The 72,089-nt window shown below is 35.5% G+C and overlaps 2 protein-coding genes and 1 long non-coding RNA gene across 3 annotated transcripts; 2 read left to right on the top strand and 1 right to left on the bottom strand.

The window, feature by feature from the left end:
- The first annotated feature begins 15,373 nt into the window (after nt 1–15,373).
- Nucleotides 15,374–52,910, top strand: LOC148190992 (uncharacterized). The gene is made up of 4 exons (XM_088101240.1): nt 15,374–15,689; nt 25,442–25,902; nt 52,220–52,294; nt 52,509–52,910. Exons 1-4 carry the CDS (start codon nt 15,374–15,376, stop codon nt 52,908–52,910), a joined length of 1,254 nt encoding a protein of 417 aa, XP_087957366.1.
- Nucleotides 52,911–53,854: 944 nt separating this feature from the next.
- LOC148190991 (uncharacterized) lies at nt 53,855–54,868 on the top strand. Its single transcript, XM_088101239.1, has 2 exons — nt 53,855–54,275; nt 54,513–54,868. Exons 1-2 carry the CDS (start codon nt 53,855–53,857, stop codon nt 54,866–54,868), a joined length of 777 nt encoding a protein of 258 aa, XP_087957365.1.
- Nucleotides 54,869–65,443: 10,575 nt separating this feature from the next.
- On the bottom strand, nt 65,444–67,547 carry LOC148190990 (uncharacterized). The gene is made up of 2 exons (XR_015783063.1): nt 67,407–67,547; nt 65,444–65,656 (listed from the first exon to the last, which is right to left on the bottom strand). It is a non-coding gene; the product is annotated as an uncharacterized LOC148190990 (long non-coding RNA).
- Between the last annotated feature and the right edge of the window lie 4,542 nt (nt 67,548–72,089).

The following is a 72,089-nucleotide window of genomic DNA, read 5'->3' as shown; positions in this document are numbered from 1 at the left end:
AGTGCAGGTGATAAGCGTACCTGAGTTAGCTGCCTCTGCACCAGTAATAGCATACACACGTCCAGCTGCTTGGGCTCGTCCTCCTCTAGGCTGATTCCTGCCAGCGTTTGGTGGTCTCATCACTGCTCTTCCACCCATGTTACACTCATTATCTAAGTGTCCGTTTCGCCCACAAAGATTACAGTGCTTCACTCCCACCAGTTGAGGACAGGACGAACGGTAGTGTGGCCCTCCACACTGAAAACACGTAACGTTCCCAACCTGACCAGATTGTCCAGCAGGAACTAGAGCTCGAGAGCCGCTCGTATTAGATGATTGATTTGGACGAACGTAGGGGGTCCTCCTTGGAGTAACATTGCCTCTGGAAACGATAGGTCCTCTATTTACTTGCTGTTGTTTCTTGTGCCTTTCTACTTCTGCCATGTTCTTCTCTAAAACCTTGGCCCTCTCAACCATGGCAGGGAACGTTCTTATACATAAGCTGGAGATCAAAACCTTCAAGTCACTCCGCAGTCCGTTTTCAAACTTACGGCACTGCCATTCTTCATTTGTGGCCATTGTGTTGAAACGAACCAAGTGTTTGAACTTGTTCGTATACTCAGAAATAGACATCCCTCCTTGGACCAATTGAAGAAACTCCACCTCTTTTGCAAACCGGACGCTATCAGGAAAATATTCTTCATAGAATTTACTCCTAAACACTTCCCAAGTAATAGGAGTTTGAGCGTCTGTCAAGAGAGCTTTCACGCTCGTCCACCAGTAGTTCGCTTCACCAGTCAACAAATACTCAGCGTACGCCAACCTGTTCACATCTGGGCAGCGTTTGGCGTTAAAAATTCTCTCCATATCTCCCAGCCATTGATCAGCCTCATCAGGGAGGCACTTCCCACTGAACTTAGCTGGGTGATGCTGCAGGAAGCTCTCCAAACTCCACTCGGCAGCAGGTTGAGCAGCGTTTGAAGAAGATGCTCCAGGCGCACCTCTAGTTGCAGCCAAGATTTCCATCAACTGCCTTTGCGTGTTTTCAGAATTGACACGCGAGGCCTCCAAACCTTGCATAGCAGCTTGGTTTTGCTGCATCAGGGTGGCGTTTTGCTCCAGCAACGTGGTGTTCTGTTGATGCAGTCGTTCAACTACGGTTTCCAACAACCTAGCGTTGCTGGACGTATCGGACTCATTCGGTTGGGGAGGAGGAGGAAGTCTAGGCGCCATTAGTTCTCTGGATTAGAGAAAAACGAGCGTTAGTAAAGTTCGAGAGTTAAAACAATAACTCATTAACACATAATAAGCACACAGCAAAAACGTAGTGCACTCATAACCTACAGTGTTCCTTAAAAGAACAAAACTGCTCTGATACCACTAATGTAACATCCCAAAATATAGTAATTACCATAATTGAGAATTAATTACAATTAATAATATAAACAGTGCAGTCTTTGCATTAACTCAGATTTAAAAGCCGAACGACACCAGTACAAGGGAAGCGCGCATAAACGCTTACAAGGGAAACTAAAACGAATGCTTCAAATATATACTAACGTACGCTAAACAGAAGCAAAACAATAACTAGGACGAACGGCTATACAAAAACACTTGGCCGAACGTTCAATCGAAGCTAACAACTTCAGTCCTAATTTAACGAGCGTGTTCAGGCTCGGTCTTTACTTCCACTTCCACAAGATTTGCATCTTCCAAATTTCCTTCTTCCAGCATTTCTTCAACGGACGTACCACCATCTGCTCACATCCACAACGGATGATCATTGCATTTGACAAGACGGAGATACATGGACAGTAGACAACACAATGGAAAACGCAAGGGTAAGCTTATAATATTTAATTCATACGTTCAACATTCACATTCAACATTTCACATGCAAACGCACCACATACAATTTAACATAATATATCATAGAAATTTATAAGTATAAAAGACGACCGTCCGGACTGTATGAACCATGTAGCTACAGGCGTCCTTGCACCCGAGTGATGTAGTAGCTGGGATACCCTCAACAGCTGCCACTCGAGGTTAATCCTTCGCCCCTGCTAAGTGAGGGATACGAATGACCTCCTGCCATTCCCACACATGACTACCCCCTTCTACGTGAAGATGAGCATCACGGAATATCAGGATGGACCAAGCCAGCATTAGCTATCCACGGTCATACTTTACCAATTCAATGTTCAACATACATGAGACGTTCCTCCATGGAACGCTCGTCCAATATCCATAATCACAGATTCAATTCATATAGTCTTCACACCGTAATTCATGATAATGTAACATCAAATTCATCTTTAACTTTAAGAGAATAAAAGAACGAACGTTCAGTCCACTGAATAATCAGGACGAACGTCCAAATGACTTTACTGGATACGCAGGAAAAATACTTAGAACGAACGTAATTTCTGTTGATCCAGTTAAATGAACTGGCTCGACTTAAAGCGTACTGGTACTTAGAAAATAATCATGATAGAAACTTGAACCAGATTTAATGTACAAAGGAGGGTCAAGCACACTTAGAATTATCTTTCAAGATATTTACATATGAAAAACCAATTCCAGGAATGGAACGAACGTAAAGAAATGAATATTTGAATACTTTGAACGAACGCTATTTCATCAATTGAATACTCAATTAGTACGAACGCGAGGTATGAGACCTAGCGAGATTTAGAACGGACGCTCGTGATAAGAACGAGCGCTTATTAAGAACGGACGCTCGACATAAGGCCGAACGCTATGAAGGACGAACGCTCGACATAAGGCCGAACGCTATGAAGGACGAACGCTCGACATAAGGACGAACGCTATCAAAGACGAACGTTCACCATAAGGACGAACACTATCAAAGACGAACGTTCAACATAAGGACGAACGCTATCAAAGACGAACGTTCACCATAAGGACGAACGCTATCAAAGACGAACGTTCACCATAAGGACGAACGCTATCAAAGACGAACGTTCACCATAAGGACGAACGCTATTTAGGACGAACGCTTCGGTATAAGACCGAGCGTTACTTATTCATAAAGTTTTAAATATGTAAATACTGCTGAGCTGGACGAACGCTCAGACCATCAACTGGAGACGCTCGCTCTCGAGCAGAATTCTTTCCAAATGAAGGAATTCCATTCTAAGTTGTTTTAAAGAAAAAAAAACCGAACGGTCTAAGACCGTACAGTGACGAGCGTCAATTATCAAGGGGATAATTTGGGTTTTCAGACTTCTCAAACTTAACAAATTTCCAGATTTCAACATCTCAGAATATACTTTATACTTCAAACAATTTTCAAATCTTTAAACTTTATAAATTCTACTTCCAGATTAATTCCCATTCCACAATCAACCTATTAAGAACTCATACATTAACATATTCATCCATCACTCATACGAATCAAACCAACATGCAGTTTCAAACCACCCAAACATATATAATACAGTCAACAGTGCTCGTTCATGACAGATAAATCAAAATCAGAATCACAATCCATAACAGTGGTCCTCCATACAGCTCAAATATCATGCTTCTATCACATGCAATTCAGTTTACACAACATACAAGTATCAATTAAAAATTATAAGCTTCCCTTACCTGGTCTAGCAGTGAACTCCCTATGCAAACACTTGTTAACTTGCCCAAATAAAATTTCCTACCCGCAACGTGCTTTCTCAAGCGTTTCACTAACTCTATCCAGGAAGAACGTAAGAAACTTAGAGTATATTCTAACATGCAGCTGTATTAAGGTCTGCATGCAACTTAGAAAAGGGTTTCTAGGGTTCGAGAGCTTACCAGTCCAGATCTTGGTTCTGTTCGGTTCAGAACGCTGCTCACGGTGCAGGGAACGTTTCTGCAGTATCTGAAATGGATTAGGAGTAAGCTTTGGTAAGTTACAGAAGAGAGAAGCTTGGGAGTTCCTAGAGAGAAGTTGGAGGAGATGAAAGGGTGAATTCGGAGGAAGAAGATGAGTGAGTGCAGGTGAAAGGGTTTTTTTCTAAAATTTAGAGTTTTGTTAATTTCTTGTTCGTTTGAACGAACGTGTCTCAAGCCGACACCTGCACACCAACCTCTGATCAGGAAGCTTCTTCCGCAACACGTGGCGTGCTTGCATGCAAGGATTGGTGCGTTTTTAATGCACTGAGTGCGTGTGACGTGGAGCGGTTTCAGAGAATTATGGGGGCTTGGTTTCAGTGCACTGCAGAGGGATTTATCAGCTTTTGAAAGTGGGTTTTTAATGAGAATAAGCGTTGATTGTGGTGTGGATTAATTATGATGACAGGGAATTACTACTACTAATTATTTAGGGTTTCACAAGCAACATTGGTCCATACGTCATCATCTAAAATGATGCGTACTCCCTTGACCTTAGTAGATATTATCCCATCTCGATAGCGCAAGTTGAAGTAGAAGACTCTTATAAGATCAGGATAAATGCATCCTTTTTGTTCTAACAAATGCGTTAACCCCTGCTCAGCAAAAGTGTTTGGAAATTGAAAACCATAGAAGCGGAAAAAGCCAAGACGAATAAACTTTACCGCCATGATCTTCCTTTCTTGCCAAGAATTAACAAAGTCTGCATGTTTCCCTTGATCTGAAATCCATCCATCTATGTTTGCAAGACGTGGTTGAGAAGAAGAGGAGGCTCCAGCTGTTCTACGACGGTGCCTTCTTGAGTCAGCCATGGAGGAAGAATGGGAAAATGAGATTTTGAGAAGGTGAAGAGAAATGAAGAAGATTTGAGCTCTAGATTTGATTTCAGCAGTATTTGGGTGCAAATGAGTGTCTAATAATCGATTATGGGGGGCTATTTATAGCAAAAATGGAAAAACTAGCCATTTATGGCCGTTTATAGCCGTTATGGGATGCTCCAACGGCTCTATTTTTGAAACTGTCAGCGCGATAATCGATTATGGCTCGTGATAATCGATTATCAGTTCAATAATTACTGCCCAGAATTGCATAATAATCGATTATGCATAATGAAAATCGATTATCTGCTCAAAATTTTCCAGAATTGAATTTTATGCATGAATAATCGATTATAATTTAGTGATAATCGATTATGAAGCGTTAAGTTTACGAAACATGAAAAAATTTGCATAAATTTTGATTCTAAGAAATGTCTAACACTCCTAACTCTCTTCTAAGCTCAAAAAATATATCTTTAGGTAGAGCCTTGGTAAAGATATCAGCTAATTGATGTAAGGTATCAACATATTCAATTTGACAATCCCCCTTTTGAATATGATCTCTTAAGAAATGGTGCCTAATTTCTATATGCTTAGTTCTTGAATGCATTATGGGGTTCTTGGTCAAATTTATCGCACTAGTATTGTCACATTTTAGAGGAATTTTGTCAAGGAAGATATCAAAGTCTTCCAATTGTTGTTTCATCCATAAAATTTGAGCACAACAGTTTCCAGCTGCAATATATTCAGCGTCGGTGGTAGACAAAGCTACACATGCTTGTTTCTTTGAGTGCCATGACACTAAAGAACATCCCAAGAAATGACAGGTTCCATTAGTACTTTTTCTATCAATTTTACAGCCACCATAATCTGCATCAGAGTATCCTATTAAACTAGGTGAGGCATCAGAGGGATACCAAATTCCAAATGAAGTAGTTCCCTTAAGATATTTTAGAATTCTCTTAACTACAGTCAAATGAGATTCTTTAGGATTGGCTTGGTATCTAGCACAAACACAAACACTCTGCATAATATCTGGTCTACTAGTAGTTAAGTATAGCAAGGATCCTATCATGCCTCTAAACATGGTTTCATTCACTCCTTTTCCAATTTCATCCTTATCTAAATAACATGAAGTACCCATGGGTGTACTAGCTTCCTTGCAGCTATCCATACCAAATTTTCTAAGAATTTCTCTACAGTATTTAGTTTGGGAGATGAATGTTCCACCATTCATTTGTTTTATCTGTAGTCCTAAGAAAAAGTTTAACTCACCCATCATAGACATCTCAAATTCACCTTGCATTATTTTTGCAAACTCTTCACACAAAGAATCATCAGTTGACCCAAAAATGATATCATCTACATAAACTTTCACGATTAAAATGTGTTTTCCTACTTTCTTAATGAATAAGGTTGAATCAACCTTTCCTCTAGAAAATTCATTTTCAATTAAAAAGGTACTAAGTCTTTCATACCAAGACCTAGGTGCTTGTTTAAGACCATAAAGGGCCTTCTTCAACTTGTAAACATGATCAGGGAATTTAAAATCTTCAAAGCCAGGAGGTTGACTAACATACACTTCTTCTTTTATAGGTTTAATCCTTTACTACATCCCTATTTATGTACGAATTTCTCAATTGGGTCCTCGTTTTTTAAAGTGTATCAAAATGGTCCCTAATTTTGAAAATTGATATCAATTGAGTCCTTTCCGTTAAGTTGGCTGGACGGCGTTAAAAAAATTGATGAGTGGGATGCTGAGATGACGAACGAGCGCTCGTCCACCAGCGAACGAACGCTCGTCCATCAGCGAACGAACGCTCGTCGACCACCGAACGAACGGTCGTCCAGTGTGGAACGAACGGTTGTCCAGCAGTAAGAGGTCGACGAGCGTTCGTTCTCTGGTGGACGAGCGTTCGTTCGCTGCTGGACGAGCGTTCGTTCGCTGGTGGACGAGCGCTCGTTTGTCATCTCAACATCCACTCATCAATTTTTTTAACGCCGTCCAGCCAACTTAACGGAAAGGACTCAATTGATATCAATTTTCAAAATTAGGGACCATTTTGATACACTTTAAAAAACGAGGACCCAATTGAGAAATTCGTACATAAATAGGGATGTAGTAAAGGATTAAACCTCTTTTATAAAACCATTTAAGAAAGCACTTTTTACATCCATTTGATATAGTTTAAATTTCATCAAGGATGCATATGCAAGTAATAATCTAATTGCTTCTAACCTGGCTACCGGTGCATACGTTTCATCATAATCTATACCTTCCTCTTGACAGTATCCCTTAACAACTAGCCTTGCTTTATTCTTTGTGATGTTTCCATCCTCATCAAGCTTGTTCCTGAATACCCATTTTGTTCCTATGACTTGGAATTCTTCTTCTTTTGGAATAAGTTCCCAAACTTCATTCCTTTCAAATTGATTTAGCTCTTCTTGCATAGCAATGCACCACTTGTCATCTTGAAGAGCTTCCTTTATATTTTTAGGTTCTACCTGAGACACAAAAGCAACAGTTAGACAAAAGTTATTTAAATTATGTCTAGTAGTTACCCCTTTTGATATATCTCCTATGATGTTGTCCAAAGATAGTCCTCTTGGTTGTTGATAGCTTTTGGAATCAACGACTTGGGGTGTTTCTTGAAGCTCCGGAGGATAATTTTCATTTAGATACATCTCCTCAAGGGCTTCTTTTAAGTAATCCTCATCACCTGCAATGGGTCTATTTGACTCAAGAGGATTTACCTCAAGGTCTACAATCTCATCAAAGACAACATGCATTGATTCTTCAATTATCAGTGTTCTTCTATTGAACACTCTATAAGCTTTACTAGTCAAAGAATATCCTAGAAAACTTGCTTCATCAGATTTTGCATCAAATTTTCCAAGATTATCTTTTCCATTATTTAAGACAAAGCATTTGCATCCAAAAATTTTCAAATGAGATATATTTGGTTTTCTACCATTCAACAGTTCATATGGAGTTAATTTTAGAATTGGCCTAATAAGCATCCTATTTAACACATAACAAGCAGTACTTACTGCATCAGCCCAAAAGTATTTTGGCACATTAGATTCATTCATAAGTGTTCTAGCTAATTCTTCTAATGATCTATTTTTCCTTTCAACAACACCATTCTGTTGGGGAGTTCTAGGTGCAGAAAAATTATGTTCAATGCCAAATTCTTCACAAAATTTTCCAAACGATTCATTTTCAAATTCACCACCATGATCACTTCTCAAAGTTATGATTTTCAAATCTTTTTCATTTTGAATACGTTTAGCAAAAGTTTTAAATGCTTTGAAAGCTTCACTTTTCAGAGTTAAAAAGAAGGTCCAAGTAAATCTAGAGTAATCATCAACAATTACAAGAGCATAGTAGTTTCCACCAAAACTTTTAATTCTAGATGGACCAAACAAGTCCATATGCAAAAGTTCTAAAGGTTTTGATGTTGAAATCATGCTTTTAGATGCAAATGAAGATTTGGTTTGTTTACCCTTTTGACATGCAGAACAAAGTTTATCTTTCTCAAATTTTAGTTTAGGCAAACCAATCACAAGATCCTTAGAGATTAATTTATTTAAGTGTTGCATGTGAATTTGTGCAGCTCTTTTGTGCCATAGCCATGGATTTTCTTCTTTAGCAACTAAGCATTTTATACTATGACTAGATTCACTCTCAATATCAATCAAATATATGTTATTATGCCTAACACCTTGCAAAGCAATTTCAGCAGAATTTTTAAAATAAACAGTACATTTGTCACTCTCAAAAGTTACCTTGAAACCTTTGTCGCATAGTTGGCTTATGCTTAGAAGATTATGTTTGAGGCCTTCAACGTATAAGACGTCTTTTATTGTCAAAGTGTTTCCTCCTCCAATGTTTCCAGTACCCATTATTCTGCCTTTATTGTTATCCCCATACGTTACAAATCCTTGCTTCTTCTTCTCAAAAGAGATGAATCTTTTCTTGTCACCAGTCATGTGTCTTGAGCAACCACTGTCAAGATACCACAATGACTTCTTTGACTTAGTAGATTCCTACAAAACAAATTAGCAAGAGTTTTAGGTCCCCAATCTAATTATGGGTCCTTGAGGTTAGTTCATGCAAGTATAAATCATTTTACAACTTTAACCCATGCATATTTACCATTTGGAACACCAAAATGTTTAATGTTGCATTTGTTTGATGTGTGTCCATGCTTCATACAGTAAAAACAACAAGCATTGCTTACTTTGTTTTTAACAAAAGTCCCTTTTTCAACCCAAACTCTACGAGTTCTTCTTACTTTGGACTTATTTATTTGATGCATATTTCTATTTTCAACATTGCGTTTCTTAAGGTTTATCTTAGCATGTGAATTATTCTTGGTTTCCTTTGCAAGTAAGTTTTCAAGTATATCAATATCAAACATATGATTCTTACAAGACAAGCATTCAACAGGTTCAACAGTAGCATTTGCATCAGATAATTTTGTTTCTAAAGAACTAACTTTATTTCTTAAGACAACTTCATCATCAAGCAACTTTTCATAATTCAATTTTAATTCATTGTGCTCTTTCTTAAGTTTTTTATGTGCAGCATCAAGTTTTTCAGATTCAATCAACAATTCACAGAAGGCCTTTTGCATGTCTAATTCACTAGATTCAAAGCTGGAATCACTTACTTGGCTTCCAGTATCTTCTGAGTCAGCCATTAGACAAATATTGGCTTCTTCATCTGAATCACTTGAGCTTGTTGAGCTAGATGCATTGTCTTCCCAAGCTATGTATGCTTTCTTTTTCCTTTGAAATTTTCTTTCCTTCTTGTCTTCACTTTTCTTTCTTTTTGGACACTCAGATTTTACGTGCCCTCTTTCTCCACAACCGAAGCACTTTACGTTTGATGGAGATTCTGGACTTTCTTTCTTATCTTTGTGAAACTTGTCCTTTCCCTTTGCTTTCATGAACTTTGCAAATTTCTTTATCATCAAGCTCATGTTTTCTTCATCATCAGAATCATCTTCTTCGATCCTCTTAGAGCTTTTTCCTTTAGATATTTCAGACTTGAAAGCTAGAGTTTTCCTTTTGCCTTGATCCTCTTCAGCAGTCAATCTCCTCAGCTCAAGTTCATGCTCACGGAGCTTTCCAAACAAGATTGGCATTGACATCTGAGTAAGATTTTGAGATTCCGAGATGGCAGTCACCTTTGGTTGCCAAGTCCTGTCCAGGGATTTCAGAATTTTCACATTAAGTTCATCAGTATCAAAAGTCTTACCCAACCCTGTTAAATGATTCACAATATGAGTGAATCGTTTTTGAACGTCAGAGATCGTTTCTCCAGGTTGCATTCTAAACATCTCATATTCCTGAATGAGACTGTTCTTCCTAGCGCGCTTCACGTCCTCTATTCCTTCATGAGTGACTTTGTGGACTTCCCACATTTCCTGTGCTGTCTTACACACTGAAATTCTATAAAATTCATCAAGTACAACAGTAGATGAAATTATATTGCGAGCTTTAATATCAAACTGAGCTCGTCTATTTTCTTCAGCAGTCCAATTAAAATAAGGTTTTTCAGTCTCTACACCATCAACAATATTCATAGGAATATAAGGGCCATTTTGTACAGCTTCCCAAATACCTCTATCAATAGACCCCATAAAAATCTCCATTCTCACTTTCCAAAAAGCATAGTTATCACCAGTAAACAATGGAGGTCTGTTAATGGAAGCACCCTCAGCATATACATGGTTTTGATTGTGACCGGCCATTTTCGCAAATATTTTTTTTTTTAAAAACTATCAAAGCAAGCTCTGATATCAATTGTTGGTATCGGAGGGGGTATTTTTTTGAAGAGTATAGCGCAGCGGAATTAAAACTCAGAGAGCGGAAAGCGTGTTCGATCACAATTAAAAATAATTTGGTCCTTTTAGTAAAAATAATTTTCTTTCAGAAAATTAATCAAACAGTTGATATACGTAAAATAATATGAGTGTAGGGAATAGAAAAATCACACAGATATTTTTATCCTGGTTCGATTCAACAGAATCTACGTCCAGTCGTTAATCACTATAAATAGTGATTAACAGTTCCACTAAAAATGGTTTAACAGATTACAATCAAATGAACAGGAATAAAACGAAAAGAACTACTCTACCAACTTGAAGAGAACCGCTCCGGCAATCGACCAACGATTCGCAAGCTTCTCCTTACACAAGACCAGGCAGAGTACCTTGCTAACTTGAAGAGAGTCTGCTCCAACTATCGACACACGATACGCGAGCATCTCCTTTCACAAGACCAAGCAAGGGAACAATGAACAAAAAGCTCTCTAAGAACGTTCCTCTGACACACAGTGTTCTAAGCTTTCTCAGTTCAAAAACGTTACCTTCTGATTTCTCCAAATCAAATTATATAGCCAAGTACACTGAATGCCAAAGGTCAGCTCCCAACTGCCATGAATAATCGATTATTGTAAGTGATAATCGATTATTCAAGTCCATTACAGAGTTTTCAAAAAAGTGATAATCGATTATATGAAGTGATAATCGATTATTCAAGTATGACTTGTGATAATCGATTATTGCTTAACCATAATCGATTATACTAGTAAAAATTACAATGTTTAACATTTTCCTACTACATTCAAAATCTACAAGTTGCTTTTTTAAATATTTTCCTACTACATCCAAAATCTATAAGTTGCAGCATCATCAAAACACATCTTCAGGTTTTACCAATACTCCTTATTGGTAACAATCTCCCCCTTTTTGATGATGATCAAAAACTCTCTTTTTAAAAGCAACTCAGGTTTACCTGCAACATATATAAACTAATGGACAACCACAGAGTTAGCAGTACCTGTACAATTAAAAACTATTTTTTTTTTAAATTTTTTTTTAAATCCTCCCCTTATATTTCTTCTCCCCCTTTTTGATCATAAGCAAAAAGAATAATGTAATAACCTCCCCCTTAATATGAGCTCCCCCTCAAAAATAGAATATATGCACAAAATAAAAGCTCATTATATTAAGAACAGAAAGGAATTACATGAAATTCATAAAGATTAAGAAACTAAATACCATAAAGAAAATAACATAACAATCAAACTTAAAGGCCTAAAACCTAGAATTCAGGACTAGGAGAACGTTCAGGAGGTGGAATATTAAGATGAACCTCGATGTTAGATAGGCGAACATCAAGATCAAGAAATTGATCAACCATGTACTCATCAACAGATCGCTGCCACTCATAAATCTCCTTAAAGTGAGTCTTTTGTGCAAGACTCATATCCTCCAACTGTTTAGATAACCTTGCAAAATGTTCTTCCATAGAAGTTGAGGAAGAGGAGGGTATGTTGGATGGTCCAGTATCAGACGGAGGAGCAACACTTACTGGGTCAGCCATATGAGTGTCCATGTCATCATCTTCATCTACATCAGGATGGTCATCATCTTTGTGAATAAGGACTATGCCTCTAGTAATGAATCCCATTTGACGAAAGGTAGTATCTCCAATTTCTGATCCCACAGCTTCAATAGTTTGAACGAGTTCTCCTTCAACAGGGACACCTTTGAATTCTAAAATCCTAGAAATAAGAAGAGCATAGGGAAATTGATATGAAAGAGATTTCTTGGCTTTTTCCATTGTGTCAGCAATGAGAGCAGGCCAGTCGATGTGTATGTGATTTAGAATCCCATACAACAGAAGTAAATCCTGCTCAGAGCATTGAGCATGGTTGGTTGCTCTAGGACATAAAATCCAGACAATCAAGTAGTGGATCATCCTTTCTTCAACTTTAAAACCTCTAACCAGTAATTGCCTTCTATGGGTTTGCCGTTCAGGATGACGCAGGAAGGATTGAAAAGTCATCATCCTGTTGAAATCTTCAAGTCCTAAATGGACTTTGACAGCATCATCCCAGATGGGAAGTTGAGCAACATTGGTCCATACGTCATCATCTAAAATGATGCGTACTCCCTTGACCTTAGTAGATATTATCCCATCTCGATAGCGCAAGTTGAAGTAGAAGACTCTTATAAGATCAGGATAAATGCATCCTTTTTGTTCTAACAAATGCGTTAACCCCTGCTCAGCAAAAGTGTTTGGAAATTGAAAACCATAGAAGCGGAAAAGGTCAAGACGAATAAACTTTACCGCCATGAGCTAATAATTAAGTATGTGAATAGAAAATAGAAAGGGAAATTGAAAGCATTGAGCTAAGAGCTAATAATTAAGTATGTGAATAGAAAACGAGAAAGAGAAAGAAAAGAAAAGAAAAGAAAAAGCAAAGCTCAATGCAAAAGAAAGTTGGGAATAAATAAGAATGATTGTGTTGATATGATTCTCTTAACTCAAGGGTTTTGAGATCCAGAAAAACCAATTTTCTTGTTAGCCCAGCCACATTATAAGCCATTGAAAAGTCCTTGTGATGATGCATGCTTGTGAATTTATTTGATTGTGGTTAAATGAAAGGCAAAGACAATTCATGTGACATTGAGGAAATATTCATTGAGCACATGAACATCCATGCTTAGTTGATTGATCATTCATGAAAAATAGCATTTGTTGGATATTAAGTGACTTTGTGAACACCAAAGCATGTGCACGTCTTGATTGAAATCTTTGTCATGAGTTTGATTGAAGTTTTTACTTATCTTGAAAAGAAGATTTTTGAATGAGTGAACCATTATAAGGATTGGTAGAAGATTGAGTTACATCTTGTTTGCTTGAGGACAAGCAAAGTTCTAAGTTTGGGGTTGTGATAACAGTTGAAAAACTGTTATTTTCATGCTTAAAATTGATACTAAAAGCAACCTTTAACACTTAGAAACTAGCTTGAAATCATGCTTTTGGGTATATTTTTAGAAATAAGAGAGCTGGACAGGTTTACGCTTGATTTCAGTGTTTTATGCAGGTTTTAAGGTGAATTTGGTGAAAGAAGTGAAGAAGGATAGAGATGGAATCAGAAAAGACATAAAAAAGTGCAAAAGGAGAAGCCGCAACTGCCGCTCAGCGGCAGTTTACCGCTGAGCGGCACTCAAGAAACCCAAGTTGGCTCCGTTGAGGGGTGAAAAGGCCGCTGAGGGGAGAAAAACAACTCACGCACTTACCGCTGAGCGGTAGTTTACCGCTGAGCGACACTATTTTGGGCTTGGGCCTAATTTTCTGTAATTTTAGAATAGTATATAAGCTTTAGGACGTCCTAGGGTTTGTATCTTTGGCAGAGACGAAGAAAACACTCTCTTTTCCACCCCTTGAAGGAAGATCCTGGATGCTCAGGCTACCTTCTCCTCGTTCTAGGGTTCTATCTTTCTTTCATTCATTATTGTTCATCTAGTTTCACCATGAATATGGTGAACTAAATCTTGTATTGTTGTTAGGGAATCAATGTAGTCTTGTGAAACTCTCATATATGGAATTTGTGTTTTAACGTCTTATATTAAGATATATGCTTTCTGTCATCTTTAGTTAGGGTTTTTCCTCTTTGCTTATTGCTTGCTTTGTTTAACTCATTCATTGCCATGATTATTGATTTTGTCGATACGGGAACGTACGGGGAAATCTAGATCCGGAGAATTTCTCCCAATAGCATATTGGTTGCCTTTAAGCTCCTGCACTTCAGAACTAATTACTAGGAATGCTAGGAATTGTATGAACTCGTAATTAAGGATAGGCCTTCTTGCAAGGTGATTTAGAGAGGGGCATTAGCATTGATGATAAGAATGATGAATTCCTAAAAATATATGAGAGTGGATAAGATGAAATTGATAACCCCAACAACATACTCATCCATTTAATTCATTGAAGTGTTTGTATTTTGTTTTTCTCCATTGATCAAATTCATGCATACATATTTAATTACTGTCTCTTGCATTTAAACCTACAATCAATTTGTTCTTAAGTCTTAAATAATCAACAAATCATATAGTTAAACTAGGCCGTGAGTCCTTTGGGAAAACGATACTTGGTCTTACCTTGTTTTATTACTTGATACGATTCGGTCACACTTGACGATTGTTAAACAAGTTTGTGGCGCTATTTTTCGGTGTTCATAAATTTGTCATCAATCACCTTTGCATCTTTCAATCCAATTGATCAACACTTGCATTCATATTTATTTTCCGCAATATAAACATAATGATTTCGTTTACAAGTTTTAATTAATCAAGAAACCATATGAATGTTTAGGCCGTGAGTCTCTAGGGAAACGATACTTGGTCTTACCAATTATTATTACTTGATATGATTCGGTACACTTGCCGAAGTGTTAACAAGTTTTTGGCGCCGTTGTCGGGGACTCGTGGTTTAACTATTCTATTCATGTGATTGTTGACTAGTTTTGACTTGATTTTTTTTTATTATTTTTGTTTTGTTTTGTTTTTTTAAAAGTGCTTTTTAGGGTTTGTTTTCTTGGTATGTAGGGTATAATCCAAAATAGAAGCAAGAAAACAACGGAACCTCTTCTTGAAGGATAGGACAAGAGTAGAAGGAGAAGGAGAATTCGAACATCTAGAGAATTATTTCCTTCTCCAGAGACACTTTTACAACCCTCACCACAAAGATCCTAACAGAGTACTGAAGAGATGGCTGGAGAAAATAATGGCAGACGCACTGTGGCGGATTACACCACTGTTGTTGGCCATCATCACTTTAACAACATTGTTAGGCCGAGGGTCAATACTACAAACATGGAGGTGAAACCGGCGTTGATACAATGGGTGAAGAGCAACCAATTTAATGGACTGTCTCATGAAAGTCCATATGAGCATCTGACTACATTCAACGAGATTCGCAACACTATAAAGATCAATGGTATACCGGATGAAGCTATAAAGCTAAGTTTGTTTCCTTTCTCATTGGGAGGCAATGCTAAGCTATGGTTGAATTCTTTCCCGAAGGATAGCTTTACTGAATGGGAAGTTGTGGTTTCAAAGTTTCTGAACAAGTACTTCCCACAGTCCAAGATCAACAAAGGGAAGCAAGAAATTTCCTCTTTCAGGCAAGGTATGGAGGAAACGCTAGGTCAAGCATGGGATAGATACAAGAGTTTGTTGAGAAAGACGCACACTCATGGCTTCGATGAAGCAACAATAGTTATTCTTTTCCTTGGAGGTCTTCGTTCACAAATCAAGTTGATCCTAGTACCTTAGCTGGAGGTAATATCAAGTGTAAAACTCCAGAGGAAGCTTTTGAATTGATAGACAACATGGCTACTAATGACAACAAGATGCATAGTGAAAGAGGAGCTCCACCTCAACAAAAGGAAGTCTTACAATTGCAATCTCAAGATGCCTTGCTTGCACAAAATAAAATTATCACTCAACAGTTGGAAGAAGTGACAAAGAAACTTTCTCTATTACCACAAGAGATATATAATGTTTCAATGGTTCAGTGGTAGCAGAAACAATTGCAGCAACAACCTACTCCAATTGAGAAGATCACAAAGCTTGAGGAAACCTTCCAGCAATTCATGAAAATGAGCATATCTTATTGTAAGAATATAAAGGTTGTGTTTAAAAGCATGAAGATGCACATTGGGCAATTGGTCAACAAGATGGAGGGTTGTGAGAGGAATGCAAAAAGTAGTCTGAGGGAAGAGTGTAAAATCATTGTTACTAGAAGTAGCAAGGTGTTAGATGAGAGAAAAATAAAGAGAAAAGAGAAAGAAAATGTGAGTAAGGAAGAAGCAAGTGAGCGAAAAGAGAGAATTGAGGGAGAAAAAAGGAAAGAAGAGGTAGATGAGAGAAAAAAAGAGAAAGATTTTGAAAAACCACTTCCTTATCCAAAGACTTATTTAAGGAAAAAGAAAGAAAAACAGCTTGAGCGGTTAATGGAGATTTTTAAAAAACTCGAGATTACCATACCTTTCTCTGAAGCATTGCAACAAATGCCTTCGTATGCAAAGTTTTTGAAGGAGCTCTTCACGAAGACACAAAAATACATTGAAAAGGAGACCATTGAAGTGAAAGGTAATTGTAGTTGAATCATACAAAAATTATTACCTCCTAAGTTTAAAGATCCAAGAAGCTTCACCATTCCGTGTACCATAGGAGAGTTGGAAGTTGGAAGAGCATTGATTGATTTGGGAGCTAGCATTAATTTAATGTCGCTCGCTATGTTCAAAAGAATTTCACGTTTGGAACTCAAACCTACTAGAATGGCACTCCAATTGGCAGATAGGTCTCTTAAATATTTGTACGGGGTGGTTGAAGATGTGCTGGTAAAGGTAGACAAATTTGTATTGCTAGTGGATTTTGTCATAATGGAGATGGAGGAGAATGGAGATGTGCCTCTCATCCTGGGGAGACCATTTATGAAGACTGCTAGAGTTTTAATTGATGTGGAGAATGGCAAGCTTAAAGTAAGAGTTTAAGATGAAGAAGTGAATTTTGATGTATTCAAAGCCATGACACACCCTAAAGATGATAAAGCATGTTTCCAATTTGATATGCTTGATGAAGTTTGTATAGTGGAAGAGAAGGTATGTTGTTCTTCTTCGTGAGAAAAAAACTCTTATTGATGCCTGTGAAGACTTGAATGAAGAGGAAGAAAAATTAATTGATGAGTGTATGACGAATTTGGAGACATTGAAGGAAATCCCAGTGGAGGAGGCTAATTGTGAGATGATTGATACCAAAGAAGAAGTCAAAGAAAAGAAGTTGGAGTTAAAGATGTTACCATCACATTTGAAGTAAGTTTTCTTAGAAGAAGATGGAACGAAGCCAGTCATCATTAGTAATTCTTTGCTTTCTAAAGAAGAAGAAAAGTTGGTAGAAATATTGAAAGCCAACAAAGAAGCTATTGGGTGGTCAATCTCGGATCTCAAAGGTATAAGTCCAACTTACTACATGCATAAAATATTTATGGAGGATGACTATAGACCAAGTGCTCAACCACAGAGAAGGTTAAATCCAGTGATGAAGGAGGTGGTCAGAAAAGAAGTATTGAAGCTTTTGGAAGCTGGTATTATATATTCAATCTCTGAAAGTGAATAGGTGAGTTCAGTATAGGTAGTGCCAAAGAAAGGTGGGATGATAGTTATCTATAATGAGAAGAATGAGCTTATTCCTACTAGGACTGTTACTGGATGGCTGGTGTGCATTGATTATAGGAAGTTAAATAAGGCCACTAGGAAGGATCATTTTCCCCTTCCTTTTATGGATCAGATGCTGGAAAGATTGGTAGGTCAGGCTTTTTATTGCTTTCTAGATGGATATTCTGGATACAATCAAATTGTGGTAGATCCAAAAGACCAAGAGAAGACAGGATTCACATGTCCATTTGGTGTATTTGCTTACAGAAAGATGCCATTTGGGTTATGTAATGCTCCAGCTACGTTTAAAAGGTGTATGCAGGCAATTTTTGTGGATCTCATAGAAAAGTGTATTGAAGTCTTCATGGATGATTTTTCAGTATTTGGAGATTCCTTCCAAAGGTGTTTGGCTAATCTTGATATTGTCCTCAAGAGATGTGTTCAAATGAATCTTGTGCTTAATTGGGAGAAATGTCATTTTATGGTAACAGAAGGAATTGTGCAAAGGTGATTAATATAAAATAATGAATGATTATGTTGTTGGGGTTTACCACTTCATCCTATTCACTCTCATGTATTCAAGAATTCATCTTTCTTCATTAATGCTAATGACACTTTCTAAATTACCTTAAACCCAATGTCTTGGTGAGGAAAGCCTACTCCTAATCACTAGTTTACAATGTCTTGTCTCCCTAGCAATTATTCATGCATTACATTCGCACAGAAGCTTAAAGGCAACCAACCATCATATCCCTATGTCTAGGCAATACTACTATTGGGAGAATTTCTTCATGTCTAGATATATCTATATGTGTCCATACAAATAATATCAATGATCATGCAATTGAATGAGTTAAACAAAGCATGCATAGAGTATAGAAGAAAAACCCTACAATTAATGAAAGAAAGCATATAAATTAAAGAACAAATTCAATACACGAGAGTTTCAAAGGATTACAATGGTTCCCCAACAACAATGAAGGTTTAGTTCACCATAGTCATGGTGAAACTAGATGAAAAACAATGAAAGAATGAAAGATAGAACCCTAGAATTTGAAGAGTGGAGCTTGAGCATCCAAAATCCTCCTTCAAGGGGTGAAGAAAGTGTATTTTGCTTCGTTCCAGCCAAAGATGACTGACCTAGGTCGACTAAAACCTTATATATTATTCTAAAAATTACAGAAAAGTGGCCCAAGGCCCATAAAAATGGCGCTCAGCGGTAAATACTGCTCAGCGATAAGTGCGTGTTCTTCTATTTGACGCTCAGCTACATTTTTGCCCCTCAGCGGTGACTACGGGACCTCTAGAACACCACTCAGCAGTAATTTCCGTTGAGCGGTACTCGTGTCTTCTCTTTTTGTGCACTTTTCACTTCCTTTTCTGATTCCAACTTCTTCCTACTTCACTTCTTTCATCCAATTCATCTTAAAACCTGCAAAAACAAGGAAAACCAAGCAAAACCCATCCAACTCTCTTATTTCAAAAACATAAACAAAAGCATGATTCCAAGCTAATTTCTAAGTCATAAAGGTTGTCTTTAAGGTCAATTTTAAGTATAAAAATAACAGTTTTTCAACTGTTATGAATTATATGCATTATTAGGCATTTTATAGAACTTATTTTCATTATTGTTGAACTTATTTAGAACCAGAACCAACTTAAGAACTTACCTAATCATCTTGCACTTATATTGATGTAAACAATATTTATGTATTCATGTACAATGTTTCCTTTGTGGATTAAGTGTATGTGAAATGCTTATTGGTTTTATATGTCAATGTGCAATGTATAATGTTCAGGTCTGCTTATATGAATTGTGAATGTTTAGTATAATGTTCAGGTCTGCTTGTATGAATTGTGCATTTTCAGGGGAACTGCTATATGCAGGATATTTTGTTTAGCTCTTCTAAAACCATTATATACGGATATATTCGTATATACGTTATGTAATTCAATTCTTTCTTGTAGTGGGTGCTTTTGTTGTCCCTCTTGAGTTCCACTTCCTTGATACTTTTGCTCTTCTTCTAAAACATACCAATATCCTACAAAATAAAGGGGATTAGTGATAAAAATCATTAAGTATAACCTCAATTCTCTTATTCACACAATTTAACTAAAAGCAAGACTTTAAGCAAGCTTCAAAGTCAAAAAGGGTTCATTTACTATCAAAATTGCATCACAGATAACGGTGAAATCAACCGTTATCACCTAGCGAGTTGTGTCGTTGAGTGAGTGCTTAGAAGGTATGGACCACTGTCTAGGAAATTCGCCTAGCGAGTTATGTCGTTGTGCGAGAGAACTCTTTGGTCGCTCAACGAGTGTATGCTCTAAGCGAGTGTATTTGCTCAACTCTTTTCTTCTTTATTTTGGTTCGTTTCAAGTATGTATTAATTCAATTGTGGATGATGTATGATTGTGTATGAGTTTATATGAGTATCAAAGTAGAAGTATATAGTTTCAATCATGGTTTCAAATGGTGTTGAAGAGAATTCCAAGGAGAAATTTCTCAATGGTGGTTTCAAAGCTTGTAAGTATGAATATGGGAAGCTTAGTCTTGGAGTTCATCCTGACATTCTAATGGTCACCTATTCTCAAGTAGAGAAGGGTGAGGCATGTCGTGAGAATAGCATGGGGTTCTAGCCTAGGGGCTTTACCTTGTGTGGTAGCTTGGGGTGGGCTAGTTGTTTCACTAGAACAAGTGCACGAACTAGCATAGCTAAATATTTATACTAATCCGGATGGTCAACTCATGGGGTGGTCATATATAAAGTTTAGTTTGGTTTTATGTGTTGTGTGTGTATCTTACAAGAATGTCTAATATGTATTCATATATCATTATTTGTTTTCTTCTACCTTACCCTTCTATATGTGTTTGTGTTGTATGTTTTCTTTTTTTTCTCTTCGTTATGATCATATTGTGGCTGTGAGCAAAGGGAGATGAGATGTCTCTGACGCAGGCTCTTGATGGGGGCGATGTTGCGGTGTAGTTTCTTCAGAGCAGTATTTGTAAATAGTTTTAGTTTAGAATTATGTATATAAAGTTTAAAGTTTATAGTTATTTTGGATGACTGTAAGTTTTTACTTTATATGATAGTTAATAACTGTTGTACCATATCTGTGATGACTCTTTTATATAGTATTATACTATATTTTTTGAAATATTACATATATTATATATACAAATATATATATATATATATATATATATATATATATATATATATTCAAGAGTATTATTTAATGATGATTAAAATTTTGTTTGTTACTTGTTAATATTTTAAATCTCACTTTATAAATTAGTTTTATAAGATTGAGTTAGGTTTAAAAAAAATTTAAACCGTTATATTAAAGTTTATATTAAAAAATATATTAAATATTTTGTTTGTTATTTGCTAATATTTTAAATTTCATCTTATAAATTGGTTTTATAAGATTGAGTTAGATTTAAAAATATTTTTAAACCGTTATATTAAAGTTTATATTTATATATATTTATATTTAATATATTTTTAAATTATATTTTAGAAGGTTATATAAAAAAGAAAAAATAATAAATAAATTTTTTTTATGCGCAAAAGGCTATAACACCATAACAAAACGTAATACTCATTTCTGATTTGGATTATAATCGGACTTAAATTTTGTTTCAATGATTATATAAGTATAATAGAAAATCATAAAAATTGAACAGAAAACAAATATATAAGTATAATAGAAAATTTTATATATTACTTTAATAATAACGAATTGATGAAAAGTAATCTTCACCAGAAATACTATAAAAAAGGAAATAAACCAAAAATAAGAAAATTGGATAAATGATTAATAATTATAATTAACATTATATTATTAAATTGCAAGACAACAAAATAGATCATATATTCACGTAGTTGACAGTCCCATCAGAGTTATTATATTATAAATGTAGCAAAATCATCACATAATGTAAACATCATATCCATAATTACTTGAGAGTGACCAAATCATACATGGTGAACTAAATTAAATATTAGAATAATATGTTAACAGAAATATAATGCCATAATTACTTGAGAGTGACCAAATCATACATGGTGAACTAAATTAAATATTAAAATAATATGTTAACAGAAATATAATGTGCGTCTTCTATGCATTATATTAAGTTTGACTATTATTAGTTCTGTATTATTAAGAATCAAGAAAATATTAACTTAAATATTTTTTCATTTTTTATCAATTTAGATTTAGGGTATACAAACTAACAAATTTGTAAATTTTAGAAACAATAGTAGTTTAAAAATAGTAAGTCTTAATTATTTTAATATCAAGTTTTCTTAATATAAATAGTTTTGTTATCAATTAATTTCGTTATTTTAAAACATGTTATTTGTAACATCCCAAAAATATAGCGATGAACCATATAGTAGAATAATTACTATTAACAATAACTCAGATCAGTCTTAACAGTAAAAAGAGCGTACGGTTATGGCCGAACGACCTTACATAGAACTACAACTTAACAGTACAAGTAGGGATGGCAAAAAAATCCGCGCCCGCGGATATCCGCAGATAAAATCCGTGACGGATAGTTGGTACCCGCGGATATTTACTACCCGCGAGTTGCGGGTTGCGGATTTTTTAATACCCGCTTATAAACGGGTCGGGTGCGGGTATTATACTATCCGTACCCGCGGATATCCGCTACCCGCAAAAAATAAAAATAAAAATTTAATTTATATTTTATTAAGTTAAATTTAATTAAAATTAACATTAATTTATATTTTATAAAGTTAAATATAATTAAAATTAAATTTTAATTTATATTTAATTTAATATATATTATATTTTATATATTTTTTGTAATTTTATTTAAATTTTATTATAATATTTTATAAAAATATATTTTTTTAAATATTTGTGGGGTATCCACGGGTATCCACGGATATCCGCGGGTTTTAAAATATCCGCGGATATTTTTTAAGCGGATATCCATGCGGGTAACGGGTCGGGTAGCGGGTGGATTTTTTTTTGTCGGGTCGGGTTGCGGGTAGGCACTATCCGTGCCCGACCCGATCCGTTGCCATCCCTAAGTACAAGATAAGTAATATTTGACCGAACGATTTACAAAACCAACACCGAACGGTCATACAAAACGAGAGGATAAGGTGACCGAACGACCACCTTACCCAATAACCAAACTACTAGCCGAACGTTCCTACTGTTCGGTCTTCACTTCCACTTCTATCAAATTTTCTTCTTCCAGCGCATCTTCCAACAGTGCGTCACCTTCTGCTCACATCCACACGGATGATCATTGTAACGACAAGACGAACGTACAAAACGAGACAACACAATAAAACACAGGGTAAGCTTATGTAATTTAATTCAAGTATAAACATACACTTCAAACAATCAAACGCATAAGGCAAATTCAACATACGTAACATACAATTCCTAATACTAGACTGACTGTCCGGACTGTATGAAATTTGTGTAGCTACGACGTTCGTGCACCCGGGTGATGTAGTAATTGGAATACTCTCATCAGCTGCCACCCGAGGTTAGTCCTATCTGTCCAAAGTACTGATAACAGTTGAAAAACTGTTATTTTCATGCTTAAAATTGATACTAAAAGCAACCTTTATACTTAGAAACTAGCTTGAAATCATGCTTTTCTTCATATTTTCAAAAATAAGAGAGCTGGACAGGTTTATGCTTGATTTCAGTGTTTTTGTGCAGGTTTTAAGGTGAATTTAGTGAAAGAAGTGAAGAAGGAGAGAGATGGAATCAGAAAAGACATCAAAAAGTGCAAAAGGAGAAGCCGCAACTGCCGCTCAGCGGCAGTTTACCGCTGAGCTGCACTCAGGAGTTCACGGGAGGACCACTTAGGGGCAAAATGGCCGCTGAGGGGAAGAAACGACTCACGCACTTACCGTTGAGCGGTAGTTTACCGCTGAGCGGCACTATTTTTGGGCTTGGGCCTAATTTTCTGTAATTTACGAATAGTATATAAGCTTTAGGGTTTCCTAGGATTTGTATCTTTGGCTGGGACAAAGCACAAACACACTTTTCACCCCTTGGGGGTAGATTGGGAGATGGTGACAGCTCTCCTCTTCTCTTTCTCGGGTTTATCTATCTCTTCCATTCTTTCATTATTATTCTAGTTTCACCATGAATATGGTGAACTAAACCTTGTATGTTGTTGGGGAATCAATGTAATCTTTTGAAGCTCTCATATATGGAATTTGTGCTTGCATCTTAATCTAAGACTTATGCTTTCTTTCATCATTAGTTAGGGTTTTTCCTCTTTGCTCAAGGCTTGCTTTGTTTAACTCATTCAAGGCATGATTATTGATTTTGTCGATACGGGAACGTACGGGGAAGTCTAGATCCGGGGAATTTCTCCCAATAGTATATTGGTTGCCTTAAGCTCCTACGCTAAATAAACTAATTATTAGGAATGCTAGGAATCGTATGAACTCGTAATTAGGGAGAAGCCTTCTTGAAAGGTAATTTAGAGAGTGGCATTAACAATGATGACTTGAATGTTGAATTCCTAAAATATATGAGAGTGGATAAGATGAAATTGACCCCCAACAACATATTCATCAATATATTTCATTGAAAGTGACTGTCTTTTGTTTTAGCCATTGATCAACCTCATGCATACATGTTTATTTTCGTCTTTTGCATAGTAAAATCCAATTATTTCGTTCTTAAGTCTTAGCTAATCAACAAATCACATAACTAAACTAGGCCGTGAGTCCTTTGGGAGAACGATACTTGGTCTTACCGAGTTTATTACTTGAAACGATTCGGTCATACTTGCCGATTGTTAAACAAGTTTGTGACATCATATTTTGGTAATCATAAATTTATGCATCAAGTTTTTGGTGCCGTTGCCGGGGACTCGTGGTTGAACTAGTTAATTTGTGTGATTATTGATTATCTTTGACTTTAATTTTGAATTTTTGTTTTTATTTTCTATTTTTATCTTTTCGGTTTTTATTTTATTTTATTTTATTTTATCTTATCTTATCTTATTTTATTTTATTTGATTTGATTAGATTTTATTTTATTTTATCTTCTGAATCTTTTATCTTCTCCTATATCTTTTTGTGCTAACCAAATATTCTAGGGTTTTGTGTTCTTGTGTATGCAGGAGGCAATTCGAACTAGGAGCAAGAAAACAACAGAACCTCTTCTTGAAGGTCTAGACGAGAGTAGACGGAGGAGAAGAATCCGAACATCTAGAGAACTTTTCCCTCCTCCGGAAACTCTGCTACAATCATCACCACAAGGTTCTGTTCATAGCACAGAAAATATGGAGAACAACAACGTCAGAAGAACTCTTGCTGATTACACCAATATAGCTGGACCTCAACACTTTAACAGTATAGCTAGACCTAGAGTCAATGCAGCTAATATGGAGGTCAAACCAGCACTGATCCAACTGGTGAAAAGCAACCAATTCAATGGGTTATCTCATGAAAGCCCATATGAGCACCTCACTACATTCAATGAGATTTGCAATACAGTGAAGATTAATGGGGTGCCATATGAAGCGATCAAACTTAGCTTGTTTCCTTTCTCATTGGGAGGCAATGCTAAACTTTGGTTGAATTCTTTCCAGAAGGAAGTTTCACAGAGTGGGAAGCAGTGGTAACAAAGTTTTTAAACAAATAATTTCCACAATCAAAGGTGACAAAAGGCAAGCAAGAGATTTCTTCATTTAGGCAAGGCATGGAAGAATCACTGGGGCATGCATGGGATAGATACAAAAGCTTGCTAAGAAAAACACCCACGCATGGTTTTGAAGAACAGGAAGTAGTCTTAACTTTCCTTGGAGGGCTTGGTTCACAAACCAAGATGATGTTGGATGCCTCAGCAGGAGGCAATATTAAATGGAAAACTCCAGAGGAAGCAACAGAGATTATAGAAAACATGGCTACTAGTAATAATGAGCTGCACAGTGAGAGAGGAGCTCCTATGCAAAAAGGAGTTCCCCAATTACAAACACAGGATGCCTTGCTAGCTGAAAACAAAATTCCAACTCAACAGCTGGAGACTCTGACTAAAACTCTTGCACAATTACCCAAAGAGTTGAGAATTGCTGCACAGGTACAAACCCAGTTGTGCGAATTATGTGGAGGCGACCATATCAATGGTCAATGTGCCTTTCCAGTAGAAGCCGTAGAGGATGTAAACTACATGACCAATCAATATCGTCAAGGGAACTACAATCAAGGGTGGAAACCACACCCAAGCATTGGTCAAGGGCAAACTAGGCAAGCTGGTCAATATAATAAGCAGCAGCAGCAACCCACCTTATGGCAACAGTTATCTATGCTTAATGAAAGGTCCATGAGGATGGAGGAAACTCTCAACAATTTCATACAGAAGACTGAGTCTACACAGAAGAGCACTGAAGCTGCTATTAAAAATTTGGAGACTCAGATGGGGTAGATCACCAAACAGGTGGAAGAAAGGCCAAATAGAAATTTTGGGGCTAATACTGAGGTTAACCCCAGAGAAGAGTGCAAAGTGGTAGAGAGTGTTGATGATGAGATAGTTGAGTTAGATATAGAAGAGAGAAGAGAAATAGAGAGCAAAAGCACTTTTCCTTTTCCAATCCATCAAGGGAAACAACTGGACTTCACAGAATTATTCAAAATGGTGGATAATGAAGCACCTTGGGAACAGATTCTGCAACAAATCACAGTTTACACGAAATCTGATGAAAACATCTCTACAAAGAAAAGACGTAGAGATGATGAGGCAAAGGAGTGTATAACTGTTAAAAAAGAGTCATTCCCTCCTAAAGCAACAGACCCAGGCAGTTTTTCTATCCCTTGTACCATAGGGAAGAAAAGGGTGAAGAAAGCTCTCCTTGATTTAGGTTCAAGTGTTAACTTGATACCTTACTCTTTACTGGAGCAAATCGGCAATGTTAATGTGAAACCTGTAAAGGTTAATCTAGTAATGGTCGGTGGATCTTCAAAGGAGCCATGTGGGATTGCAGAGGACATTATAGTTTGTGTTGGCAAACTTCAGTTCTTGGCAGACTTTGTGGTGATGAAGATGGAGACAGAGAAGATACGTATCATACTTGGAAGACCGTTTATGAAAACGGCCAGAGCTATCATTGATGTAAATGAAGGTATAGTGGTGCTCCAGGACAGGGAGGAGAGAGTGGTTGTAGACGTCTTTCAAGATGAGACGCAAACACAGGAGGAAGAAGCTAGTTATAAAGCTGCATTTCAAGATGCACCCATGACTAGCCGTAAAGATGAAAATCTCAAGGTTGCAGGTAACCATTGTTTGTTGTTTCAGGTACATGATGGACAAATTTATGATCACCAAAATATGATGTCACAAACTTGTTGAACAATCGGCAAGTATGACTGAATCGTTTCAAGTAATAAACTCGGTAAGACCAAGTATCGTTCTCCCAAAGGACTTACGGCCTAGTTTAGTTATGTGATTTGTTGATTAGCTAAGACTTAAGAACGAAATATTTGGAGTTTAATATGCAAGACAGAAAATAAACATGTATGCATGAGTTTTGATCAATGGCAAAAGCAAAAGACAAGCACTTTCAATGAAATATATATATGAATATGTTGTTGGGGGTCAATTTCATCTTATCCACTCTCATATATTTTAGGAATTCAACATTCAAATCATCATTGTTAATGCCACTCTCTAAAGTACCTTTCAAGAAGGCTTCTCCCTAATTACGAGTTCATACAATTCCTAGCATTCCTAATAATTAGTTCATCAAGTGCAGGAGCTTAACGACAACCAATATAATATTGGGAGAGATTCCCCGGATCTAGACTTCCCCGTACGTTCCCGTATCGACAAAATCAATAATCATGCATTGAATGAGTTAAACAAAGCAAGCATTAAGCAAAGAGGAAAAACCCTAACTAATGATGAAAGAAAGCATAAATCTTAGATTAAGATGCAAGCACAAATTCCATATATGAGAGCTTCAAAAGATTACATTGATTCCCCAACAAACATACAAGGTTTAGTTCACCATATTCATGGTGAACCTAGATGAACAATAATGAAAGAATGAAGGATAAAACCCTAGAAAGGTGAAGAGGTAGCCTGAGCATCCAAGATCCTCCTTCAAAGGGGTGGAAGAGAGAGTGTTTGCTTCGTTTCTGCCAAAGATACCTAACCCTAGGAAACCCTAAAGCTTATATATTATTCGTAAATTACAGAAAATTAGGTCCAAGCCCATAAAAGTGCCGCTCAGCGGTAAGTGCGTGAGTCGTTTCTTCCCCTCAGCGGCCATTTTGCCCCTCCAGCAGATCTCCCGTAAGCTCCTGATTGCCGCTCAGCGGTAAACTGCCGCTGAGCGGTGACTTCGGCTTCTCCTTTTGCACTTTTTGATGTCTTTTCTGATTTCATCTCTCTCCTTCTTCACTTCTTTCACCAAATTCACCTTAAAACCTGCACAAAAACGCTGAAATCAAGCATAAACCTTTCCAGCTCTCTTATTTCTGAAAATATGAAGAAAAGCATGATTTCAAGCTAGTTTCTAAGTATAAAGGTTGCTTTTAGTATCAATTTTAAGCATGAAAATAACAGTTTTTCAACTGTTATCGGTACACAAGGAAGAAAAGATTGGAAGAGGAGGAGAAATTCCTGGTGATTGGGAGAAAAGAAGACCCCAACTTGGTGCACCTGTAAGAATCAAGAACAAGTTGTGGGTTGTGAAGGGCTTTAAAGAGAAGGAGATGATAGAGATAGAATCTCCACGTCTTAGAAGAATCAAAACAGTTCACAGGAAACAGCTGAGGAGTTGGTGGGATAACAACATCAACTATGAAGAAAGAACTTGAGCTTTACTGGGTCAAGCTAATGACGTTAAAAGAGCGCTTGCTGGGAGGCAACCCAGTTGATTTTAGAACTTCTAAATTTTACTTTGGTTTGTAATTTTTAAATCTGTTGAACATTATTGTGTAAATATTTTGCGGAACATAGCATCTACTGAAGGATGCTAGTTGGATGTAGCATCTACTGAAGGATGCTAAATTGTAGCACCTACTGATGGGTGTTGGTGAGAAAATTTTGCACCTACTGATGGATGCTGGTAAGTTTGTAACATCTACTGAAGGGTGTTGGTGGATTTTGGGTCAGGCTCGTGACGTTAAACAAGCGCTACTTGGGAGGCAACCCAGTTGATTGAATATTTCTGTTTGTTTCGTTTTAGTTGCATAATAGGGTTTGCATAAGTAATCTGAACATTGAATTGCAGGGAACCAGTGAGGGGTATGTCTAGGAGGCACGTAGGTTAAGAAAAGAAGGAGAAGAGCACTTCACGAAAGTGTCGCTGAGCGGCAACTTACCGCTGAGCGGTACTCTCGCAGAATGGGCTTTAGTTCCCCTCAACGGAACCCGAGCCCATTAGGGTATTTTTATACCCCAAGCTGCGCTTTAGGTTTTCTTTCCAGGCTCTTCTCTGCACAAACACTCCCACATACCTTTTCCAAGGTTTTCCACATCTTTTCATTCTTTCCTCTTGAAAATTTCTCTTCCACTCACTTGCTCACTAGTGTTCCATTCAAGTTTGGGGTTGGAAGAGAGTATCTTAGATTGGAAACATTCTCATTGCATCTAGTATCTCCACCCAAGTAAGTAAAATGCATTTTGTTCATTCTAGGGTTTTTGATTTTGAATGTGATTGTCAAAGCTGATTATTTAGGGGTTTTGATTTCTATGCATGATTTGATGATATATTTGATGTTTGAACCGATTAAACTGCATGATTATGAACTGGAAAACTGAAAATTGCATTTGGGTGGAGTTAGGACAGCTTTAAGAGAGATTTTTCAAAACTCTGCAGAGTTACCGCTCAAGGGTAAACTGTCGTTGAGCGGCACTCTGCCAGACCTGAGTTTTCTTGAATTTTTGCGTTTTGGACTATGGCACTGGTGGCGCTAAGGGGAAATTCTGGCCCTCAACGGTGGTTTAGCTTCTAAAGGAGTTGTGTTCTGTGTTTTACTAATGATTAACATCATGTTCTGTGGTTTTGTATTTGTGTTTGAATGCAGGAATGGCATCCTCTTCAGGAAAGAGATTGAAAACAATGGCAACCAAGAGAAAGGAAAAGGAACCAGAGCAACCCCACTCTAGCAGGTTCCTCTCTAGGAAACATGAGAAGCACTTTAGGGTGGTTCAGGACAGGAGACTTCTGATGGAAAGAAAAGTTGGAATGATACCTAACTTTGCTCCTCAATTTGGAGAGCAAGTGTTAGGGAATGACTGGGGAAAGCTAGCCACCTATCCTGCACCTGCCAACACAGCTGTGGTAAAGGAATTCTACACCAATGCAAAGAAGATTGGTGATTATCCAGCTGAAAATTATTTGGGCTATGTTAGAGGCCATGCTATCAGGTATGATCCTGATTCTATCAATAACTTCCTGGACACTGTGTGGGCTAGTGAGCAGTGCCAGTTTGCTCTTTGCATGGAGGAAGGTGCTGATTATGAAGATGTGGAGAGAGTACTATGCATACCTGGAGGACACTTCCAAAGGAATCGATCTGGCTCAGTGGTTAATATTAGGAGGACGGATTTGACTCGTCTTGCAAAGTATTGGATGGCGTTTTCTCATGCCAACATTCAGCCATGTTCACATGTGTCAGATATTACTCTCAGCAGGGCACTATTCATCTACTGTGCTATCAGAAGCTTAAATGTTAATATTGGGCAGGTGATAGCTGATGAGATTAGTGTGTGCACCAATACCTCAAACAACAAAGCACCACTAGGACATCCCTCCTTGATCACTCACCTTTGCAAGATAGCTGGGGTGGACACTTCTGCTCCACCATTTGAGAGGCCAAGAAAAGTTATTGATGAGGCTTATTACAGACAGTACTGTGGAGGTGAGGAAGCAGCTCAGCCAGTTCCACCACGCCATGCTCGTAGAGAGAGAGGGCCAGCACAGAGCCAGACATCTGCTGAGACACATGAAGCAGAACCATTCCAGATGAGGGACATGTATATGTCTCTTATAGGTGCTCAGTTGCAGTCCATTCACAAAGGGCAGGTGGCCACTGCTGAGATGATTGTGGGGATGTATGATACACCTCCAGCTCACAGGTGGACTATGGATGAATTCCATAATGTGGTAGCTTGGCCAGAGGAACCAGTGCATGGAGGAGGAGCTGAAGCAGTTGAAGCTTCAGTTAGAGAGATGGAAGAAGATGAAGCTGATGATGATGATGCATTTGAAGATGATGAAGATGAGGAGGAGGAGGAAGATACAGAGGACAGCTCAGACTGATGAGGAGCTGAGATAGCATTTACTGAGGAATGCTATCATATGCTTATGCTTTTGTTGGTTTAAGTTTTCTGAACTTATTTGTTTTTTTTTTGTTTTTAGATTAGGGTTTGATGTACTCTATTGGACACCTAGTTTGTTATGATGGTTTGCTATTAACTGTGATTGTTTGATAAGTAATGCTTGATGATGCTTATTGATTGATTGATGTTGAGATGATGTGCACATTAAATGCTTATACAGGTGATTCACAAGCTTTGTGAACAAATGCAAGATATTATGATTGTGATTGTGAGATTAAGCAGGATGTGTATGTCAAATGTGAATGAGCTTATATGTGAGGTTTTGAGCTCCAGAGTCTTTACTGTTTGAATGTTATTACTTTGAAAGCATGAATGACTTTGCCCAGGTTTTCTATGATTGAATCAATTGTTTGTTTTGCATCATGTGATCAAGGCCGTTTGTTGGAACCCTTTTTATTGGCCAAATTCATAAAGTTAGCCTACTAAAAGAGAACACTTTGTGTTCTATCCTTTGAACCCTTAGCCTTGAACATAAATTGAAAAATCCTTGATTGAAAATCTTTACCTTGAGTTAAGTAGAAGATCTTGTGTGGTATTGTTAAATGTTTAAGTTTGGGGTTATTGGGAAAAACATGAAAAAGGAAAAGCATTGAGCTAAGAGCTAAAAAGTAAGAATATGCAAAGAAAAAGAAAAGAAAAGAAAAAAAAAAGAAGCAAAGCTCAATGCAAATGCAAAAGGCAAGTTGAGAAAAATAAGAATAATTGTGTTGATTATGATTCTCTTAACTCAAGGATTTTGTGATCCAGAAAAACCAATTTTCTTGTTAGCCCAGTCACATTATAAGCCATTGAAAAGTCCTTGTGATGATGCATGCTTGTGAATGTTTTTTATTATGGTAAAATGAAAGGCAAAGTTGATTCATGTGACATTGTGATAGTAGAGTGAATGAGTGATTACCTCTTATACACTTGTGCGTGAGTGAAACACTTTACCTAGTGAGGATATATTCCATGAACACATGAACATCCATGCGTAATTGATTGATCATTCATGAAAAAATAGCATTTGTTGGAATTTAAATGACTTTGTGAACACTAAAGCATGTGCATATCTTGATTGAAATCTTGGTCATAAGTTTGATTAAAGTTTTTACTTATCTTGAAAAGAAGATTTTTGAATGAGTGAACCATCATATGAATTGGTTGAAGATTGAGTTACATCTTGTTTGCTTGAGGACAAGCAAAGTTCTAAGTTTGGGGTTGTGATAACAGTTGAAAAACTGCTATTTTCATGCTTAAAATTGATACTAAAAGCAACCTTTATACTTAGAAACTAGCTTGAAATCATGCTTTTCTTCATATTTTCAGAAATAAGAGAGCTGGACAGGTTTATGCTTGATTTCAGTGTTTTTGTGCAGGTTTTAAGGTGAATTTAGTGAAAGAAGTGAAGAAAGAGAGAGATGGAATCAGAAAAGACATCAAAAAGTGCAAAAGGAGAAGCCGCAACTGCCGCTCAGCGGCAGTTTACCGCTGAGCGGCACTCAGGAGTTCACGGGAGGACCGCTGAGGGGCAAAATGGCCGTTGAGGGGAAGAAACGACTCACGCACTTACCGCTGAGCGGCACTATTTTTGGGCTTGGGCCTAATTTTCTGTAATTTACGAATAGTATGTAAGCTTTAAGGTTTTCTAGGGTTTGTATCTTTGGCTGGGAGGAAGCACAAACACACTTTTCACCCCTTGGGGGTAGATTGGGAGATGGTGACAGCTCTCCTCTTCTCTTTCTCGGGTTTTTCTATCTCTTCCATTCTTTCATTATTATTCTAGTTTCACCATGAATATGGTGAACTAAACCTTGTATGTTGTTGGGGAATCAATGTAATCTTTTGAAGCTCTCATATATGGAATTTGTGCTTGCATCTGAATCTAAGACTTATGCTTTCTTTCATCATTAGTTAGGGTTTTTCCTCTTTGCTCAAGGCTTGCTTTGTTTAACTCATTCAATGCATGATTGTTGATTTTGTCGATACGGGAACGTTCGGGGAAGTCTAGATCCGGAGAATTTCTCCCAATAGTATATTGGTTGCCTTAAGCTCCTGCGCTAAATAAACTAATTATTAGGAATGCTAGGAATCGTATGAACTCGTAATTAGGGAGAAGCCTTCTTGAAAGGTAATTTAGAGAGTGGCATTAACAATGATGACTTGAATGTTGAATTCCTAAAATATATGAGAGTGGATAAGATGAAATTGACCCCCAACAACATATTCATCAATATATTTCATTGAAAGTGACTGTCTTTTGTTTTAGCCATTGATCAACCTCATGCATACATGTTTATTTTCGTCTTTTGCATAGTAAAATCCAATTATTTCGTTCTTAAGTCTTAGCTATCAACAAATCACATAACTAAACTAGGTCGTGAGTCCTTTGGGAGAACGATACTTGGTCTTACCGAGTTTATTACTTGAAACGATTCGGTCATACTTGCCGATTGTTAAACAAGTTTGTGACATCATATTTTGGTGATCATAAATTTGTGCATCAAGTACCCCTAAGGACTAGGACCTCCTGCCGTTCCCACGCATGACCTACCCTCCTCTACGTGAGGACGAGTACTCACGGAACATCAGGATGAACAGCCAGCTAAGCATTACCACATTCATACTTTACCATTTCAATATTCATCCAAGAGTCGTTCCTCCCTGGAACGCTCGTTCAAAATCCCCAACTTTTCCTTCATCTCATATACTTTTCATCTTTTATAATTCTTCATTTTGGTGTTATCTTTATCACAAATTCTAAGAACATCAATTACCGAACGTTCAGCCCTCTTCAGAACGAGGACGAACGATAGGAACGAGGCCAAGAAATCTTCCATTCCATAGTAGAATAAGACCGAAAGGGTTACTATTAGATTTAGTGAATGAGCCGGGTACAATTATATAATATATGACGACCGTTATTTACATCGTGAATCATTTAAATGAACTGACTCTCGGGAGTTCAAACCAACACTCAAATTATAAATCAAGTATGGAGGCTTTAGGTTGGATCCAACGAATACAGACACGTCAAGACGTTAAAGAACCATATTTGGAATAATTCCAATACAGAAACCTAATGTCAGTCAATGACCGAACACGGTAAAAGAGATTCTACTGAAATTGGACAAACGCTGTTTCATCAAGATTGATAAATTAAAAACGAGTACGAGCGCTTGGTATAAGACCGAGCACTACTCAGTATGAGCATTAGGTGTAAGACTGAGCACTAATAAACTTCTAATAAAAGGCTTGATAGATATATTAAGATATTATTGAAGTGGTGTTTACGAACAACAATAATATACCATTACATATATATATATATATATATATATATATATATATATATATATATATATATATATATATATTTTGAGTTTATCACAGTAGACTCAGGCCCAACTATGCTTGGTCGAACGCTCAATCATAGTATTACCACACAAGGGCGCTCGTCCTACACTAGGATTCTCTCCAAATGAAAGAATCCCATTTTAACTATGTTCACCAGAAAAACCGAACGGTCAATGACCGTTCAGTAACGAACGTACTTTATCATAGTAAAAATTTCATATTCAGATCTCATTTATCTTCAACTCATGTCTTAATACATAATTTCATAACTTTATAAATTCATATTGTAATCAATTTTCATACCATTTATATCATCGTAAATAATCATGTTCCATGTAAACAAGCATATCAGCATTCCCACTTTATATACATTCAACGACTCAGCAACATGCATTCATTATCAACGAACGTACAAACAACATACAATTAAATTAGATAAGCTTCCCTTACCTCTATTGTGAACGAACGTCCTTCAGACTAAAACTCAGTTCGCGGAAATACGATTTCTTCTACCCTCAACGCTCAACCAAACTCTTCAAACTAAAACAAGTTACAGAAAACCAAGATTGGTTCAGACAAGGTGACCGCATGCAACCAGAGCTTGGTTTGCATGTTCATAAGAACGAACAGCTAGGGACGAGAAACTTACCAGTTTCAGAATCCGGAACTGTTCGGCTTAAATCGAAGCTTGGGTCACCGGGAGTGCTCCTACGGTGCCTGAACGGTGATCGGAAAAAGGAAAGGGTGAGTTTTGGTAGAGAGAAGGGAGAGTTGTTTAGAGAGAAGGAGGAGAAATGAAGATCAGAGTTTTGGAGAAAAAGAGTGCATGCAGAGAGAGTGACGCGGATTTCAGAAAAATCAATTTTGTTTCAAACGAACGTCCGCTCTCCTGCTGACACCTGCATTCCACTATCTGATTTTCGGATCCTCGTTTCTTGACACCTGGCTTCCGCGCAGAGGGGTTTTGGGTGCGTTTTTAATGATTCTGACATGAGAGGTTTGGGTGCGTTTTTTCAAGGTCTGACATTATTTCTCTAAAAACTGCATTTTTAAAATCTTTTGACATTTTTCTAAGAGTTCTTTCTCTCTGCTTGTCTCATTGAAGAACTAAGACCTTATGATTGATCCTCGCGATGAGCTCTTCAATTTGGATCAATTAGTTTCTTCATTTGTGTAAGTTGAGTTTTAATCATTTTTCTTAGTTTTTTTTATTATCCATTGCATGTGAGCCTTCTTTCATTTACACTCATCTGTTTAGTCATATATAAGTCTCTGCTTATTAGTGATCATAATTGTGTGTATTGATCTTGTTTGTGTTATTTCTAGGTGTAGATAAGACATCTTGTGAGATTGAAAGGGGTTTGGATTTCTTTTGTGCAAGTTCATTTGTCATTCATGTAAGGGAAGCTAATTGTACTTGCTTTTAAGTTATAGATATCATGAAATTTTTTTTTGTATGATGGAGTGGTATGAAGATGTTTGATCTGCTGAATTTGGTTTGTGTTGGATGTTTATTATATTGTTTATCTTGATTGAATTTGTATTGATTGAGGAACTTAGGATCTAATCATTTGAGCCAATTGGTATGTGCCTTGACATACTAATTTAATCATTTGAATAAGTTCCTTTTTCCCTAAAACACAACTTTTTTTGTTGATGTTTGATACAGCGATGAGCGATGGTAGGTTAGCGTTGAGTGCCAATTTATTGTACAAGTTTGGGAGCATTTTAGCTCCAAATCGTTGAGCACATTTTTGTATCGTTGAGCATAGTAAAATGTGAATTTTTTAGCACTAAGTAGTAGTAGGATATCGTTGAGTTTCATCTTTCACTACAAGTGTGGAGCACTTTTGTTCTTAAATTCTAAGCAACATGAGGGTGTTACTGAGGGAGAATTTTTTGTGAGAAGAATGGCATTGAGCACCACCTTTTGTGAAAGGTTTGACACTGAACGCTAAGACTTCCGTTGAGCATCACCTTATACGAAAAGCCTAGTGTTGGGCGTCACTTTTGAGAGCTAGTGTTCATGTTTGAAATATCTTATTCCATGTCTGTTTGAGATAGAATATAATGTACTTTATGTATGTTTAAGAGTATCATGGTATTTAATCATGTATGATATTATAATGGGGTTGAGTATTGTAAATGTATTTGGTGTAATTCCATGGATCTCTATGGTGGTGTTTCATTAGTGTATGCATTGACATGAGAGTCGAGACGTTGGATGTTATCTTGTTGCTCTAATAATCATTCAAGCTTAGGTGAAGTAGAATTGGGTATGTGGTGAGAGGTGTAAGAGACCCTAGTCTAAGGGTTTTACCTTGACAAAAAATGTTAACGAATTAACCTTGTATATCAAACTCATTAGCAATGACTCTACAAAGTGATAGAAGTCATCACAAGTGCAAGATCTCCGAGATTTCACATCAATGCTTTATTTGGATAATTAAGTCTAGTATGAGTCGTTGTATGTGATATCATTTTTTTTATGAATGAGTGATGTATGATAATATTTCTATGTTCGTAGCTTACCCTGTTGTTTCTTAGGTGTTTTCTTGTGTCTATATTATTTTTTTTTGCGATGATCAATTTAATGGTGTGAGCAGATGAGTGAGTGATATGTATTGTAGCATCTTCGATAGAAGACAATGATGTGATGAAGTTTTCTTATTAGTCTTCTAATTGTTATTTTTATCGGTAGATATATTTATTATTATAGTTTTTTAAAATAATTGTACTATTATTATATCTATATGATTATTGTCAGAACCATTAAAAATCCACTCAAGGTTCGTTTTAGTGGATTTCACGTGTCAAGAAGGGGGCTCGACACTTAGATGGTGGAAGGCAGGTGTGAGCAGCTGAGTGGCCGTTCGGTTTTGACGTTGGAAGAAAAACTCTAAGTTTCAACATTTCATGCCACTCTCTGCATGCACCCTTCTTCCCCAGATTTCTGAAAATTCCATTCTCTCCTCCTTCTCTCTAAAAAGCTCTTACTTTTCTCTAAGAAATTCTCACCTTTGATTCCTTCGATCACCATTCAGGCACCGTTTCTACTCCTCCGGTGTCAAGAGCTTCAGTTTGAGCCGATCGGTTTTGGACATGCAAACCAAGTTCTGGTTTCATGTGTTGATTACTCTTCTAAAATGAGTAGTTCTTATATTGTTTTGGTTTTACTTGATTTAGTTTTGGAGAATTGTTGAGCATTGAGGGTAGAAGGACTTGTAGTAGTGAGAACCGTATTTTGTCTCTGTGAACGTTCGGTCACGCTCAAAGGTAAGGGAAGCTTATATAATTTAATTGTATGTTTGCTTGTATTGCATGTACGTTCGATGAGTTGCTGAATTAATATGAAATATGATTGTTGTTATGTTTTGAATGTATGAAATTATGAAGATAGATGTTGAGAAATGAATCGAGATAAATAATTCTAAGTATAAAATTCCCTATGATAATGTATGTTCGTTACTGAATGGTCTTTGACCGTTCGGTTTTCTCGGGGACTCGTTTAAAACTGAACTCTGTCATTTGGAGGGAATTTCGTTGAGGACCGAGCGTCTTCTTCTGGTAAAATTGGTGTATAGGCGTTCAACCAAGGATATTCTTTCCTTGGCATTCTGATATAAATTCTAGTTTATCTATATGTATCAGTATGTCCGTTCGTTCTTGAACATTTAATTGATATCGTATATTTATCAAGTCTTTATTTTATGCATTAAATAGTGTTCGGTCTTATACCAAGTGCTCGTATTAAGTAGTTCTCGGTCTTACACCAAGTACTTGTACTAAATAAGTGCTAGGTCTTACACCAAGCATTCTTTTTACTTTCCGTAATCTATATTGATAATAAGAGTGTTCGTCCAAACTCCATAGAATCCAACCTCTACCGTGCTCAGTTTTAGACTGGCATTCGGTTTTCTTGATGATAAACTCATAAATAAGCTAAGTATTTATAGCGTTTGGTTTCTTCATATGATTCTTTTAAGTACTATCCTTTGAATGTCTTGTAGTGTCGGTCTCCATTGGTTTCAGCCTAGAGTCTTAGTACTCGGCCTAGGCTTTTTGGTGTTCGATTTGAACTCTCAAGAGTTAGTTCATTAAATTTGCTCACTTTGTAAATAACATTCGTTTCTATTCGTTCTTGTGAAATATTATTGTACTCGGTTTCTTTCTCAACCACGATAGTAACCATCTCGGTCTTAATCTGTTTTAGGACTAGAGACCTCTTGGTCTCGTTCCAAGTGTTCGATCTCGTTCGGGGTTGAAGGTGTACGTTCGGTATTTGTCATCCTAATGGATTTTTGTTCGAATTGATTGGATTTGAAGTTTGAAAATGAAAGATGATGGAATATGGTATAGATGAAATGAGTATGATTATGGACGAGTATTCCGGGGAGGAATATCTCATGAATGGATATTGGATTTTTGTAAACTATGAATGTGGGCATGCTAAGCTGGCGGTTCATCCTGATGTTCCGTGATTACTCGTCTCACGTAGAGAAGGGTAAGTCATGTGTGGGAACGGCAAGAGGTCCTAGTCCTTATGGTTAATTTGGACAGATAGGACTAACCTCGGGTGGCAACTATTGAGGGTATCCTAGTTACTACATCACCCGGGTGCACGAACGTTGTAGCTACACAGAATTCATACAGTCCGGACAGTCAGAGTCTAGTATTAGGCTTTGCATGGAGTTAATGAGTTATCTTGTTTATTTGAATTGTGTGAAATATATGCTGATACATGAATTGAATTACATAAGCTTACTCTATGTTTCCTGTCTTGTCTGTTTTGTACGTTCGATTATCCTTCTGTTGCAATGATGATCCATGTGGATGTGAGCAGAAGGAGACGACCTGCTGGAAGAAGCGCTGGAAGAAGAGAATTTAGTTGAAGTAGAAGTTAAGACCGAACAGTAGAACCGTTCGGTCAGTTTATTAGTTTAGTTATAAGATGATCGTTTGATCATCTTTTCCTTTTCTTTTGTATGATCGTCCGATATAGCCTTTTGTAAATCGTTCAGTCGGGACTGCTTATGTTGTACAATTTTAATTTTCTTGTCATTCTGAAAGGTCGTTCGGCCACAAGCTTACTTTCTCTTTTAATGTAAGACTGATCTATAACATTATTCAATGTGATTATTCTATCATATAGTTTTAGACTGTATTTTTGGGATGTTACAATTATACTTATTTTATATTATTTTATTTTATCTGTTATTAACGGCTAAAATTAAAATTTTAGTGTAAAATAGAAAATATTTTATTTTAGTTCTGAATTAACAACTTATATTGATACATTTAATAGTTCAACATAATTTAATAAATTACATAACATAATTCTATATATATATATATATATATATATATATATATATATATATATATATATATATATATATATGCAATAATTAAGCATTTTATGAATGATGGACTGGCTACTTATTATTTTCTGCGTTTAGACTTGGGACTGTGTCTGTGTATAGAGTTGTGAAAGAAATCTCACTCCTAATAATAAAAATATGTAGACAACAATTCATCACAGTTAATGCGACAGTTATTGAAATTGAGATGATAGATACATTAATCAGAATGACAGATGAAATAATAATTGAGAAAGTTGATATTTGAGGAATTTAAAAACATATTTTAAGACTAGAATCAGTTCTGAATTAAGAAATTTTGTACCTATATTTATACAGGTCATAAAACAGTATGGTGAAAAGTATTGTTTAAATAAAGTGAAAATAGTAAAATTATGTGCAATTTTAAAAGTGTGTATTTTTTGTTTTTGAAAGAGAGAAAAATTATAAAAGGCTAGTTTCTGAACATTTACATATTTAAATGATTATTTGAATTTAAAAAGAAAAAAAAAAACATAATAGCATTTATATATAAAGAAATTTAATTGTACCTAAAAGCCACACATATTTTAATTTAGAATTGATTATACATTAAAGTTAACTGCATGAGTTGTTGCATTTGGATATGAAGACAGTCTTTTAAATCTATAATATTCATGGACGTATGTAGGATATGATAATAAAATGTCCGGCTCTCATAATTTGCTTGGCATTTGGAACCAAGTTAATTCTATATTTTGAACAAATAATTTTATAAAATATTAATTTCATTTTTGTGAACTCTATTATGCCATTACTTTTATATTTTTTTTATAATTTTTATCTCAATATAAAATTTTTATAAGAACCATATATTTTTATTTAATTGTTAATATAAATATATATTTTTAGAATTGAAAAATGATTTTTATTTCTATAATTCAAAAATATTATAATTTTTTTTATAACATATCAACATATTTTAGTAAAAATCTTACAAAATCTTGATCTTAATTTAATTTTATAATGGACTATAAACCTATAATTTTTTTTTATAAACACTATAATGAGATGGTCTAATACTCCAAATAAATCATTTTTTTCATTTTTACCATTTTCATATATATACATATAAGAACAAATCATGATAATCTCAAGATCCAATCAAAACCACACACCTTTCATATATACGATTTCTTAGGATCAACTTTTTAAGCACTTCCAAAAGAAAATAAATAACTACTCTTTTCACAAACCTTACCAAATGTAACTTAGCTTATTTTATATTTTACAACACCTCCTGGTAAACAACATTTGAAATCGTATTGTAAATGTTTCCTTCAAATTCTTGCACACTTGAAATGACAATATATAGTTTTTCAAAACTTGAGTCGAAATTTAATAGAATTTTGTAAGTATAGTAATTCATTCAATTTAAATTAGGATATCTTTTTCTTTAATATTAAGGATTCTAGTAGTAGAAAACTTAAATTTAATCTGTCATTTAAAACCTAAATTTTCAATGAAACTTTTAATATTTTCAACAAAAATAATAAATTCTGATTATAATCTGCCATGAACAAATTATAATTTCTATATTATTCAAAGTTTTAAATAAATATCACGTTTTTTGTATATCATTAAAATTTTTAGCTAGATTTGATGAAACATTTTCAATATTATTCAATATTTTAATTCAATACCACAATATTTTATTATCATTTTTTAAAATCTTTTAAAATCCTAATCATACAAATATATTCTTATAGTTTTAGAACTTAAATTGCAGTTTTGGGTTTTCTTTAATATCTTGTAACATCTTCAAGTTTAAAAACTTAGATAAAACAATATTTATTCCAAATAATTGAATACTTATATTAGAATTCTCTTGATATTTTTTTGTTAGGAAAGAAAAATTAATGAAGTAATTAAATTAAAACCCTTTTTACAAGAATCAAATTAAAGCCTATAAATTTTAATTTAGTAATTTTGAAAACGTTTTTAAGGTAATAAATATTACTATTTACTTAGTTATTGGTAATTGATCTTGAAAATTAACGAAATGATAATTTCTAGTGACATTTTTAACATAAAAGCAGAATTTTATAAAAATGTGATTAAAAGCATGACTCTAACTTATATGATTGATAGAGTAGAATGAGTGGATTAATGAACTAAATTTACGTGGTCAAGAATTTTTTTTTAAGATATATACTGTTTTTCTTAGTTTTCACTGTATCTAACATTTAACTGTAATTTCAAATTCTTCCCCACAAATTAAAAATAACAATAAATATACCATTTTTTTTAGATAAAGAGTAAAATAATTTATTTGAGAATAAAAAAAAAAACACTTCTTCACAAACCCCAAACATCTATCAATTTGAACCTCTTTTTTTTTTTACAGTTAAAACTGTAGTTACTGTGAGAGAGAATACTTCTCATCATAACAAAATTTAATTTTGTTGTTATGGTAATAAATTTCAAAGACTACTTTCTTTTAATTCCGGAAATAAGATCTCAATAAAAACTCTGAACTATTAATGTTTTTATTATGTTAATGATATAAACTGTACATGTCCACCCTATAACTCAAATGAAATTTCTGGAGTTTTATGTCCACACCATGTGATTACATGCAGAACCTGTAAATATCACCTCTGTCTAAGGACCACATAATTAATAAGGACCTGATATCAGAGTTCTCACAAGATATATAACTGTAATAATAGAATATGTTATTTGGCTAAGAAAAACATATAAGAAAGAAAAATATAAATATAATGAATGCACCATTTATGAGCTTGAATCCTTCAAAATAGAACTGGTCTGTTTTGCTATATTTCTACTTTGAGACATGTCATTTATTGTTGTTAAATTTGAATAGAATCAGAGATAATATCATGCCACTGGAGTTTATCAGATTAATGAACCAATAAATGTTGACAAGAATAAGAAAAGTTAGCATTATAGTATTTTCAAATAAATTTATTGGTTTAATCAATTGAATGGTTAAATATAAAATTGTATTAATTTTAGATATATGATTTAAGATAATCCCACAGAAATTAGTAGGATATCAACATTTTCTTATATGTGATTAATTCTCAATACAAATACGGGTTTAAGGATTTTTTGTTTTTTGTTTTCTTTTTAATTTATTTTCGTCATCCATTAATTTTGGTTGAGCGAAGTTTAGAAGCTAAATTAATTAAAGATATCAAATTTATGAATTTTATAAATTTATTTTTTCTGTTTTCTTTATGCTTTATGGGCATTTTACTTCAAAAAATTATTTTCTACTAAAAAATTTCATAAAAAAAAAATTGAAGAATTCATCACAAAAAATTTATAACGAAATATAAAATTATTACAAAAAAATATCACAAGTTTTTTCATCAAAAATATCATTTCTTCACATTTAATTACTTAAAATATATTTGTTATTGAATAAGTATTTTGTAAAGATTTTTACAAACTCTTCAAATGTTTTTAACCTTTTTCATCCTTTTCATGAGTACTCGTTCTTCTTATATTGAGTAGTATTGAGTAGGGTGTGTGCTACCAGAAAATACTTCAACACTCATTATTAGTTTTTCAGGTCAACAAAAAATAAATACATAACTAATGAAAATGTAATCAATATATCTTAGAGTTGTCAAAATGGGTCACAATCCGCGAGCAAACCCGGCTTATTTCAATCCGGCTCATTTAAACCCGACTCATGTGAGTTGAATCCGTGGTGAGCCGGATTGGCCCACCAACTCACTTACCTAATTTTATTTTATTAAAATTTAATTTTAATTTTATAAAAAAAATGTTTATTATTTTTTTTTGCTTAAAAAAATTATTTAAGTTCCTTATTTTCAAAAATTAATTAAACATGGGAGTGAAATTTGGGATTGAAATTTGTTTAGATTTGAATTATAGAAAGTTTGTAAATTTTTTTATTTAAAAAAGTTGTAATTAAGTGAGCCAGTGAGCCAACATGTTTACCCACCAACTCGTGGTGGGTTGGGCCGGGTTCAAATTTTTCTGACTCACTAATAAATGAGCCGGATTGGGTTGGCTCACTAAGTGACCAACCCGTGGTGGGTCGGGTCCGGTCCGGTTGGGTGACCCTTTTTGACAGCTCTATATCTCCTAAAATGTATTATTTTATAGTTATAATTTATAGGCTTTTTTATTTGGATGGATCTTGGTCCATTAATCCAAATATCTGATGTCTTTTGAATTATTGTAGTTAATTATGAGTCATGGTAATTAAGTGTCATATATGATATCACACTGGCAAAATAGAGATGGATCGAGTACATATCGACTTAGTAGTCTGGTATATATAATCATCCAAAGATGAGAGTCATACTAATACAATATTATTATAAAATCATTTTTGTTTATAAGCATGCTTGTAGTGAAAAGAGAGTTGTTAAATTATATATATATATATATATATATATATATATATATATATATATATATATATATATATATATATATATATAACCATGGAATTTACGTCTAAGGGTAAAAAAGTTCTTATCTGCATGTTGTAGGTTATTTAAGCCAATGTAGTTTAAATGAATAACTAAAATGAAGGAGTTTCTTACTGATGAAAATTTAGAAGAAGCAAATTACTAATAAATTTAAAAAATGGAACACATTATGTAGCAACTAGATGAGGGAGGAGAGTGAATGGAGTTTGAGACTCTTTTTTCAATGAGCTAGGTTTGACTACTTGTGAGATAAGTTTAAACAACACATTAATTTTTATAATGGTTCATTTAATCATTTGACTTACGTTCTCCTTTAACTAATTAGTTTAGAAATTTTACTATACAATACATTATTACAATTTAAAATTAGTAAGAGAAATTTCACAATGTGAAAAGGATTTACAAGGATATCTCGCACTCATATAAAACACTCTTGATAATCATGACTTGGAAATTTTTTATGGTTGATGTGTTCTTCAGCTTCAAATCAATCTCTTTATGTAGCTTTCCTAATAAAGATAGTTGCAACTTGAATTAACTAATTCTTAATTTTGTCTCATCATTGTTGTAAGGTTCAATCATTATCTTCATCTTTATTGAGTTGAATAGTTAGAAAGAAAAGTTTTAATCTAAATCTTTCAAGTGCTTCTACCTCAATCTGTTTTAGGAAACCATTGAAACAAAATTTATAAATATTATAGAAAACTGTGATTAAGCATATAAGATTGTTTATTTCCTTCCCTAACAAATCATATAGTAGTTGACAGAAAACAATTTAAACAAAGATAATATGCTAACTTATTTTTTGTTAGATTTAATCTAGAAAATATTTATGGTTACAACTTAGATTGATTTGTATTAGAAAACTATAACAAGTTGGACAAGGTCTACTGGTCGGTCTATACAAATTGGTTGTTCTTAAGACATAACAAAACTTATAAGGTCTATAATTAAGTTCCTTCAATTGAAAAAAAAAACACAAATTAGAATGTTCAAATACCATAAGCACATAACATTTAGAAATGTTTCTTTTTCATAAACTATTGGATTATCTATTAGTGTTAAACTATCTACTAGAGTTCTTAATAACATTATAATTGAACAAATTTAAATAATCCATTTTATTATTCACCCACCTTTTACGTTAAGGAATATTCATATATGTTATATCGAAATTATATAGCAATAAAAAAAAGCAAAATTTTATAAACCAATTTTATAAAATGGTCTAATTAAGTAAATGTAACTAAGACTTGTGTCAAGATCATAAGGAAAGTTTAATTTGTTAAAGTGACCAATTTAAATTATTTAAAACTTAAGTAAAGTAACCTACTGAAGTTACAGGTTATGGTTTCGTCTAAAAATATGTTTATTATTTTTGTTTCTTTTTATTCTTCTCCTTAAGGAGAAAATCAAGTGGAAACTTAAAGATATTTTACAGAAGAAAGATTAAATATTACTCTACGTTGTTCATTAATTGTTTGTAATATCTAATCCTTAAATTTAAACGAGTGTCTTACCATAATTAAGTATCACCCACTTAAGCATTCAGCTATAACTTCAACACCAATCGTTTAAGCAGGACTCATTAAGTATAGTAGAATAAACATCGCTAAGACTAAGAGTCTAACCACACTTAAGTAGGATTGGGCAAAAATAACTGATATGTATTGTGCTATACTTAACTATACTATATACTTAAAAAAAAATTGATCCACTTTTACTAAAAGTTCAGTATACTATTTTATAGTTTAGTTTTAAAAAACTGAACTTATAACAGTTTCGGTTTAGTTAATTGTGAGAACTATATCTACTATTTTCTCTTCTAGTTCTCGTTCAACTGTTTCGTCTTACCAAAAAAACGTTATTTAATAATAAAATATTAATAAAAGAAAATGTTCACATAAAAAATTAGTAATAAATTTTTTAAGACAATTTTTTTATCACAAATTTTTATATTTTTTTATCAATAAACATGTATTACTTTTTAAATAATATTATTTTAAGTAATAAAAGTAAAATATATTTTTTAAATTTAATTTTATTAAATGATTAAGTAATAGATATTATAAAAGAAAAGAAGACTATATAAAATATATTTTATTCTTTAACATATTATTAAATATGTAAAAATATGTTAAAAAAACTATTAATCATATTAAAATGTGTGTAACCGCACACACTAAAATAGCTATTTATTTTAAAAATCAATTTACTTTAAAATAAATATTAATATTATTATTTTTAAGTGATAGTATCTTACATACTAAAACTAAAATATATTTTTTAACGTTAAATTTTATTAAATGAATATATAATGAAATGTCATAAAAAAATAGTAATATAGCAAAAATAATTAATATTATAGAAATATCAAACGACAAAAAAATTGACAAACGTTTATTAAGAATAACTTTTCTAGTATCATCTTTTATTATATTATAATAATTAATAAATATTAGTTTAATTTTTACATAATAAAATATAAATAATAAATAATTGATTAATAAAACAATTTTATGAGGCAACAAAATAAATATAAATAAAACATTATTTAAAATAAAATAAGTAGATAAAAAGATAAAATAAATTGTATACACATATAAAACAAAAAAATGTAAATAAAAAATTAAAAAAATAATTCATGACAAAATAAATATAAATAAAAAAATAAAAAATAAAATAAAATAAAATAAAATAAATAAATAAATAATAAAATAATTTACGTACACATATAATAATAAAAAAATATAAATAAAATAGAAAATAGTAATATCAAATAATTAAAAAGTTAATTTGCAAGACACTTATGAATAAAATAAAATAAATATTAAAATAAATTTCAATTAAAAAGAACATATATTGTTATACTATTCAGTTTAAAATATAGTATAATTCAGTTTAAAAAGTAGTACAATTCAGTTCAAAATTAGTACAATTCAATTTAAAATTAGTATAGTTAGTTGTTCAGTTTAGTTTATATTGTAGTTTAGTACAATTTAGTATAGTTCAGTTCAGTTTGATAAAACAAAAAACAGTTCAGTTCAGTTTGTCTGAACTATTTTACAGTTCAGTTCAGTTTAGACAAATTAGTTTTTAGTTCAGTACAGATTTTAGTAATACAGTGTAATTCAGTTCTATTTATCCACCTCTGCTTAAGGAACCAAATGCCCAGCACACACTTCACTTTAGGTGGTATAACAAATAAATAGCAATATTTATGCATACAATCTTTACAATTAGTTTTTTCATACAATATTAAATGTGACTTAATATGTTTTTTCATTATTTCATCAATATCATATATGAAAATGTATAAATTTAGAATTTATTTTGTGGTCCACCTTAATATATCTTTTTCATAATTTACTTATAATAAATAGTATATTATTTAATCTTTAAGTTTTTTTAATAATTATGCTTATATTAAATCATTATTTTTAAGATTAAAGAATTACAAAAAATAATTCTAATTTTTTCTTTCGTTTTTATTTTAATTTATGCGGGTCATAAGTCCACATTTATGTGGAACAAACGAAACTTATTAATCATAAATTTTATGTGGTCATCTAACTCCAATCTATTTTTAGTAAGTTAAATACATAACAAATCCAAACGGCACAATCAACTTCTATTATTATTCCTAATTTTATTTTCTATATCAACACAAAAGTGAAATACTTCATGTCTATTTTTTTTTTGGAAGTAATGGACATGAGATTTATACTTTATATATATTTTTTGTATGATTAAAGTTATTGATTTATTAAAATCTTTAAAACCCTTTTTTTAAAACAAATATGTAACAACAAAGTAAATTCAAAGGCAGCTAGTAGTAAAATAACGTTCAGAAAAGAGCTATGAAATCTATACGGTGAAGATGACAAAAAAAATCAACCCTCATTAATTATTTTTTATAATAAATAAAATATAATATATTTAATATGTACTAGTGAAAATACGCGTGTATTTACGTTTTTTTCATAATAAAATAAAACAAAAATCACATAATTTTTATAGTTAATCAATTTCAAAAAATATTTACAAAACCTTAAAATATAAACTAATAAAATAAAATATATTAACAAAAGATAAAATTGTGTAAAAATAATGTATACTAAAACAACATAACAAAAGTACACATGGTATTCACTTTTTATATTGGTATAATTATGAGTATAAAATTAAATATAATTAATTCTATAATTTTATTGTAACTAATTTTTATTTATTTTTAAATAATTTTATAACAAAAAAAAATGATTAAGTTTAAAAAAGAGCTAAATCGAAAATGGTTAAAGAAATGGCCACTTATATCCATGTATACATATTACACACAATTCTATATTCTTTCTAAACTTTATTATTTAATTAAACGAATTTTACTCAAATTATATATATATATATATATATATATATATATATATATATATATAATATCAATCTAAAATATATTTATTTATTTATTTATATAAGACATACAATATATATCTTTAAATATAATTTTCAGAATAATATTTTTATTTATATTGTCAATAATTTTTATTTAAAATAAAGTTCGTTAGAAAAACATGATAAAGAGACTCAAATATGAATGGACCGCAATGGAAGCAAACGAGCGTGAGGATTATATTATAGAAGAAAGTTGGTCACTGAAAATGGACAAATGAATATGATATGGTATATAAAGTTTTGGAATTGCATAATTTTTTTGTAATAATTTTAATCTGAAAACCTACAAAAAGACAAAGAAATATTAATTCACAATTATGCATGCATGGACCAACTTCATTCCAGCAAGGTTTTTGTACTGCCACGGAAGAAGAGACATTAATTATAAAAGAATTTTTAATTATTTTGTCTAGTGTGGACCAACTTCATCATAGAACAAAACTTCACCTCCATGTGCTTCATTTCAAATGCCTAGCCATGATAAAACCATCAATGCCTCTCAATCATCATTCAAAACTGACACCGTAAATCAATCATTTGGCTACTTCATTTTTCATTTACCATTTTGTATAATTATTTTACTCAAATTATATATTCATATTTTAAATAATATATGTTTTAAATATTTATAAATTTAGTACTTATTATGTATGTCATTTATATCATTAATAAAAGTGTAACATCCTAAAATATATACTGTAAACTATATTAAAGAGAAGCAATATGCATTATAGTAGTACAATTATCCATCTAACGCATAAAGTGATATCTTTACAGTCATCCAAAAACAACTATAAATTTAAAACTTTATAAACAGACTAAAGTCTACTCAAAACTATACACAAAGTTCTATTGAACTAAGACAACTACTCAACAGCATCCCCTCCATCCAATGCTTGCTCCATGGAAACCTCTTCTTCTGCTGCTCACATCCAAAGGATGGTCATCGCAGAAGAAAAACAGCAAAATCATACAAAACACAAGCATATAAAAGGGTAAGCTAGTTTAAAATAGAATTAATCATACATCAAATTAATTAACTTCATACAAGCATATTATTCATTCACAACACTTAAATCCTTGACACATAACACCACACTGACTTTGACTGTCCGGACCTAGAATGATTGTCGAGCTATGGCGGATTATGCACTCGTGGTGGCTTCTACTGCTTTGCAAAGCCGTTGCCAATGAGTTTCACCCTACCACACTCATGAGGTTAGTCCGTTATCACTCACCTTGGGCCATACTGGAAGTACCTAAGACTAGGACCTCTTGCTACTCCTCACGACATGAATCAATCCTCTCTACTTGAGAATGAAAGACCATTGGAGCGTCAGAAAAACTCCCAAGACTGAGCTACCATGCAGATCATTCTAAACTTACTTGAATCTCAACTAGAGATTCCACTTTGAATCACAACAAGGGCACCACCATGTCTCCTCTCCTTGAGATCATGAAATTACGTCCAAACCATACTTGAACTTGATACTTTGAAATACACCATACATCCATAACCACTGATATTACATGATATAACTTCAACTTACTTCATACAACAATCAATGATTCATATAAAACAACATAAGATCACACAAGAACTTGAACTAGAATTAAACTTCTCGCACAGCGCACACCTTCGCATGGCGAGGCTATAAGCTTCTCGCACAGCGACCTATCTCGCCTTGCGAAAACCTTAGACAGAGACCAACTACTCTTGTCCTCTCACATAACGATTAACTCACTAGGCGAATAAACTGTGAAATGCATCAGACCTCAACTCCTCGCATAGCGTCCCAACACGCTATGCGAGAACCCCAAACAGAGACTTGATTTCCTGAACACTCGCAAGGCGAGACCCACTCGTTGTTCGAATAAAATGAATAATGGTTCCAGACCCCAACCAATCGCATAGCGATTCGATTCGCTATGCGGATTGACAACCAGAGAGAAACCCTCTCACTTCACTCGCACAGCGCGCCTATTCGCTATGCGAGTGCCTTGGCAGAGAGTACCTCGCCAAGGTAACTCGCTATGCGAATCCATTTGCACAGCGAGTCTACATAATCTGCAGAACGAAATTCTGCAGAATTAAGCAACTCAACCCCTCTTTACCAATTCTACTTGACTTTGCCAACTTCTAACACTCCTAATTCCTTGTATATACTAAATTAGACTTAACTAATGATTCTAAACATTCCTAACCTCAATCTAAAGTGTTTATACACCAAATTCCTCTCTAACACCTCCAATTCATCAACTTAGAGACTCAAAACCAATTCTACCACTTTGAACCTGTTTTTGACCATATAACCTATCTAAACTACCCCAACATACCAAAACAGTACTTGACCTCTAATACTCAAATTCACTACCTCACTTCCTCTCAGATACACTAAAGAAGCTTAAATCACTTCACACTTTACTAAATCATCACAATGAAATATTTCACATTGGGATATATATAATTACAACAGCACACAACATCCAATTCAGTTCATAATCATCATTCAACAGTCTCCACACTTTAACATTTCAAGCACATACACTCACAAGCTGAAATTTCAACCGAACAATACTTTAACTCAGAATTCATCACATACATCACGAATTTATAATTGAACACACAACCTAGCTTCCCTTACCTCAGAGATAAACAACCCCAAACACAGAAACGCTCCAACTATACCTTGCACAGCAAGGAAACTCAACAGAAACCTACAACTCACCAATTGGTGATAGAGAACAACACTTAGAACGTAATTTGAACTAGAAAATGGAAAGAAGAACTGTTAACCACATGCAAACAGAATCATTGCATGGTCACAGTCTAGAGAAGAACGAACAGAAATGGAAACCACTTACCAGTTGAAGAACACGAAATTGATCGGTCAAGATTGAAGCTCACAACACCAGGATCGCCTAGGCACCTCCTGATCGTCGAACAGAAAACTCAACAGAGAGAATTTGTAGAGAGAAGTCAGAGAACTCTGAGGAATAGAGTTCTAGAGAGATGAAGTGTTCTTAAAAGTGTTTATAAAATTCAATTTATATTATAAGATTATTTTAAAGTAAAATAATCTATTTCATTATTTTAATACATCTATCAACTCTATAACACTCTATTTTTCAGGTCTTTATAAAAAGAATTTTTTTTTGTCCACAATGTTTTTTCAATATGTAAGTGTGCCATATATCTGGACAACCATCATTGTCCACCAAGACACAACCGGATGGCCATGATTAATGATTAATGAACGACCAACCTCATAAGCATAAATGATTAATAATTAAAGAGATTAAGGTAAATCACGTTTAAGGGTATTGGACTAGGATTGGACCGAGATTAAAACGTCGCTAATCCTAGGTCTATGCTCGAAAATTATAAATGAAAGTCAAAGGTAACAGGTAGGTGAAGGAAATTATTGTGCGTTTGTTACTGTCATTGTCATATTAGATAACCGGACGGTTCAGTTACAGACTTTGGCATCGAAGTATCTTTAACAGGTACACACCGACCGGACTAGCGGACCAAGGATCCAAGGAGCAAGACTGGACGACGAGGAAGGACAAATTGTGAAGGTATTTAGTGACTCAGCCCCATAACCGAAACATTTTGGCGCCCACCGTGGGGCCGAGTTTCTTGATAAACCCAATGGTGACCACGAGAAACATGAGCATTGACAATCCAGTAGAGATGATCCGGATGTTGCAACAGAAGATGGAAGAGATGCAACAGCGCCACAAAGCGGAACTCATAGCCGTAAGGGCCGAATGCTCGACTCGAATCGCCTAGGAGAAGGAGTCAGGGGCAGGTGAGAAGGAGGAAGAGCAGCACGCTAGGGAGCGCGACAAGGTCGTTCTGGAAGATAAAACCGAGCGTAGCAATACGCCGGACGAAACATGGAAACCGACGGAGCCAGAAGTCGAATGGAGTAAGGCTAAGTTCGTCCATGCCGAGAGCGCCGCCCGTGAACAAACAGCTGGTGGTGAAGACCGAAAGCTCATTCGTCCTACTTCCTTTCACCTAGGCGATCATGGATGTTCACATATCAGAATAGTTTGTTCCGTCTTAGTTCAAGATTTACGACGGAACGACGGAACGACAGACCCAAAGGCCCACATTAAGACCTTTACCAAAGCAATGACGCCATCTGGTGCCAAGCGTTTTTCCTTTCGCTGTAAGGAGAGGCGCTAGAATGGTTGAATTCAATTCCCTCGAACTCCATAGAGAATTTTGCGGGATTGCAACACATGTTTAACCCTCAAGACTTTACTATCTTCGAATTGGTCAACCTGAGGCAAGGAAAGGAAAAAACCTTAAAAGCATTCATGGATCGCTACCAGAAGACCGTACGGCGGGTGAAAGGCTTAAGCCCGGAACTTGCCCTCCAGTACGTCTTGCCTGCCCTGAAGCCTGGGCATTTCAAGGATAGTGTCTGTCGATGAGCCCCTAAGACCATGGAGGAGCTGCGAGAGAGAGCAGCCGATGAAATAAGGGTAGAAGAAATGAAGCAATCGTATAGGAAGGAGGGCTAGGAGGTCAATAGAGAAAAGACTGACGGAAGGAGATCGGACAGTCAAACCGGAAAGCCCAGAGGGTTCAAGCAGAGAGAACCCAGGGGACCGCGATTCCAGTAGTATACCCCGTTGAATGTTTCCCGGGCGAGGATATTTCAAGAGGCCTTCAGTGCTGATTTAATCTGGGAACCAAAGAGACAACCAACGCCGCCCGGAGCGGATGGTAATAAGCATTGTTCTTATCATAAGAACATGGGTCACACCACGAAGGAGTGTGTGACCTTGAAGGATAAGATAGAGGAATTGAAACGGGCGGGACAACTAAAGCATTATGTAAAGGTTGACCACACTGATGTGCCACGCCAACAACCACGAGGTCCTCGACGAGCGAGCTCCTGAGGACTGGAAGGGCGTGAAAGGTCGAGGCATGGCCGAACAGACCATTCTAGGTTCGATAGACGATGAAACCGTAGCTAAAGTAGGAGTCATGATTGTCCCTTACGGGGGCACATTAATACGATCTTTGGTGGATTCGCGGGCGGTGGTTCCTCATCATCCGCTCGAAAATGGAATGTGCGAGCCTTACGATCCGTTCACTTGGTGGACAAGCCACGGAGAACCATGCCGCCCATAACCTTCACTGACGACGATTTCCATGCACTAAATCCCGACCAGGATGATCCCATGGTGATTACTGCTGAAATAGCTCGGTATAGCGTCAACAAAGTATTGGTCGACCAAGAGAGCTCGGTGAATATTCTCTATTGGAAAACTTTCCAAAAGATGGATATCTCGGACGACCTAATCATGCCATATAACAAACAAATAGTAGGATTTGCGGGTGAGAGGATGGATATTCGAGGCTACGCCGATTTGCGTACTCATCTCGAAATCGGTTGGGACAGTGAGGAGAAGAGGGTTAGATATCTTTTGGTGGAAGCTAACACCTCCTACAATGTGCTCCTGGGCCGACCGTGTCTAAATGCCTTCGAAGCGATTGTGTCAACATCACACCTTACCTTGAAGTACCAGTTTGACAAGAGTACGATTTGCATAGTCCGGACGGATTAGAGGACGGCGAGAGAATGTTACGCGACTGGCTTGAAGCTCCATAGTCGGACGGTCCAAAGAAGAACGAGTGGGTCAGAAGTGGCCATGGCAGATCTTGACCCACGAACAAACACCGAGGATTGATTGGAGCCCCTAGGGGAGACACAACCGATCTTGATAAGGAAAAACACCTATCAGATCACAACTATGGCCTGAGGGTTGGAACCAGGACTGGAAAGGGAACTCAAGTTCGTCCTCTGGCAAAATAGACACTTATTTGCCTGGACGGTCACCGACAGAACCCATCCCTCCTTCGTATCATACAAGTTGGCTTTGTTCAAGGAAGCGCGTCCGGTAGCCCAGAAGAAGCAGCGAGTAGGGGAAAAGAAGAAGAAGGTCGTGGAGGAGGAAGTTAGGAAGTTGAAGGAGGCCGAATTCATCAGGGAGGTGACGTATACCACATGGCTCGCCAATGTGGTTATTGTCAAGAAAGCTAGTGGAAAATGGCGTATGTGCACCGACTACACCGACTTGAACAAAGCCTGTCGCAAAGATTCTATCCTTTGCCCAGCATCGACGCATTAGTTGATGGAGCCTCGAGCCACAAAATGTTGAGTTTCTTGGACGCATATTCTGGCCACAAACAGATCCCTATGTATGCACCCGACCGGGAGAAGACGACGTTCATCACCGACAAAACAAATTTTTTCTATGAAGTCATGCCCTTCGGTTTAAAGAATGCCGAAGCCACATATCAGCACTTAATGGACAGGATCTTTTCCGAGCAGATCGGCCGATGCATGGAGGTGTACGTGGACGACATGGTCGTCATCTAATCAGATGAACGACACCATGTTAAAGACTTGGAAGAATTCTTCAAGCAGGTCAGGAAGTATGGAATGAGGTTAAATCCCACGAAGTGCACTTTCGGGATAGCGGCCGAAAAATTTCTTGGATTCATGCTTACAACCAGAGGGATCGAAGCAAACCCGGACAAGTGTGCGGTCGTAGTGGAAATGCATAGCCCAAACACTATAAAGGAAATCCAAAGACTAGTGGGACGCCGCACCGCGTTATCGCGATTCATCCCCAAGCTGACCGAGCGGGTGCGTCTAATCCTGAAAAAGATGAAGAAGGGATCAAGTGACATATAGGACGCTGAGTGTGAGACGACATTCCAAGATGTTAAGGCAATCTTGATGAACCCACCAGTTATGAACCGACCGTTACCAAGGGAGGACTTACAGATTTACCTAGGGATCTCGGAAACGACGGTCAACACTACCCTACTCCAGGAAAAACCCGAGCCTAATCTCTTGTACTTCGTGAGCCGAACCCTTCAGGACATGGAAACGCGGTACCAGCTAGTGGATAAGGTGGTCCCAGGTTTGTTGAATGCATCTAGGAGACTCCGGTCATATTTCCAAAGCCACCAAATCGTGGTCTGAACAAATTTCCCCATCTCCAAGATATTAAGGAAGCCAAACTTGGCAGGCCGAATGGTAGGTTGGGCGGTGCAACTATCAGAGTTCGGATTACAATACGAACCTCGGGGGTCAGTGAAGGGCCAACACTTAGCTGATTTTGCAGCAGAATTGCCCCCAGCGGTCACTGATGAGTGGAATCCGTACGTAGATGAGGCATCCGGGCGATTCGTAAGTGGAGCGGGGTGGTCTTGGAAGGGCTGAACGGCTTCCTGTTGGAGCACTCCTTGGTCTTCAAGTTCAAAACTTCCAATAATCAGGCAGAGTACGAGGCTTTCGTGGTCGGACTAGAGTTGGCAAGGGGTATGGGAGCACGAAAAGTATTGTGCCAAACGGACTCCCAACTGGTTGTAGGCCAAATGAACGGAGACTTCCAGGTGAAGGAGGAACATCTTCTCCGGTATTTCCACAAAGCAACGACCTTGACGAAGAAATTTGAAAATGTAGAGATCCGACACATCCCCCGCAAGGATACCACTCGAGCGGACATGCTATCGAAGATAAGCTCCGGGAAAGAGAAAGGGTAGTTAACTACGATCATCCGCCAGGTGCTGCTGCAATCGTCAGTAGAATGTCTGGCCGTGGCGAGGGATGAAGTCAAAGATTGGAGAACAGAAGTCCGAGCATTAATGAGCCAGCAAGACGTAGGCCAATCGCTGCGACCGCCCCACGCCAAGAAGATTTCCCGTTACGTAATGATAGGGGACGACCTATACTGGAGAGGGTTCTCCACCCCCCTCGTCAAATACCTCGCCAAGCAAGAGACACAGAATGTCATGGACGATCTTCACAATGGTATTTGCAGATTCCATACCGGTCGACGAGCTTTGAAAGCCCGGGTATTATGAGTCGGGTACTAGTGGTCGCCCGTGGAGGAAGACACCAAGATATTCGTTCATAAAATGCATCAACTGTCAGGCCCACGCCAATACCACACATGTGCCTCCGCACACCCTGCAAACAATGGTGTCGTTGTGGCCGTTCGCTCAATGGGCAATGGACATTGTCGGCCCGTTCCTCATAGGCCAGGTACAAAAGAAGTTTCTCCTTGTCGCGATCGACTACTTTACCAAGTGGGTGAATTCTGAAGCCTTGGCAACCATAACGACGTCGCAAGTATAGAAGTTTTTCTAGAAACTGATCTACCGGTTCGATCTTCCCCGCACGATCATTATAGACAATGGACGGCAATTCATTGATAAAAGGTTGGGCGAGTTTTACAAAGGTTTGGGAATCAAACACGTGACCAATTCTGTGGAGCACCCTCAGATGAATGGTCAAGTGGAGGCCATGAATAAAACAATAGTGTCCAAATTGAAAAACGTTTGAGAGAAGAAAGGAGCATGGGTCGACGAGCTTCTAGAAGTCCTGTGGGCTTACAGATGTACCCCGCACAGAACAACCGGAGGGACGCCCTTTAACTTGACGTATGGTATTGATGCCATGTTGCTGGTCAAATTAGGAGAGCCATCTCTACGGTGCCAGATCTAGGATATTCATCTGAATGACAGAGAGTTGAGGGTGGAACTTGATACCATGGAAGAACGTAGAGGTCGGGCGGCACTAAGAGCAGAAGCATGCAAGCGGATGGTGGAAAGGAAGTACAACTCTAAAGTCCAGCCTAAAAGCTTCTAAGAAGGAGACCTGATGTGGAGGAAAACTAGTGAAGCTTGTCGGACGGCCTCACACGCCAAGCTTGATGCTAAGTGGGAGGGGCCTTTTCGAATTTCAAAAGCATTGGGCAACGGGGCGTATAGACTCACGCATCCGGACGGACGCTAAATCCCGAACACTTGGAACGCCACTCATTTAACATTTTACTTTAGTTAAATGATCAACTATTGTACTCCTCTTTTCAGTGATTAATACAATATTCAGGACCTTTTTCGCCGATCAAATTATTGCAATATAGCTAATGAAGAACGAATGAAGGAAAAAAAAACCAAGTTGATGAACGGAGTTCTGAAAAGGAACTGCTGTCAACTTGGCTGAGCGGTGAACGGTAATCCCTGCCGCTCGGTATGAAGAAATCCAAGTTGATGAACGGAGTTCTGGAAAGGAACTATTGTCAACTTGGTCGAGCGGTGAACGATAATCCCTGCCGCTCGGTATGAAGAAAATCAAGTTGATGAACGGAGTTTTGAAGAGGAACTGCTGTCAACTTGGTCGAGCGGTGAACGATAATCCCTGCCGCTCGGTATGAAAAAATCCAAGTTGATGAATGGAGTTCTGGAAAGGAACTACTGTCAAGTTGGTCGAGCGGTGAACGACGATCCCTGTCACTTGGTATGAAGAAATCCAAGTTGATGAACGGAGTTTTGGAAAGGAACTTCTGTCAACTTGGTCGAGCGGTGAACAACGATCCCTGTCACTCGGTATGAAGAAATCCAAGTTGATGAACGTTCTGAAAAGGAACTGCAATCAACTTGGCCGAACAGTGAATGAAAATTCCTACCGCTCGATAACAAGAAAGCCAAGTTGTTGAATGGAATTCCAAAACAAGAATTGCTACGAACTTGGCCTCATAGAGGCCATTACCGCTCGACATGACAAAATTACACTTAAAAACAGTTCATTGAATGAGTCGCGGATTATAGGATGCACTTAAAAACAGTTCATTGTTGATACGAAAACACCTAACAAGCTTAAGTGTTTTACGTTCGGCCTCACAGCAAAAAATCAACAAAATATCCCCCTCCCTCGGCCGGTAGGCCGTCTACTCGTCCTCCCTGGCCTGGTCCTTCGCCAACAGATCTTCAGGAGTAGCGTTATCGACTTGCGCGGGTTCGCGCGGGTTCGCCCGGCTCCGCCCCCTCGTCATCAACCTCATCTATTGGAAGGATCTTCCCATCGAACACATCTTGATGGATGTCAAAGCCGGAGGCCAGGGATTCACGTTCAAGAGGAAGGTCGCTTGACCCATTGCCTTGTTAAAACCTTCCTCATGTTCGATCACCACATTCGCATTTGTCGTCGAGATCGTCTCGTTCGCTTTGAGCAGTTCGATAGTGAGGTTTTTGCTTGGTCGGCCAACTCCTCCTCTCTCCGTCCCAACCTCTTGACCTCAACTTTTAGCTTGTCGACTTCTTCCGTTGATCGATCTGCCTTCCCTCGGGCAGTCTTGAGTTGATCAGAGATTTTGGTCAACTCCGCACGAGCGTCATCCAACTTTGTTTATAGGCCAACCCGCCTCACAGCACACCTAGCATGGTCAATGGCCAAAGCTTCTATGCGAGTCCGAAGAGCCTCAGAAGTCTTCTTCTCCTCGTCCAACTCAGCTTCAAGATCGCAGGATCCCCTTCAACCGGCAAGCTCTCAAGCACACCAAGTCAACATCACCCCCCGGGCCGTTAGCTCTAGAGCGGCGTTGATCAGCTCCTCCTCGGACGTATACTCAACGATCGCACACTAAGAAGAGCCCATGTGAAAATTCATGTGACAGCTCACATGAAACTCATGATCAAAAACACTAGCGGGAATGGGAAGCAGAGAGCTTCCCTCTCGACAGTTACTCTTGGCAGAGGATTTCTCCCCTTTCTTCGACTTCCTCTTTTTCTTTGAAGAAAGGACAACCACGACGGTCGGGGTGATCCCATCAGAAGGCTCCAGGTCGACTACCATAGCAGGTTGAGCAACAACCACCGTCACTTGTTCCGGACGGGTCTTGAGGGACCTGGACGCGCGACTAGATGAAGTCGTCCGAGGGTCCCGAACCTTGGAACTGCTTTCCCCTTGGCTTTTGTGGGAAGAGCTGAAACTAGTTTTGTGTGGCGCCGACAGAGACATGTAGCCTGAAAAGAAAACATAAATTTAGCTAAGTTAAACAACAAGACAATAAACAAATTCATGGAAAACACATACCAAACGCCTTTTGGTCAAAATCCTCATGACCAAGACATTCAACAAAGTCCTGGGCATTAAGGCAGCGGGGTAGGGTATTGATGATCCTCACGGCCTCCAGCTCTTCTGGGGTCATGCGACCGACCGCCAAGGCGTTCATTTTTTGAGGGTTCCTTGTCCAACAAAAATGGAACAAAGGGAGACCCGCTTCGTCATGAAATTCGGAATGACTAGTGTCTCTTATTATCACTTTAAAATATCGAGTCTTAAATATCTTAAACGATTCACTATACGGTTTAAGCAGAGTTCGGCTACGGACAGAAGAAAGCGACATCCATCCTCGTTTCGCTAATGGCCGGACATTGAAATAATGAAGGAAAACCGGCACCGACGGAGTAATTCCCATAACGACACATATTGTTACAAAGGCCTAAATGACTGCCCAATCATTGAGGAGGAGTTGAGAGGGGGCGACGTTTAGTTCACAGAGGATGGCCATTTGGAAAGCTGTGAACGGTACCCAGAGGAACAGTTGGTTCAACATGTAGGTATATAGAAAGAAGAAGTCTTCTTCGTTGTTCCCTTTTCCATGAAAAACTCGCTCATTTCGATTACACACCCCAAGCGGATCAAACGGGTGTCGTCCATGTCGCGCACAATATGCGACCGATCGACCCACCATTGAAGCTCATCCCGAGTAGTGTAGTCAGAGCGATAAAGATCGACGTCGTGGGAAGCCTATTCGTATCCTTTGATGCGTGGCCAGCCCCCAGATGGCTCGGTGACTTCTTGGTCTATATGAACGCCACCCTTCAATAGAAAGAGGGACATCCCATTTATAATCCTCTCACCCCCATAGAATGGTGACTCCGGCCCTGAATCTACCTCCCTCTCGGACTTTTCGAAAGAAGACGACACCGAGCTAGAAGACCGAGCGTCGCCAGCTACCGCACCCCCACCACCCTGGCCTGCCAGCACCTTAGACGAAGAAATACTAACTATAGACATTATTAAGTTACCGGGGAAAAAGAATGCACCGAACGGTTGGAAGAAAGGAAGAATAAAGGGTGAAAATGACGATTCACGACGTCCCTATTTATAGAAAATTTTTCGAAAACCATTGTGTTATCACAACCGTTGAGATCAACCACGATCAACGGTCCAGATTGAGTAGCATTCCCACTACCCGAGAATTGGCTGGTCAGGACAGCCGGCCTCACAAGCATAAATGATTAATGATTCAGGAGATTAAGGTAAATCACGTTTAAGGGTACTGGACTAGGATTAGGCCGAGATTAAAATGTCGCTAATCCTAGGCCCATACTCAAAAACTATAAATGAAAGTCAAAGGTAACAGGTAGGTGGAGGTAATTACTGTGCATTTATTACTGTCATTGTCGTATTAGATAATCGAACGATTCAGTTCTTGACTTTAGCATCGGAGTATCTTTAACAGGTACACACCGGTCAGACTAGCGGACCAGAGATCCAAGGAGCAAGACCAGACGACGAGAAAGGACAAATTGTGAAGGTATTTAGTGACTCAACCCATAACCGAAACAGTAAGTAATATTTTCTAAATTAAAATAAGATTTAAATTTATTTTTCATTTCTAAACTATCTTTAATCTAGTATAATATAAATCCCAAAATTTTATAAAAATTATTTAAACGGTCTTTCATCTGGTAAAATGTAACATCCCAAAAATACAGTGCAAAACCATATCATAGAATAATCACATATTAATAATATTACAGTTCAGTTCTGCAAGGGAAAGAATGTACGATTATGGCTGAACGGCCTTACAAAATGCCATAGAATTTAAAACTTTACATAAAGAAGAACTAGACCGAAGGGTTTCCAAAACTATGCTTATACCGAACGGTTATACAAAATGAAAATCTCTAATTGTCGAACGGTCTTAAGGTTCATCCTTAACCTCCACTTCTTCCAAGGCTTATTCCAGCAAGCACTCTTCCCCTTCTGCTCACATCCACAGGATGATCATTGCAATAGGAATAATGACCGAACGGACAATACAGACAAGACAGGAAATAGGGTAAGCTTATGTAATTTAATTAATTCAATAAAACATATAATTCCATGATTCCATTAAACAACAACCAATCATAATCATACATCAATGCATGCAATGACCGACCACTTGACTATGACTGTCCGGACTGTATGAATTCTGTGTGGCTACGACGTTTGTGCACCCGGTTGATGTAGTAATTGGGATGCCCTCAACAGTTGTGACCCGAGGTTAGTCCGTTATACTTCGCCCATCTTAACCTTATGGTCTAGGACCTCCTGCCATTCTCACACATGATTTACTCCTCTCTACTTGAGAATGAGTAATCACAGAATATTAGGATAAACACCACCTTAGCATGACCACATTCATACTTTACCATTCCACAACAATTCCTGAGATATTCCTCCTTGGAATAATCTTTCATATCCATACTATTCCATTAATATCATATTTTAAATACCATCATACTTCACATTACATTTGATGACAAATTTATGAACACCGAAAAACGACACCACAAACTTGTTTAACAATCGGCAAGTGTGACCGAATCGTATCAAGTAATAAAACTAGGTAAGACCAAGTATCGTTTTCCCAAAGGACTCACGTCCTAGTTAGTTATATGATTTGTTGATTATTTGAGACTTGTAAACAATTGATTGTAGGTTTAAATGTAAAAGACAATAATTAAACATGTATGCATGAATGTTGATCAATGGAAAAGAGGAAAACAAACACTTTAATGAATTAAACGGATGAGTATGTTGTTGGGGTTATCAATTTCATCTTGTTCACTCTCATATACTTTAGGAATTCATCATTCTTTTCATCAATTGCTAATGCCACTCTCTAAATCACCTTGCAAGAAGGCCTATCCTTAATTACGAGTTCATACAATTCCTAGCATTCCTAGTAATTAGTTCTGAAGTGCAGGAGCTTAAAGGCAACCAATATGCTATTGGGAGAAATTCCCCGGATCTAGATTTCCCCGTACGTTCCCATATCGACAAAATCAATAATCATGGCAATGAATGAGTTAAACAAAGCAAGCAATAAGCAAAGAGGAAAAACCCTAACTAAAGATGAAAGAAAGCATAAGTCTTAAAATAAGATGTTAAAACAAATTCCATATATGAGAGTTTCACAAGACTACATTGATTGCCCAACAACAATACAAGGTTTAGTTCACCATATTCATGGTGAAACTAGATGAACAATAATGAAAGAATGAAAGATAGAACCCTAGAAAGAGGAGGAGGTAGTCTGAGCATCCAAGATCTTCCTTCAAGGGGTGGAAAAAAGAGTGTTTGCTTCGTCTCTGCCAAAGATACAAACCCTAGGACGTCCTAAAGCTTATATACTATTCTAAAATTATAGAAAATTAGGCCCAAGCCCAAAATAGTGCCGCTCAGCGGTAAGTGCGTGAGTTGTTTTTCTCCCCTCAGCGGCCTTTTCACCCATCAGCGGAGCCAACGTGACTACCTGAGTGCCGCTTAGCGGCAGTTTACCGCTGAGCGGCAGTTGCGGCTTCTCCTTTTGCACTTTTTTTTATGTCTTTTCTGATTCCATCTCTATCCTTCTTCACTTCTTTCATCAAATTCACCTTAAAACCTGCATAAAACACTAAAATCAAGCATAAACCTGTCCAACTCTCTTATTTCTAAAAATATACCCAAAAGCATGATTTCAAGCTAGTTTATAAGTGTTAAAGGTTGCTTTTAGTATCAATTTTAAGCATGAAAATAACAGTTTTTCAATTGTTATCAACATTCCTCATCCATCATATCTTTAAATAAATATCATCATAGTTAATCATCGACATAGTCATACCAATCCAAGAAAACAATATCCCATCTTAGCCATCTTAGAAGCAAGACCGAACGAGAGAATACCTCTTAAATTAATCTAACCGAACACTTAGTGTAAGACCGAGCGATCTTTCACTTATCCACAGAATAAGACCGAATGGTCCATACGAGACAATACTCATCATAAGCCTAACACTTATAATAATAATAAGGAAAGTTTACTGGATACAAAACAACTTTGACTGAAAGATCTTAACTAGACATAACTTAAGAAATATGTGGAATATTATAGAATACATATAATTAAACCTGACTGAAGATAAGGAAAGTTTTTATCAGAGACCTAAGAGTTTAAACCGAACACTACAAACTAGGGTCGAACACTTTGAAGTTTGGTCGAACACTCTTAATACCCAATGCAGATATATTACGGAATATATTGTAGAACCGAGCGCTTATTTCGTAGCCGAGCACTAATGAGATTATACAATGAAGGAATATATTCTAATTACAAATACATATGATTTATTTTCAATAAAGGATAAATATAATATTTAAGAATTTAGGTATTATTGAATATCTTAACTAAGCTGATTAAAGAAGTACAAATGAGAAACTATACGTAAACCGAACACTTATTTACATGTATAATAATACAAAACTGATCGGTCATTAATTGAAATTCTCTAGAGAAGAAAAATTCAGTTTAGATCGAATGCTCAAAAGAAAACCAAACGGTCAATAATGACTCTCGGTGTCAAACACAGGATTACGCAGAAAGCTGCAGATTGAAGATCAAACCTTATATCAACCCAGTTTACCTCAGTTATGAATCATCCACTCATATAAACAAACATGCAGTAGCACCACTACTTCATATTCATCAAATAATCAAACAAACATACAACCATTCAGAACTAATAATCTTAATCAAATTATATAAGCTTCCCTTACCTCTTAACTCAGCCGAACGCTCACGCTTGCAGAATAATGGCTCACCACTACAAATTCTTCTACCCTTAGATTAAAGAAAGAAAGTATCAATACTAATATTTTTGTAAGTATATATACAATTTAAAGTTTCTCATATTTTTCGTAAAAAAGAATTATTGTAACAATAAGTTAACTAATTGGTTTTGATTTGTAAAAGACAAATGATTTAATATTTTACCTCAATATGTTTATTTTATTTTTTTATAATATATATAATTTTTATCATACTTCATATTTTTATTTATTTATTTTTAATAAATTCATGTACTAACAAATAATTTTAAAATTTTAAAATTGTAACATAATTCAAATATCATAACTCATACTGATACCTAACATACAACAATAAATTGTTTGTACATTCTTTTACTTATATTTTATATATACTATTTATCAATATCCAATATAACACTTCTTCCTCAAGTTAAATTTCTTAACAGTTACTTTCTAACCGAGAGCGGAAACAAATTTCACTTCATGGCTTGCTTTTGAAATACAGTTATTTAATCTAAACATATTAAATAAAGAACAGTTTTTTTGTTTATTTTTACTTGGTATTATTGCATCAGATTGTGGACCAAGACGTGTTTTTGTGTTTATTAATAACGCTTTCTGCCACATTCAGTCTGCCACTAGCTGTCCCAATGATCCAAAACGGCAGCATGTGATGTGTGAAAGTAAATTCAACCAAAATCATATATACCAACCCAACTGTTGAACTAGGGCTTCCTCCATATCCAACCAAATCACACACTATTCACGTGTACCCTAATTCCAACCATCTACCGTAAATCATTTCTAAAATTACACTTTATATTAATGCAACCGTTTCCCTATTCATAAATAAAATATTTATTAAAAAAATAATTTTAAATTTAATTTAATTTTATAAAATTAATTTGTAAGACTAAATTTACATCATCATATATTATAAACTGATTTTATTTTAAGTTGATATGAAAATTTTAATATATTCTTAGTGTAACATCCCAATATCTCACGCTGGATAATTCATAATTTATATATTGTAACATTACATTTACGGTAATATCCCGTAATCTCACACTTATAAATTCATAGTTAATATATGTCTACACATGTTTTAAACTCAGATTTCAACTATAAACTCATAAATATAATTCGAATTCTTCTAGCTTATTCTTCTGTCTCTCTCTCTTCATTGGCATTGGATCAGACGACATTCCTTCATCTGCTCCCGTATAACGAATTATACGATCATCGCACATACCCAAACACAAACAAACACAAACAAGTAGGGTGAGCTAACATGCAACAAATCATTTATAAAACATGTATAATTACCTTGATATAAACATCATATAATAATTATGTTCGACACCCTCATACCATAATTCCTATTAGACACTCGTCTCACAATACCCAATAGACACTCATCCGGATGATACGTTGATGAGCGGTCACGGGAGGTTATGCACTTGTAATGACTTCTACTTCTTTTTACAAATACACTTTCAAAATACTTCATACCATTCACAAGGTTAATCCCCTCACTATGTCCAAAACCGGCACATAGACCAGGACCTCCTGCTCCTCTCACCACATAATTCATCCCTCTCTACTTGAGACTAGATGATTATTAGAGTATCAGGATAACCTCCAACTACGGGACCCTCAACATCAACATATACACAAATACCATAATATTACTGAATCTCTCCACGAGACTCATGCCATACTCATTTTCCTCAACTCACATTATACCCCTACAAAATCTCCCCATAATACTCATAACATGTTCAGATGCATAAATTCAAATGCAATATAATAAAATACAATCATCGCATAAATCACACAAACTCAATATATTGCATAATAATTTAACAGTACTCAATCTGTTCAATAGGATTTAAGTTAAAAACTTGTCGAGTAGACTTCCAGGAAAGAGAGGTGCGTCACAATGGACAACTTAAGTACCAAGTCTTTCCTTAGCCAAAGTGTTCCTCAACTAGTTTTTAACAAATTTCTTATTTACAGATTTAAAACAACAGCATATAATATTCACACCGAAATTTAATATAGATATCAAAAAAACTAGAAATTTAGCAATATTGAGATCCCTGAGAAGATACGAAATTAATATCTCTAAATCTGTAACTCCGATTTCAAATCTGAATGGTCACAATAATTCACTATTTGTTATAAACTACATATTAAAATTTCAGGTTGATCCAACGGTTAACTAGATAGATATTGAGGTTTTACCGAGGTAACTCAGGTGCAAAATTTTAAGTGGTTTTCGGTTATACTCAAAATGCGGAACTAATTTCCCTAATCACAGACATTTAATTACAAATCTGAACGGTCAAAATGACTTAATATGTCTTATGAATTACATACTAAATTTTGGGCTCAATCTAACGGTAGATGAAATATATATGAAATTTGTACCATGATAGCTTAAGAACAACAATACAGTGTTCATCCGATTGTTTCACACTTTCGAAATTTCTTTCTCTAAACATAGACCTTCAATTACAAATCCGATCGGTCAAATTGTATTAATATGTCCTAAGAATCATATATCAAATTTTGAGGTTGATCTAACGGTTAAATAGGTCAAAATCTATATTTTTACCGAGACAACTTAGTAACAGAACTACAGGGTGACTAATTTACTCAAACTTGCAGTATTTATTTCTCCAAGTACAGACTTCTATTTTCAAATCCGAACGGTCAAAGTTTAGTAATAGGTCTTAGGATTCACATACTAAAATTTTAGCTAAATCCAACGGTGAAAACAATTAATAGAAAATTTTCACAACAGTAACTCGAAAATAAGAAATTATAATAATGAAAACTAAATTTATATAAGTGAATAGATAACTACCATTACCAAAATTTTAACATACTCATAACTCATATTCATTATCATAACATGGATAAAAAAAATCATATACAAGAAGGATTAGCTCCCCTACCTCTATTCCAGACTTAATCTCCTGCTCCGAATTTGTTTCCCCGAAACCCTTCAGAACCTCTACTCTTCTTGCAACTAAAAATTTCTCCCTATCTATTTCTCAAGCTCTCACTTGATTCCTCTTCTCTTGGTGCAAAATACCCTTCCCTCCCATGGCTATTTATACTAAAAAAAATTTACTATTCATTAATATTTTAATATTATTTATTATTTTAATATTATTTAAAAATAATATTTCAATCATTTTCTCACCAAATCTGATCCTAATTTCTACCTACTACTTTCTTCCATGCTAAGAAATCCAAATGCTGAAAATTTATTTTTACTACTTACTTTTTACTATTTACTATTTACTTTTTACTATTCCATTTAAAAAAATTTTTACTAAATAAGTTACCAAAAATTTGAACCTCTCCTTCTAAAATTACTATAATTTTTATATCCAAAATTTACAATTTTCTATCCATTAAAATTATTATTACTAAGAAAATACTAAAATTTACTACTATAAATATATATATATATATATATATATATATATATATATATATATATATATATATATTTTATGGTTCTTACACTTACATCAAAATATATATATATATATATATATATATATATATATATCAAATCTAAAATTAAATATTAATAAAAATAGTTTAATAATAACTTAAATAATAAACTTAAAAAATAATAAACTTTTTAAAAATATATTTTAATTTATTATTTTAATATTTAAGAGATAAAATTTTAACTTAATCTTATAAAGTTAGTTTATATAATAATATTTACATCTATTTTTATATTATAAATTTATTTTATCTCTAATAAATATTCAATTTCTAACAATATAACTATTTATTTCATTTTAATAATAGAAAAACGTTATTAACTTAATAGGTTTTGAGACCAAAACTATAAATTGTTTAAATTTAATGAGTCAAAAAGTGTAACTAGTTATCTTCATGGTATATATGTTTCACGTAAGTTAAAAAAGCCATTTTACATTCATATTTTATTTTAGATAAAAAGTTTATTTATATACATATATATTATTTATTTATTGATTCTATTAAAAGTGATAGGACATTGTTTCCTGTAGTTCAAACAGTTTACTTTCTTGCAGTGTAATGTCACAAAAGTCTGTATTTGTGATCTGTCGATCAATCCCTAACTAAAGAACTCTCTTATTCATAAAAGAGTTTAGAAACTGAAAGTACTTTGTGTTGGAAATCTTATAAATGGGTCTAAATATTATTTTAGAAATTAATTTTATAAAATTAAATTAAATTAAATTTTTAATTTTTATAATAAAATTATCATAATCATTAAAAAATTATTTTAACCATATATTTTAAATGTATCATGCATTCTCATGTCTCCTCTATTTTCATATCTAATACCTTATATGTTACACCTGTGTTAGAGAATGTTAGTTTCTCTAACATGTTTAATACATTTAAATCATAAACTTTAGGTATAAATTCACATTAAATATTAGTTTCATTATAAAAATATTGTAAAATGGAATATTATCCTATAATATTAACCTTTTATGTACATAAATATCACTCTCTTTTTGTTTCCACGATAATTATAAACGGTAATATGTTGTTTTTTATTCTTAATTATTTACATTTGAATTAAACATTTAGTATATATTATTACAAGTTTTTCTCCATTTCTTTATAGTAAATAAATTCAAGTATTTATTTGAATTTGTCTTTTTAAACAAAGTTCATGCATCAATATGGTATCTCAATCACTAACACTCCATATGTAACATCCCAAAATATAGTAATACCATAATTCAGAATTAATTACAATTAACAGTGAACAGTAAACAGTCTTAATATTAACAGGAAACCAAGGTTCAAAGCCTAACGGCTGGTGTACAATTAACGAGCGTATCCAAGTGCAGAGAAAATAAAGCAGAACAACTTAAGGTTTCAGAGTTACAAATTTCAGCTCAAAAATAACGAGCACTAATAACGAACGGTTTTACAAAAATGATAACCGAACGTTCCAAAATGAACTAATATATATACAGTACTAAACTAACGAGCGCTCTAAGGCTCGGCTTTAACTTCAACTTCCACCAGATTTGCATCCTCCAAATTTTCTTCTTCCAGCATGACTTCAAGGGATGCATCACCATCTGCTCACATCCACAACGGATGATCATTGCATTTTGACAAGACGAAAGCACATGGACAGTAGACAACACAAATGGAAAACGCAAGGGTAAGCTTATACTGTTTAATTAATACAACACACATACAGTTCGTAATTCGATTCACACATACATCAAGTAATTTAATCATGTAATTTAACATAGAAAGATATATAAGACAGACCTTCCGGACTGTATGAACCATGTAGTTACAGGCGTCCTTGCACCCAAGTGGTGTAGTAGCCGGGATATACCTAATCAGCTTCCACTTGAGGTTAATCCTTCGCCCCTGCTAAGTGAGGGATACGAAAGACCTCCTGCCATTCCTACACATGACTACCCCCTTCTACGTGAAGATGAGTATCACGGAATATCAGGATGGACCAAGCCAGCATTAACTAACCACAGTCATACTTTACCAAATCAATATTCAATCATATAAGAGACGTTCCTCCCTGGAACGCTCATCCAATATCCATAATCATAGATTCAATCCATATAGTATTCACACTGTAATTTAATATGATGTAACATCAATTTCATCTTTAACTGTAAGAGAATAACATAACGAACGTAATTTCTGTGGATTCGGTTATATGAACATGACTCGACTTGAGGTGTACTGATACTTAGAAAATAATCATGATAGAAACTTGAACCAGATTTAATTTACAAAGGAGGGTCAAGAACACTTAGAATTATTTTTCAATAGATTTACATATGAATCCAATTCTAGGAATGGGACGAACGCAAAGAAAAATGAATATTTAAATACTTTGAACGAACGCTATTTTATCAATTGAATATTCACTTAGTACGAACGCGAGGTAAGAGACCTAGCGAGATTAAGAACGGACGCTCGACATAAGGCCGAACGCTACGAATGACGAACGCTCGACATAAGGCCGAACGCTTATGAAAACGAACGCTCGACATAAGGACGAGCGCTATCAAAGACGAACGTTCAACATAAGGCTGAACGCTAATTAGGACGAACGCCTCGGTATAAGACCGAGCGTTACTTATTCATAAAGTTTTAAATATTTAAATATTGCTGAGCTAGACGAACGCTCAGACATTCAATTTGGGACGCTCGTTCATGAGCAGAATTCCTTCCAAATGAAAGAATCCCAATCTAAGTTACTTTACTGAAATGCCGAACGGTTTAGGACCGTACAGGGACGAACGTCATTTATCAGTGGGAAAGAATGAAATTTCAGATTTCTCAACCTTAGCAAAATTTTCCAGATTTCCAATTTATAACTTTATAACTTTCATTCCAGATTTAAATCACCTTAAACATCATCATCATACAGATTTCAACATTTGAATCATTCCAACTATACAATCACCATACTCCATTTATACATGATCCGATCAACATACATTTAATCAAAATCAAAAAACATATATAATACATACAAGCAGTATTTGTTCATGACAGATTAAACCAACATCAGAAATCATATCAGATATCAGTAACCATTCAAAACAGCTCCAACATCAGACTTTACATACATGCAACTCATATCACAAAAAATCAAGCAGTATGAATTAAACTTATAAGCTTCCCTTACCTGATCTAGCAGTACACTTCCAATCGCTTAGAGTTTCTCTCGTGCTCTCACGGCTTTCTATCAGAAATTCACTCAACCACTTCAACTTAATCTAACACACCAAAACCGTAAACAGATCAGACTTCTAACTCACGCATGCAACCAGAATTTTGGTTTGCAGGAACTAAATGGACGAAAGTGCAAAGACGAGAACTTACCAGTTCAGTTCTCAATTCTGTTCGGATCAGAATGATGTTCACAGTGCAGGGAAGGTTTCTATGGTGTCTGAAATGAGATCAGAGGTTTGATAGTGAGTTATCTTAGAGAAAAGATGAAAACGGTTTAGAGAGAGGGCAGAGAATTTGGAAGCAGAAATTCTGAGAAGAAGATGAAACATGCAGGAGGAAGAGGGAGAGTTTTTTTTCAGAATTATTTTTCTCTTCCCAATGCAGAATAAACTCCCCAACCTCCACACGCCACTTGTCTCCCACTAACCTTCTCAGAATGCTCCAACCGTGACACATGGCAGGCGCATGCAGTGGAAGTGTGAATGCATTTTGACGTGTCACGGTGCATTAAAATAGTGATCAGAGAATGAATTAGTGTGTATTAATTTATCAGGTTCTCACACCATAGCTCAACAATCATGTCACAATAGAAAATAATTTAATTAAATTTGAAGTGTCTCACAAATTTAGTTATTTTTCATTAAGTCTGTTTTACCTTTTTATGTTGAGTACTAATAATATTCATATTCTTAATTGAATTTATTGTTTAATTTTTTTCGTTATTTGGATACCGCCATTATTATCTTATCTAGTCAAGTATTCAAGAGACTGTTTTCATCACCATTAGATAAGACCGTCCTCGTTTTCTATAATATCTTCAATAAGAATAATAAAAGTCATTTGTTATTTTATAATTGCAAATATCATTTTTACATTAATTATATATA

Source organism: Vigna umbellata, chromosome 11 (assembly GCF_029865625.1).
Source record: "Vigna umbellata cultivar VRB3 chromosome 11, Vumbellata_1.0, whole genome shotgun sequence".
In the NCBI taxonomy this organism is placed as follows: domain Eukaryota; kingdom Viridiplantae; phylum Streptophyta; class Magnoliopsida; order Fabales; family Fabaceae; genus Vigna; species Vigna umbellata.
Note: the sequence above shows the minus strand (reverse complement) of the source record. Positions and strands in the feature narration are given on the sequence as shown.

Excerpts from the sequence above, each read along its gene's own strand:
- LOC148190992 (XM_088101240.1), top strand. The coding sequence starts at position 15,374 with ATGGAGGTGAAACCGGCGTTGATACAATGGGTGAAGAGCAACCAATTT. Across the intron at positions 15,690-25,441 it reads AATTTCCTCTTTCAGGCAAG|GCATGGAAGAATCACTGGGG; the intron begins GTATGGAGGAAA and ends CATTTAGGCAAG. Across the intron at positions 52,295-52,508 it reads AGGAAGGACAAATTGTGAAG|GAGAAGGAGTCAGGGGCAGG; the intron begins GTATTTAGTGAC and ends CGAATCGCCTAG.
- LOC148190991 (XM_088101239.1), top strand. The coding sequence starts at position 53,855 with ATGCCGCCCATAACCTTCACTGACGACGATTTCCATGCACTAAATCCC. Across the intron at positions 54,276-54,512 it reads GAAGTACCAGTTTGACAAGA|GACTGGAAAGGGAACTCAAG; the intron begins GTACGATTTGCA and ends GGTTGGAACCAG.